This window comes from Chelonia mydas, chromosome 8 (genome assembly GCF_015237465.2).
Source record: "Chelonia mydas isolate rCheMyd1 chromosome 8, rCheMyd1.pri.v2, whole genome shotgun sequence".
In the NCBI taxonomy this organism is placed as follows: domain Eukaryota; kingdom Metazoa; phylum Chordata; order Testudines; family Cheloniidae; genus Chelonia; species Chelonia mydas.
The window spans coordinates 18,903,128-18,975,216 of NC_057854.1; the positions used below are offsets into that span (position 1 = coordinate 18,903,128).

Consider the following 72,089-nt stretch of genomic DNA (forward strand, 5'->3'; position numbering starts at 1 on the left):
GCCAAATGGATACATGGTTATATAGAGTCTGCTATTTTAAACTGAAAGTTCCAAAATTTCAATTCATTGTGCCACTTGAAAATTTGGAGCCTCCAACATGACAGCAGTAAATATGTGGGCCTTTTTTGGTGCAAGTACTGTTGGCATGAAATATGCTTATATATCGGTAGAGGGTTGACAGCCCAGGAATGAACGTCTAAGACTGCCACTGAATTTCAAAGGCATAGCTAGGAGTTGTGCATCCAACTTCCACGGACTTTCACCAGGAGGTGGGTGCCCAACTGCCCTACATGCCTTTGAACCCCTCTCCACCATGTGCTTTTATTGCTTAACATTGCACAAGTATGTTTTGTTTTTAAATATTAGCTGAAAGATGCCACATGTTTATTTAACTATGAATCCACATACTGTCAATATTAATTTTCAGATTTTTTCCTATGGCAGATTTACATTAGAGTTGTACCTGCCTAAGGCTGTTAAAGGAGCTGTGAAACAGTTATTTATGATGGCCCATGCACAGGAAGTTTTACTGATTGCTTTATTATGAATTTTCAGACATCAGCACTCAAAGCCTCTGAGGTGCAAAAGATGATGAGCTAGAGTCGACTGCACCATAAAATTCAATGTACAAAAATCTATATTTAGAAGACAATACAATAAGAAAAAAATCAATTCATTTCAGTCTGAGTTTATTTAATATTTTATCTAGTTCACTTTAAATAGAACATTAACTCCATCAATACTGGCAAGACATTGTGATAATACTTAAATTAAAAATGTAGTCAGTCACTGCATCACTGAAAATTATATTCCCCAAGTGGAAATATAACTATTCTATTTTTCTAGTTTTAAGTAAGAGTTTATTGCACTTTACTTGGAAATATTTTTTGAAAAACATTCTATTTCTAGCAGATCAGTATAAATTGTCTGATCTTTATACTATTTTGTTCTGCTTAATAATATCATGAAACTGTACAGATATTAGTTCTGTAGAAAAGCATTAATAGACTGAAGCTTCAAAAAAGAAAGTTAACAAAAAATATATACCCATGATATTTTTTCTCCTCAGATCTATACTTTGGTCACTGAAGAATCTCCTTTATTTAATTGAAATCTATCAATAACATTCTTTAATCTAGGCTATATCATTTTTATAGAACATTTGCACATTTCAGATTTTTCAAAACTGAATAAGTGAGTTCACATAAAATATATCTGATTGCAAGAGTTCAAAAATCAATGGGTGGAGAAATGGCATGTTTAAAAATGAGACAAGCTCCTTTAAATAGGAGATGGTAAAAATTAAATAAATTCCTTCCTGGCTCCTCTGCAGATGTGTATACACTTCTACATGTATTTCGAAAGCATTCAAGCATAACACAAATCTTTTGGAATTTATGTTTTTCATTTCTTCTCATGCAGAACTATTTATTGCAATAAAATATATCTAGAGTCAGAATTCACTGGGGAAACCAGCTCACTCCCAACTAGAAAGGTTAAGACAAAAATGTGAAAGTAGGTAATTACAGAAGAAATGCAGGTAAGGCTCAGAGGCATTTAAGGGGACTAAAGCTTCAGATCTGTTAATCCTTTCAGATCAAACATAAAAGTAACAAGCCATCAAACAAATCTCTGCTTTATGAGAAAATCCACTCTGATCACAGTCAAGCAAAATCTGCCACTAGACTGTTCTCTAAACTGCCAGACATTAGCTATGTTATATAGTCACTGCATAACAACATACTGTCAGTAAAACACTCACCAGTCATTGTGTATATTACTTTGAACATCTAAAAATGTGGGACAAAATTCTCTGCTGGTGCAAACTGGCACAGTGTCAGTGGAGATTCACAAATCTGTCCCAGTGGAGAATTTGGCTCTTTAAGTTTAAGCTTTCTAATGTTACATTAAATATACTGTATATTAAATATAGCTGGGCCTGGGTAATACAATGGGTGTGTATTGGATACATTGAGAATATGATGAAATGTAATAGAAAGCGTTCAGTAATTTTGTGCAGTAATTGATTAAAACAGCAGCATACAATATGTTTCCTTTGTGCTTTTCCAGGAACAGAGAGGTTGGCCAAACAACCATCATATGCAAAAAAGTTTGGCAGATTGTACTGCTGCAATACTGATCACTCAGAAAATAAGAGCACTCTTAAAGGACTGAACACAGCAGGACTGTATGTGCTGAATGTAGTTAAAAAGGAAACCCCAGGAACTTTCCATGAAGTTTGAAGATTATAAGACATAAGAAAACAAGGCAAAATAAAATTAACTGCTTCTGCTATTTATTAGCAATGGCAAATGAGGCTAATGGGGCATGGCCACAGTATAACTGTTCTTTGGAGTTATTACTCTTATAACGCTAACACTGGACAGGGAGGGCCTGAAGAAAAGGATTTGTGGTCACAACTTGAACCTTGGGGCCAAAGACATTTAGAAAGACATTTCCCTACGTTGAGGGAAAAATGAAAATTTGGATTCCTGCCCACTCTCAGTGGAACAGGTAGGGTTGCTAACCCTCCAGGATTGTCCTGGTGTCTCCAGGAATTAAAGATTAATCTTTAATTAAAGATTATGTCATGTGACGAAATCTCCAGGAATTCGTCCAAACAAAGTTGGCAACCCTAGGAACAGGTAGCAAATCTCAGAAAAGATCATCTGATTTTCTTTGTGTGCTTGATTTTTTTTCCTTTTGAGGAGTTTTGTCTTTAGCTGCTTGCAAGCTAATGTAAACATTTTTGGATATGTGCAATTAAACTTACAATTAAAAAAATGATGGCTACAAAATGGGCAATACAACAGTAATGAGTTTGTGATTTAAGGTAATTTTATCATAATTTTTTAAAATATATTTATATAAAATAACATGGATGGTCAAAATTGTTTAACAATAAAAGGAGAGGCCAAAATAGAGTTCTCTTCACCAACATTGGCACGCAATTAAAAAGGAGCTCAAGAGATTCTCCTCGAAGGGTATTCTACCTTCCTCGAATTATAATCCTTTATTAAAGTACACACGTTCTAAATCAGGGCTGAACTCTTGGATCTTGGCTCGCAATTCTGGCTCCAAACGTGTTACGGACATGGAACTGAGCAAAAGAAAGATAGTAAAATGAGTACACATAAAAATGCTTGGATCTAAACTAAAAAAGATGATGTATCTGCTCAAGGCGTTTTGGATTAGGAAAGGAGGAGGTTCTGGATCTATTTTTTTCCCCCAAGATGATGTTCTTACATCAGAAGCAAAATAACTTAACTTGCTTGGTAATGAGATGTTCTGCCTATTCAAGAAATAGCTGCTGTTTTAGTACCTTGGACTTCAACCCTGCTGGTTAGGTTCTCATGTAAATTTAGTGCTGGAAGATACAAACTATACCCTTTTACGAGACTTTCAAAAAATATTGTATTTGGCTGCTTCTGACGACTGTGTTATTCTGTTGAATCAAAGGAACTATTCTGTAGATGCAACATTTATTTCTCATTTGTAAAACGAATTCATCTGACAAGTCATGTAACATCTACAATTTCTTAAATACATTTAAAAAAATTAATTTCCCTATAAAATTAGAGAGTCAACTCAGGACACATGAAGATGAATTTCAAGAAGCACTGATCTGACTCAGGAAGAGTGCAGTGCTCACTACACTGACTTGCCAGTACAACTGTGCCAATCCAACTCAACATAGCCCTGCTGTGTTCCTTGCTATTGCAACAATTTGGCCTTTTCTTAGCCAGGAAGGCAAACAATGTCGTAACTGCATTGTTGGAATCAAGGGAGTTACACCGGTATAAAAATTATGTGAGATCAGAATGAGACCCAGGGTTTCCAGAAGAGAAAAGCTAGTGAACTCACCCACTAACTTTGATAACCAACTAACCTCCAGTTGCAACATTTAAATCACATTAAGTATTTTTTCCACTTGATGCAGTAATCATGACTTCCATTAATGACAAAAGGAAAGAATACATATCAGTGGAGTTTTTACACCAAGTTTACATAATTTATTGCATTTGAGCTGACCTTAATGTTTAGTCTGCCCAGGCTCCTTTAGGATCTCATGGACAATGAATGTCAGCTCCATGTTTATTTTCAAACAAAGCTAATGGTTTTGAGACACATTAACATGGATGAGGCTCTTACCTGGGGACAATCTTGTTACCCAAACTACAAATAAAGCACACACAGTTCAGGTGGCGTCCATTCAGAGTGAGTTTCCAAATGAAAATAAATGGGATCTCACCACTTTTTTGCATACATTAAAATGACGCCACCACCTTAAGGCACAAAAATGCATCCTTTTGACCACGTTATCTCCCCCTCTTTGAATCCCTCTACTGGCTCCTCACTATGCTGTGTATCAAAGCCAAACTCCTTCTCCTGACATTCAAGGCCCCACGTTATTCAACCCCAATCTATATGTTCAACTATTTCCTTTTTTCCATTCACCCTATTCTCTCTGTTCCATCACTTTAACATCTCCTTTGCATCCCCTCCACTCCTGCTTCTGTATCTTCTTCAGAACTGCCCCTGCCAAAGGAATGCCCTCTCAAACCCCAGGTCCTCCCCTCTCATTCAAACCCCTCCTAAAACTCATTTCTGACACTCAGCCTATCAGATGTTAAACCCCGCTCCCCAACTAAACGAAACTATTAATATGCACACCTGCCTTACTAAGTAACTGTGACACCTGTATTTTCTTTCTTCCCTCATGTGTATGACCCACACTTGTCATAGGTGAATTTAGACTGTATACTGTTTGAGGTGGGGGGGACGGACACTTATTTACTTTTTGCTGTGGAATGCCTTGCGTGCTTCTGGGCTCTCAACATTAAAAGAATAAAAAAACCCACATGTACCTTTTTTGAGGAAACAATGCACAGCATAGAGGTGTAGCAAACACCAAACTAGAAAAGACAAAAATAAGATTACAATATTTAGGGTAGAATCCTACTTTTTCAAAAGACATTGCTAGACACACAATTCAATCATTTTATTCTCTTCCTTCTCAAGGATGGTAGGGCCCAGTCCTGTGACATGATTAGTGAAGTCAATTCTCCACTGCCTTGCACCATGTGTGGTCATTTACACCTATGCAGAGGGCAAAGAGGGCGCAAAGCACTATCACCCATATAAAGCAGTGAAAATCTGATTTGGTGACATTTCATACCCACTTTGCATAGATGTAAATGATGCACAAGAGGTTTGGCAGTGAAGAATCAAGCCCCTCGTTGACTTCCACGAAAGCTTATGGTCAAATAAATTTGTTAGTCTCTAAGGTGCCACAAGTCCTCCTTTTCTTTTTATGTGAGTTGAGGGCATTCACAACATTACAGGAATAGGTTCTATATTATAACCTGTTTAGGTAGTGGTTAAAACAGCTTATTTTAATCAATCGTAGGCCTGAGCCACTACGCACACCCCCTTCCTTTGCTGGTTATATCTACATTTGTAATTTCTCCACGCTGATGGCTACCATAAAAGAAGCAATGGAAGCAAGAGATTTGTGATTCATTTTTAAAAAACGAATAAGTAATACGACATAGAATGAGCAGATGTAAGCGATATAATCTCGCTAACACCTCACCTCACAGAAGGAATTAATCGTTTCTGATGCTCATTGGCTTTACTGCCCCAAAACATACAGCCTTGATTTTTTAAAACATTTGCAAATTGTGCCTCTTTACATCTTCCAAGGAAGCTATAGTCACACCTGTTAAAAATAGTAGACAAGAAACTCACTCACCAGACTCCAACTAATCCAACTTGAATGGGGGCACTCATCCACGGGAACCGCTGTGTTAAAAATAATTATTACATAGTGAATGAAGTGTGCTTTTCCCTCCCAACATTTCTGGAGATTTCGTGTACTCATAAGAAACGGACTGACAGCTGTTAAGAGCTAAACATGGTGCAGATATATGGTGCAAGTTCTCCCCACTGCTTTGCCAGCACACTTCAATCCTGACCTCTAACACTGCTAAATTTGAGGGCCTGGTCCCAAGTCCTCTGAAGACAGTGGAAAGACCCCCATTGACATCAATGTGCATTGGATCAGATCTGAATAAGTCTCCACTAGGAACTAGATTAATAGATGGCTGACAACCCATTTTGCTCATGACTGGATTCTGATTTGAGTCTAGGGGCCAGTTCCATGGTGAGACCACTTTGTGTTGCACTGACTTCAGAATGTAGCAGCAGCATCAGTGTCTGGCCCTGAGAGGATCAGCCCAGTGAAAAAGAACCATATGCCAGAATAGAGGCTCATATGCTGCCCACTTCCTTGCCAGCATAAGGAATTTGGTCATGAAGACAGCCCTATGCTGTATTGAATCCTGACTATTTTTTCAATCTGTTTGCACCCTCAGGTTGCTCTAACTTATGCCTGAGGACTTGCCAGCAGCTGCTTAAGGATCACGGGAATGCCAAGGTAAGGTTTTGCACCAACCTTTCCTCACCCCTTGATTTGCTCTGTGTGCTTCTCAGCTATCGCTGAGGTTCTGGCTCTAAATTCCTATGGATAAAACTAGAACTGTGCAACTGTGTGAGGGCCCCACTCCTTTTACAATTAAAGAAAAACATAAAATAGAAGCTGTGATTTGTTTAGCAAAGCAAAAAATTTTTTTTTATACAAATGTGATATTTATGGCCAGTTCATCTCTATTGCACTTTCTTTTGCAAATCGCATCAAATGTACTTAGAAAGAAGACAAAACTTTTATTGTAGGTCTTTCGGCGATTTTTTAAAAAAATACTATGTTAGAATTTTAGTTGAAATTAAATACTAATGAAAGAAGACCAAACATTTTAATGAAACTCTGCTGTGATAGGCTTTTTCATTACCATCAAATGAAGGTCTCTAAAAAGCATGAAACACACAATTGCTATCGTAACAACATGCTGATTTGAAATAAAGCAGCTAATTAGTTCAGATTACACACTACAGTAGGTAAGTATAAAGATGATGTGTCCACAAGAAGCACTCCTCCAGCTGTAGGAAACTGGTGAATCAACAACAAAAGTGAATGTCAGTATTTTAAAGGGAAAAATGGAAGCAATATGGAATGAAGGCAAAAAGGAATTTAAGAAAGTAAGTATGACAAGGTTGGTGCTAAAAGATCACAGCAGAAACAAAGAAGTGGGAAAACAATACAGGAATTAGCTCTTTCTTCAGGGACAGAGAGAGAGGAAATAACATAGCAGATTGTGCCCTTCTTTGTTTGAGGCAGTCTGTAGTCCAGAAATGGTTGCAGGAAAGAACTGTCCAATTCATCTATTAGCTACAAAAGTAGTCAACAGATGGAAAAAAACAGCATCAAGGCAATAAAGGAGGATGAATTCAGTGGTGCTGCACTGTTTTGACATTCCACTAATGCATCTTCATCTGACCTTTGCCCCATATAGATTGGTTCAAAAGGCTTTAGTTTCATACAGTGGGAGAGTTAATGACAAGAGACGGTGAGAACAGCATCACAGGAGCAGAAGTGCTCAGAGACTGTATGCTTATCATAGTTTGTGTACCAGCAGCAGAGGACTGTGGGATTGCTATCCTCTTTTGGGAATGTTAGTCAGATTCCTTACTGTGAAAGGCTATGATCAAGGGGAGGTTTATGGTTGAGAGATTCCAAGTATTGAACACTGAGGGAGTTGAGATATTCTCATAATACAGAGGCATCAGGTCACTTGGGGTATAATAAGATAGAGCTGAGCTTTTATCACAGTAAAGCAGAGTGGTATTCAGCCTTCATCTGAGTGGGATACTACTCAGAAAAACACAGGTGTGTCTAACAGCCTAGGCAGCATCACTGGCATAAACTGGTTCGCTTGATGAAACGTTTTTTCTTTCATGACAGTAGGATGTAAAAAATGCCTGTTATGCAGATAAAGTTCTGACCTTTATTTTCCAAGAATACTGCTGGACTATGCTAATATTAAAAAGAGTAGGAGGAAGAAGCCAGCATTAAAGATCAGTTTTAAGAACAAATATCTGGAAGGGTGAAAAAAATCCAACCAAACAAGGAGGCATAAGTAAAATACACTTAACTAAAAACAAGTTAGAGGCATCAGATGCAGAATGTGAATCTGGCTGGAGAGAAAACAAAAACAAAGAAGCACAAGATAACAAAATAATTTGGTGAATACGAATTCTCTCTTTGAACTCATGAAGACAGTAGTTCTGAATGTATCAGGACTTAGCTTCCAGATGGTTTGTGCGGCAGGTGTCATTGTTGGATAGTGCACATAACGAGGTTGTAGAAATGACAATTAAATATGAAAACTTGGTATTTTAGTTACTGCTTCTATTCACTGTTAGAACTTTTGAATCTGCCATCTTGCCCAATGTGACTATGCACTATTTGCAATTAGATAAATAAATAACATTACTGGAAGCAGTTAAGGAATTAGAGGTATATGGAAGGAACTTGAATGCATCATAGGATAGTTCTTTGAAGAGCAGAACTATATGAGAGAAGACTGCAGAATAGGCTTTCTTCCTAATTAGGAAAAAAAGTTTGTAATGGTTGTTACAGTTGCAGACTAAGAAAATCTGATTAGATGGTTAGATGACATGAAAGGGGAAAAAATACACAGGAATCAACCTGAGTATCAGAAATGATTTATAGAACAACAAGAGAAAGTAGGATGTGAACTTATATGAATTTATGAACCACGTTAGAAGTGGTTTAAAAATCTCAAAGTTCAGGTGGCAACAGGAATTTTCAGAAGTTTGTATGGAAGAAGCATCCAAAACATTCTAATGGAAGGGTTAGATGAGATGGAGGTGCATTTATAAATTCTGCATTTTTATACTTATACAGTTTATGGCTCCTGCCACTGGCAGCAGCTATTGTGACTTGGTTTTCAGACATACATACCCAAGCATGAGTCAACAGAGATGATGAATATAAATAATAATCATATAGTCATATAGCTTTTGTTTTTAATTCAAATATCAATGGAGTTTACCATGATACCATTAAAATTGTTAGACATGAAGAAACAGAAAAAAGAGAAGATGTTCTATGGTAGGATATAAAGAAATGAAGACTTGCTGATTGACACGCATTTGTTTATTTTCTGGCTTTTTGGTCTCAAAGGGTATGTCTTCACTGCAATTAAAAACTGGCAGCTGGCCCATGCCATCTGACTTGGGCCAAGGGCCTGTTTAATTGCAGTGTAGATGTTCAGGCTTGGGCTGGATCCTGAGCTCTAGGACTCCCCAAGGTGGGAGGGTCCCGGAGCTTGGTCTGCAGCCCGAGCCCAAACGTTTACATCATGGTTAAACAGACCCTTACCCTGAGTTCTGCGAGCCCGAGTCAGTGGGTACAGGCCAGGTGCAGGTTTTTAATAGCTGTGTGGACATACCCAAAAAAGGTTTTTACAGGCACGTAAGAATTATTTTCTGGAATGCTGGTGCGCAAAGCGAAGACTGAGGGACATGTGTTAGTAAAGCAGATTGTAGGTGGTGGTGTCACAATACTGCAGATGGAATGGTGCTTCTGGAAACCTCAAGAGGACATGCACAAGCTGCTAGTTAAAAATGCAGCTCATTCCTTAATAGTTTTAGAACTAATCTACACCAAATGTTACCACTGACTAACTGCAGAGCAAGGTTTCACCTGAACTCACAGTCTGTGAGGCTGAGGGGAAGGAACAGGAGAGCATAAACGATCATGATGGTACCAAAGAACATTGAAGAAATCTCTCATGTGTGCTGATCTGCAAAATTCACAACACCCTTATGTTGATTATACTGCACAACAAATACTTGAAGTTTGACTCCAAAGACACACTGATTCCTCCCTCACTCTTTTTGTCATAAATGTCATGTTTCTGCCATGCCAGTTGATATGACACGTGACAATTTTTTCACGCTGTGCACATGTAAAACCATTTTTGCTCTACCTTTGCAACCCCTTTGATTTCAGAAAACAAATGTCCTTGCTCTTTATGGACAGTACATTTTCAGGTTCACTGCTGTAGTTATAATGCCTCAAGTAGTCTAAAGGTCAAAGAAGTCCATGAATAAGAGGTAGGTCAAATCAATATATATCTCATTAATACTAGGGAAAATATGATGTGTGTACATGGGAGCTTCACTCCTAGTTAGGAGAACCATGCAGTTTAAGTCTCCTACAGAGTACAGATTTTCATTCCAAAATTCAACAGCTATATTCCCTGTTTTAGCACTGTGAGGAACACAATTTTCTGAAGAAGTGAGCACTTCAGGAAAATGTAGTTTTCTAAATTTGGGGACAAAAGAAAATAAAAATTAAACAGTCTTACGAACATGCATATTCACACACGTGTGTGTGCGTGCGCGCGCATGTGCACACACACGTAGGGTGACCAGATGTCCTGATTTTATAGGGACAGTCCTGATATTTGGGGCTTTTTCTTACATAGGCATCTATTACCCCCCCACACCCAGTCCTGATTTTTCACACTTGCTATCTGGTTACCCTACACACACGTGTATATTTCAGCAGTGTAGTTATGAAATCTAAACCAAGAATATAAAGACTATGAAGAACAGAAATATAAGAAATAATTCCTCAGAGTCAACTAAATGTGTAATCTAAAAACTGATTACCCTAAAAATATACCTTTCCAAGGAGTGTCGGTAAGTTTATACACAATACTTCTTTTCTGTTTCTAACAATAAGCATGCTCCTGACTCAACTTGTGTCTTTCTCATACAAAGATATGAGATTGTCCATAGCCACTCATGCAAAAGGAAGCCAGGGACATTAATGGGCAAAGAAATTCTATCTTTGTAACTGAGATACAGCCCTGGCTCAGGTCTCATGTGAAATCTGTATGATGTTTTATTCACAATGTTATTACTGCTGATTACAACCTTATGCATATACACAATGTAAAAGTTAACCAAAATACCTTAATAGATCAGAATTAGATTTATACCAACATAATATGAAGAACTGGATAAGGACATCACACTACATTAGCTTAAATAAAATATGAGAAACATATCATACTTGCTGAAACACGCACACCCAATATTTGGTTTGCCCATAATGCTAATGGGTCATTTTCAAACCAGATTTTTTTCCACTTCAAGATACTTTTTGATTGCAGCTAAGCAGAACCTCTCTTTATTGACCGAAACTTAAAAAAAAAACCCTAAAATGATTTGCATTGTATTTGTAATAAATTCAATGTTTACAAGTATTGCACTGAAACAAGCAAATCTTGCTGAACAGAGAAGAATTGCATATTTTGGATTTTTTTAAAAAACATAGTTATTGTATTTTATAATATGGTAGGCTCATTCATTTTTTGGGGCGGGGGGGGAACTGAGGGAAGGCAGGTTACACAAACATCATTTGAAATCAGATTGCAATCTGTGCGCAATCCACTGTGTTAGCTGATTCAGATAAATGTTCCCTAGATTTTGACCAAAATATCATCTACACATACATGATGCTATGCAGAGTAATCTACTCATTCCTTTCATAGAATTTTTATTTAGACAGTGCTGAGGTGAAGGACAGGGACTGTTCAAATGAATAATTAAAATATTTCATAATTTATGAAATTACTTCGATAGCACCTCTGATCAGAGCGATATATGAAAGCACTCTGCCAACCTTAAGCAAGCATAACACCCTATTATTTCTGCTTTACAGATGGGGAAACTGAAGCACAGGCAGGTTAAAGAGCTAGATCCTATTTGGTGCTGAGCAACTCATTTGAAGTACTTAAGCACATGTCTAAGACACACGGACTTCAATGGGGCTTCTGCATGTGCTTAACGTAAAGCATGTTCTGAACTGTGTTCGTGAACTGGGGCTTAGCTCCCTCAACTCCCACTGTCTTCAACGGCAGTTGAGGGGACTGCATATCTTCAAGGAGCTGCCCAGCTCCTCACAGGATTGAGCCCTAAGGTGACATGACAAGAGTCATGACTGGCAGACCGACCTTTAACCATTAGACAGCATTTCCGAACTATTCAGTAAAAAATTTAATAATTTAATTGGCAAAACCACATTACTGAAAATATTCTAAATGTTTCTTTATGTATATTCAGAGATAAAACTTTCCCTGTACTAGGGAATATAATAGTTAGCTGTCAGATCATAGAATCATCTTCATGTAACATTTACTTAATACTTTGTACATGAAATACATGTGACTATATCCGATATGCATATATTCAGCAACTGAGGCTTACCTTTAAAAAGGCTTTTTTTTCCAAACTATTCATTATAAAGGGAGGAATAGCTGAAAGTGAGAAAATAAAAAAACAAAACAAATGCTTAAATCTTAGCAAACAACAACTAGTTTTCCATAAACCTTTTTGCAGTAGTTTAGAACAGTAGTTGGAAATCTTACGCCACCTTTAGAATCTGGAATACTTTTCTGTGACTTCTTGCAGTGTGAACAAACCTATTCAAATAGCTTAATTATGACAGTTTAAATATTTACACATATCTCTATCAATGTGTGCAAACATTTTGCTTGGACAATTCAGTCTATTGTAAACTTTCCTCATTCTGGAGCAGACTCATCTTCTCCCAGTGCTCCTTTCCCATTGTGTAGGCACCTGCACCGTCCCCACAACTTCAGGTCAAAAAGAGCACCTGACTTTCAGTAAGCTGAAAGCATTGGTTAGCAGAACCTATTAACAGCAGTAAGGAGGTGATACACCATAAACAACCATTGTCTCCTTGTACCTCTTGGGTTTTACCAGCCTGCACACAAAATTTTAACATGCACATCCATTGTGAGATTACATTGTCAAGGTATTAGCAGCCTAAATTAGTGTAAAATTAAGCACAGAAAAAATATGTCCCTTACAGTAGAATCATCTTAATTGAGACACCTCAATGGGTGATCTATCATCCTAATTAAGCACCTGCCTTGTTTAAAAGGAGGACACTTTAAAGCAGTCAGTTAAGATTTCAAATGAACTGAGTACCATAATGAAGATTTCACCGTTTTTCATTTTGATTTGACTTCTCTTTTCCTGCTCCCCTCTGCCTTCCACAATCTCTCCTTATCTTTATTTGACAACTTGTCTTCTAAAACATTGGAATGGAGAATTTCTCACCTATTTAAAATCTGGTCAAGCACTCAGCAACCTGGCACTGGTTAAATATGTCCAGACTTTTAGCTACTAATTCTGTTCCATTTGAGTAGAAGTTACCTCCACTCATTGACAGCAGCCTAAGACCCATATTCTCAGCAGTATTTAGGCAACAGTTCCTATCGATTTCAATGGCAGTTAAGGAGCCAAATACCTTTGAAGATCTGGGCCTAAGGCTCTGTCTACACCAGGGGTCTCAAACATGTGGGCCGCGGAGTTATTTGCTGTGGCCTGCCAAGCTCCTCGTGCCCCTCCCCCCCCAAGTTATTTCCTGCGGCCACCAAGCTCCCCTCACCTGCCGCCCCCCATCCTCCCAGCGCGCCGTGTCCCCGCTCCTCTGCCTACCTTCAGGCGCTTCCACTGCCAAACAGCTGTTTGGCAGCGCTTAGCACTTTCCAGGAGGGAGGGGGAGGAGCGGTGAGCCGTGTGCCCAGGGGAGAAGGTGGAAAAGAGGCGGGGCAGGGGCGGAGATTTGGGGTGGGGACTTTGGGGAAGGGGTGGGAAGAGGTTCGCCGTTCTCGGCCAGTGGGGGCTGCGGGAAGCGGCATGGGCCGAGGGACATGCTGGCCGCCCTTTTCGCAGCTCCCATTGACCTGGAGCGGCGAACCGCGGCCAGTGGGAGCCACCATCGGCCGAACCTGAGGACACAGCAGGTAAACAAACTGGCCTGGCCCACCAGGGGCTTTCCCTGAACAAGCGGCGCCCCTAGTTTGAGAACCACTGGTCTAAACAGAGGTGAAATTATTGTCTCTACAACCTTAGGAGGGTTTGATCTAGCAGAGAAACATTTACACAGAATTCAGAATCTCTCTAGCTGTTTATTCTAACAACTGTAGGACAATCATTATGTTTGACTACAGTTATACTAACCCATGCCAGGGGCAGCCATGAGAATCCTTGAGACAACCACCTGAGTAATGGCCTGCTGAGCAGCTTTGGCTGATTCACCTAACCTGTTCCCATTTTCGTCTGTAACAGGGATACCAAATTTGAGTTCCCTGTTGAATTAAAAAAAAAATGGTTTAATAACAATTAGTGGCACTCATTTTTATCTTTTTTTGTCATCTGATCCTAAATGCTTTTTTCTCCTTTATCTATGTCAAATCGAAAAAATACTTCCAAGCAAGTGACGTAAGCCATGTGTGCTCTGCTTTTGTTGTTAAAACTTTTGTTGTTCAGGGGTGTGAAAAAAAACACCCCCCGGAATGATAAAAGTTTTGATGAAGGAAAGCACCGCTAGGGACAGCGCTCTCTTCTCTGGCGACGAAGCTACTGCCCCTCATTTGGGGCGGTTTTATTCTGTCCCCGGGAGAGCTCTCTCCTGGCGACAAAGAGCGGCTACACTGTGCACCGTATAACAGTGTAGACGCAGCCTTAGTATTTTATGAACTTTAAATGAAGACGTTCGAGAGCTTTTAAAAATTAACTCCTTCAGTGCCAAACAAAAATATTTCTTTTGTAATCTTGTAGGCCAAATATAGGGATTTTTTTTTTGCTGGGGGAATAAACACACTAAAGAGTACTTCTCTACACAATGCACAGTCAACAAAAAAGAATGAGATATATTCAGGGAGGACAGGTCCTTCAATGGCTATTAGCCAAGATGGTCAGGGATAAAAGCCCATGCTCTGGGTGTCCCTAAACCTTTAACTGCCAGAAGCTGGGACTGGATGACAGGGGATGAATCACTTCATAAATTGCCTTGGGCTGTTCATTCCCTCTGGAACCATCTGGCACCGGCTACAGTTGGAAGACAGGATTCTGGGCTAGATGAACCATTGGTCTGACCCATTATGGCCATTCTTATGTTCTTATAAGTCTCTATATATCAGCTCTTGAAGGACAGGTACTTGGCTTTTGAGATCCAAGAGCAAAGATCTAATGGGATACTTATCTTAGGAGAACAAAGATGTTCTATTTTATACCTGTGATATTTAAGCAAATGCCTTTAAAACCTAAAAAAGACTTCCCTTGAAATGCCATACACGACACTGAAAACAGCTAAAATATGTAGAAACATTACAAAACTGATAAATTAACTAAACAAAACAAGTAGTTCATCGGCAAGTGTTGCCACAAAAATTACATTTCTTCTAGAATGAATGTATCACATTCTCTTTCTTACCTTTGCCTCATTAATGGAATATTTATGCAATTAGCAGCAGCTACAGCAGCAAAAGGAACAAAACGTCCTATAAGGGGCGAGACATGCTGTGAAAAGGGGAGGAAAAGGTTTTCAGGTTTCACAGTCTTTTTTAAGAGTCTTAAGCCATTTTTTTTTTACATATAAAGCAGATTGTTCTCTCTGACTTAAAATTCCAAAAGAACCCACTGTGAAGTCAAGGGGAAAAATATCTGACATAAAACTTCTAACTGACAAAACTGACAACCCTCTCTGTCAGGGTAAGCATTGGCAGGAAGGTTGAAGGGGAGATAGTCTTGACTATTAGCATCACCCTTGCCTAGAAGTGTGAGCTTCCTGACACACCTATCAGCATAATAGCAAGGAGTGGCACCAAAGAGACCTTACATTTAATTCCATCCACTGGAAAGGTTATATCCATCAGACATCAATATTAGTAGCTTTGTAACTAGGGGCACTGACTATACAGAAGTTATTGATCAAATCAATATGTTGTACAATCTGTTATGCTCTACTTAAAATAGATTTTCTTGAATATTTCGTCATTACTGCATTTTATCCAAAACTGAAATTTGACAAAAATATGTAAGACATGCTATTAGTTTCTGGGGGGAAGCGAGTAAAGGAAGAGGAAAAAATAAAGAGTCTTCTTTCATGGTAAATCTGAGGATTTAGTTAAAGAATTAGACAAATTTTTAACCTGAAATCAGTTTAACTGAAACATGCAGACATACTCCATAGCAGCTTCATGAACTCTGTAATGCCAGTCTGAGACAGAGTTGCAAAAAACTGCTAAAATCGGAAGAAAAGAAATATGTATCTTCACTCATCACTGGAGCGCTCAAGCATGTATTAAAATTAAGCATTTTGGGAACAAGAATATATAAGCCTTTCAGCTTGAAAGCTCAACAGAATCCCTTGTGCAGGATCAGGGTGATAAGAAAACTCCAATTCCCTACGTTTTAAAAGTGAAAGCAACATAAATATAAAAAGGGAGGTAGTGAAAACTGTTGCAAGTATTGCTATTGCAAAATATAGTATTCTTGCCAATTTTAGAAGTTTTAATCAAAGATTTTGATAAAAGTACTAAGTTCACTGGCAAAAGCTTCTGACAAATTTTCAGGAGTTTTGACAATAACAATAAGTAATAGTAGATAAATAGGTATATGAATAACTACAGCCTACATAATTACTATTTTATGCTTAAATATCAGACTACTTATTTCACACTTCAGCTATGTCTATACTGAAACTCAACTGCAATCAAAGGTATGATTGCAGCTGGAGGAAGCATGCCCACACTAGCTTTAATCTAGCTAACATGGCTAACACCACAAGTACATACCCAGGGTCTCAGAAGGGCTCGTACAGCCTATGCCAAGGTCTGTGTCATCATGTCTTCACCGCTATTTTTAGCCATGTTAGCTCGACTAAAGCTAGTGTGGGTATGCCTACTTGAGCTGCATCTTTGATTGCAGTTTGACTGCAGAAATAGCAATAGCCTTTGACACAAATGGCCAAATTTTCAGCCAGACTGAGGTTCAGCCTCCATGTTTGCTGGTGCAGTTTTGCATCTACAAAAAATGTTCCTGCATAGTTTGTCACATGAATGGATTATGAGCATATATATCTTAGTGGTTACTTGTCTAATTTCCGGATTTTCTTCCAAAAGATACTTAGACATGTAACACTGCCAGTGTAAAAATGGAGTACGTGCAATTTGCACTAGCAAGAGGGAGGGATGGGCCACTGAAAAATCAATCCGCAGTTCTAAATAAGCAGTAGGTAATTATTCCATAATGGGAATTGAGTTTAACAAGATGTAGAAGTACCAGAGGATGACTCAGCTACTAAAATTCTACTAAACATAAAAGTTTAACTAAGAAAAATTCAATACCTTGGTTAGTGCATTAAGTCCTAGAGCTGTCGCTACAGCACCTGTAGTGGCAGAAACATAAGCCGTTCCCAGCTGCCTAAAACAAAAATAAAAATGATTGCACTTGCACAACCTGCGTTTGTATTAGCTTGTAATATCGTCAAATTCTAAAACAATGTGAATCAATACTGTACTAAAATAACTTAGTTTAAAAACAAAGCTGCATTTTATTAATGTGGAATCAAATTTCTCTCTGCATCTCATCCTGTTCATTGCATTTTAGCTTTTGCTGCTATGTCCAACTCTCTGAACTGAGGCTGCGAAGGATCATATGTCCTATATTTAATCTGTTGATGTCCTTAATTAAAGACATTAACCAAAGCTTCTGACAAGGTAACAAGCTAATTTAGAATTTTCAAATGCCTGGTTAAAGAGTGCAAGGAAGATCTCTATTAGAGATTATGTTGGCATTTAAAAGATTGTTTAACTCATGGCAGTTATACTCATTTTTAAAAGGTTAAGCATAATTGTAATCTCAAATCATTCTCAAGCATCTCTTCGCAACTATTCTAACTTGCTAGCACGCACTCACGCTGATTTGTGCAGTGACTCATGTCCACATACTGTATCAGAAATTACTGAAGCTCAACCATCTTCAGATAGATGGCAGTGCTGGTTACAAAGTTATTCGAACTGTTTGGTTAAGCATCTGACCTGACAGTAATTGGAGCATCTCCACTCCTGTTGGTGTAATTTACAATAGCGTTGAAGGACTGGTTAATCCACTGCCAGAAGACCACTGCTGGAGTAGTTCTTAAAAGAAGAAAAAGTGTGTTTTTTTAAAATGGACATTAACAAAAAAACAATGTTATACCAAGCAGGGCAAGTATGAACCTAAAGAGCTGCTTGACTGTTCTTATTTATCTGAGCGAAGTTATTCTGAAGTACTTCAGCCAATCAGAAACTAGTTTCTTACAGAATACTTTTAAAAACAAACATAGAAACACAACTAAAAACCATAGCAGCAGGCAGTATAATAAAGCACAACCTTAATTATTCACTCAAGATGGGAGGTGAATTGCAACAAGTGAGACATTATGGCAAAAGCTTCACTTCTAAAATTTGAACAAAAATATACGAACATATTTCCATCTTATATATAGACTACATTTACAGACCTGGTTATTTCTTGTACGCACACACACACACACACTCCTGCCTTTTAAATCCACTTACTCCAAAATGTTCTTCAGTCTGCTACTGTGACATAATTTTTAACATGTCCTATGAAACTGAAACATTTGTTTGAGTTCAGGAGTCAATGGGTGATTTTTTCATTATTAGCTCAAAGCATAAGCAAACATTTTTGCCTCAACTAACAATAAATATTGATGTTGTACAGGAATGAATGTAAAATCTGTTTCAATATAGGCTCAATGACAGAACCATTTGAAAAAAAAAGTTCTCTGAGACCTCTTCTAAATTGTGTGAATGCTAGTAAGGTGGTGCCTCAAGACAGAAATCCTACCTTGAAAGTATTTAAACACTTTAGCTGTTGGGGTAGCAAGAAAGCTAAAGATCATGCTCAAGTTCCAAAGCTACTGTCTGAAAATCTGATATGACTGCTATAATATTATCAAGATGGGTGCTTTAAAAATGCCTGTGTGGAGGAGGGGGGTAACTGTTCCACTGTGAATTCTGAGATGGAAAACATCCCATTAATGTGAACAAAGAATATAGATTAGAACATTCTTCCTATTAAATTCAAATCAATTGCACTTGTGGGGCCTTTTTCAGATGACTAAATATTATGAGTACCAGGTTGCTCAGTGGAAAAGCTCTAGAAGACAAGCCATTAGCAGCGACAAAGGACACAGAGATCAGCAAATCTTTTCCGATTCTTAATATAGACTGCACCAATAATATTTGTTTTCATTGGTTTGGGGTTTTTTGACTGATAGATTCTTTTTATTATCCTTGCAGGGGCTCAATCTTGCTAGCTGACGAATACTCTTGTCCTCAATCCAATAGAACACTTATGCACATCTCATTTGCTTACGTGGGACAACTTACACCCTCAAAAATATTTTGGGGCCAGAACACAACACCTTGCAGGATTAAACCGTAGGTAATTTGCTGCTTTCAAATTTAGATCAGAAAGGTCGGGCTATCAAAGGGAATTGCTATTATTGAGGACTAGTTTTTGTCCACAGTGATTCCTTTCAGTGGAGCATGAAAGCGTAAATTTATTTATTTGCTCGGGCATGGAAATAAGGACAGAAAGGAAACCTTGCATTGGTGGTCAGTATGGCTATTAATAGGGTCCCAGAGCAAAGACTGATGGCAAGCTGTTGGGAAGTACTGACACAGCAAGTCATTTATACCGATTGAATGGACAGGGAGACAACGTAGAGATGCTAGAATAAAGAAACTATATTTACTGAAGATTTTTAATCCCAAATCTAAAGATCTTTCTTGGATCTTATTTTTTTTTTTTCAAAAAAATGTTAAATCAGAAATCTCAATTTCAAGCAATTCAAATATGCCTCATTATTCCTGCTGCTTTCTAACACCTGATTCAGATCTCAAAGCAACCTTGAACCAATAGCTAGATTTTCTCCATCTCTGTCACTTCTCTTTCCTTTCTCATGTGCATGTGTGTCCTTTTACCTACCTACCTTATCTCCTTTTCTTTTCTATCTCATCCTGTTTAGATCTCAGCATGTTGAATGCATATGCTCTGCTCTCTGTTATTCAGTGACAGGAAGCATTGCACCTGGATTTAATGACGACAAGGAGATACTGTGCCCAAAACAGCCACTTCAGCCAGCGTATCACCAGGAGAGGTAGACAGACTAACAATACCTAAATGGTATTTTTGAACAAACACATAGGCTCTCCTTCCATTCTCATGTATATTCCAGTGGTTCCTTTCTATTCTGAAGGAAAAGTCTGCAAAAGACAACGGTCTAGATCCTCAGGACTAACTAGTTGTGCTTAGAACAGGGGACCCAAGAAAAGAAGGGGAAAATATGGATGGGGCTGATTCAGCCCCGGTGTAAGTTGGAGCAACCTCAGAGCTGTTCCATCCTATACCAACTGCAACAGTGCCCTAAAAGCTGTTTCAAGACCAATGGCCCAAGACCCCTGGAGTGCAAGACACTCCAACCATGCCTCTTCTTTCCCTGACACACCTCCTCCTGCCTTCTGTGCTGGGAACAGGGAAGGAGTGGGTGCCGTAGAAGTGGCTATACCTGCTTTACATCATCCAAGGATTTCCCTTCTGCAAGAACAATCTCCAGCTGATTGTTTAAGAAAGATTTCTGATCTCTTTGCACTGTCTAGGATCTGGCCCAATGAGACCAGTGTCTTCTGGATTAGTAAATAACTATTGATACAACCTAGTTTTGAATCGGACAGTGTCTCGTAAGGATATGAAGAAAGATGGGAATTAGGAAAAGGCATAAAGCAGTGTTCATGGTTATTAGTTCTGTAGGTAAGAATATAATGGAACCTGCATATGAACAAAGTTACCTATTTTTTTTTCTAGACAACTACTTTGTGGAAGCGGGATGTATGACACTTTCTGGACTATCCTATTTATAGATTCTGTGCCATCTGCTTCTTCATATGCTGTAACAGGCTGCTAATATTGTGAGCATGTTAATGGTTAGTGACTTCTTCGCAAATTTCATGTCTTTGAATTTTAATATAAGGAACCAACACATAAGCCTGTCAAGAGACAGAAGTGTCAGTGATCAACAGCAGCACTGATGGATTTCTCTGACATTCCTAGCTGGGGCTTGGTGGCTAAGATCCTTTTACACAGAACTAGGATATCTTGCAAAACGGCTCTTGCCTTTTCTTGAGGACATAAGATAAAGTGAGGATAATTTTAGAATCCCTGAATCAAATACAATAATGTTATTGCTTCTAACTCCTCCACTGGTTCTTCTAAGAAAAATAATATTATTTCAGAAATAAATAAATAAACTAAAATAAAATTCTAGTGCAAAGACTGCTCATAGAAGTTACTAAGACTGGCCTTTGAAAGTAGACTCCACTGAATTTGTGAAGGTTTGGAGTAAGGGTAATTCAGGTGCTTTTGAGGAAAAGAGAGGTAATAAAAGGGACATGGGACTGGACGATTGATAGACTGAAGGATGTTTAACACTTACTTTGCAGAGAGCATCCTACATGCCAGATCTCTACAGTGAGAATTCTCAGACAATCTCCTCCTCTTAGTTCTCCAGATAAATCTCCTATATGGATGGGATTTTGGAACATTCAACTTCCTCAGTTAAATGAGGAAAAGCAGGATATTTGGTGAATTATTAGGAGGAGGATAAAAGGCTCACCTCACAGCTACTTCTACAGGAAATTAGCAATAAATGCAGGTAAAAGGGATGCAAGGACAGAAGAGAAAAGGAGGCAAAATTTTATATTAAAAAAGTATTTATAAAACATCTTTTAAAATGTTCGGATGAGCTAACTACATTAAATATTACCTACTTAATTTACTGACAATGTTTGTGTTATATTGGCATCACTTACCTATAAAAGGTCATCATACAACCTGTGATAGTCATGTTCATTGGCACCTGAGCTGACATTCGGCCAATCAAAACCATCTTTTCACCAGTGTCCGGGTGAAAAGCTGAATCATACACATATTTTGCTCTCCATAGTTCATCTTCTGTCAACCCAGGAGCCACAATGCCTTGTCTTGGAAACAAATAAAAAAATGTGGTTATAAAATATAGCAATTAGTAAAAACAAACAAATATGGTACCAAAGGACTTTTGGATCAACAGAATAAATTTAAAAAGATAGAAGTGAGTATTGTACTTTAGCTTCTATTGTACTGCATGTTAAGAATCCCACGGACAAGTGCATTTGGTAGACTTGCCTTTACATAGCTTGCTGAAGAAAGAATCAAAATTCCCTGCATTGGTTAGGTACCTTATCTGATACTGGCCATAACAAACTTCTACCTGTTCAAAACAATGTAGAGATTTCAGCTATATAACTTCCATTAAAGTCACTAATAATCACACAGACAAAAACCCATGCCCAAGTCTGAAAATTTACCTTCAGGTATCTGAGAAGCTATTTATCTCAAATAATAGAACAAGTAGTCAAAGTTAGCTCTCAGTATTGCTGCCATACCAACTATTTATTGGAATCAGACAGCTCATCCATAGACCAGAGTGCTTTCTTAGCATGGGCTCTCAGACCATGTCGTTTGTTGATTCATAACTCTAGATGCTAATTCATAACTCCAGAAACATAAATATCACATATACTTGGCATTACAAGAAGATACAATAGAATACCTAGAGGAAGCGATATTGCTTTGAAAATGTTTTAAATACTTCATTAGATGGATATAATCACCTATTGATATGAGTGACACTTAGCAAACCACAATCACTTAAGGTCTAAGAAAAAACTGTCATTATTACTGATGGCCAAATACATCCAACTATCATACCTGTAATCATGCACAATTTTTCTTGCATTTTCTAGTTGTTCATTAGGTAATAAAATATTCCTGGGATCTGTTACAGTAAAGAAATGATTGGCTCTTCCAACAAAAGTGCTTTGATCCCAACGGGGTTCCTTGATATTAATGTTTAATGGTATATCTGCTGACATTTTCATGAACTCTATGTGCAAAGAAAAAAGATTTCAGTTTGATAATTCTTGTAATACATAATGTATCAAGAACCTCTAAGGGTGTAATCTTGCCAGGTGCCAAACACTCTAAAATTCCATTAAAAATCCTAAATGAGCAAGTACATACTTTGAATGCAATGCATTTATCCCATATGCTTTCCACAAACAACAAAGCTGTCAGTCACACGAGGAACAAGTGCAAGTTGATCTGAACATACATATATATTTCTACATTCCTTCTCTTAAATAGCTGCACAGTAAAAGAATGGTTCTCAGAAGATAAGTAACTGAAGAGCAGAATTTTACTGATAATAGCCTCACAAAATAATGGATAATGCAAAATACTAGTTCCGTATTTGCTTTACTTGAATTAATTATGTATTCTCGCGACACTCCACCAGACTGGAATAAGGGGACTTAAAGCGAATTAAAAATTAAATGTTTTGAGAAGACATGCTTTAAGTGAGTTGAACTATTCTTCTACCACTGTATTTTGTGAGAAAGCCTGTAAAAAAATTCTGGCACAGCAAAACAAAATTAAAGTTAGAACACACAATACAATATCTTTTACTGTAGATTATCCTTTATTTTAAAAAGTGTTACCCAGCAATCCATAATACGAAGAAGGTGTGCCAGTTTTCCTAGGCATAAAGGCCGGGAAGAGCACCTCTGCCAGTTAACCTCACAGACCTAGCAGTGTTCTGCCACCTCAGTAGAACAGGGTAACTTATTCATAGTTTGCAGTAATAATAGTTGCTTCCACACCAAGACCAAATATCATCTGCTCAACCATTCATTCTGTCTAATCACTAAATAAGTATATGGAAAATGCTAATGAATAATGATTGGTTGGGGTTAATAAACAAATTTATACATCTGACTGAGAAGTGATGTTAAAGACAAACCACTGTTTCTTAAGGGCTTATATGGGACCATAAAAATAATGTTTTTTCAATGCATTTCTAAACATGAATTTTTAAACTGTACGATATTCTGTCTAGTATTGAAAACAACCACAGACTTACAGACTTCAGTGAAAAAGAAGAGAAAAGCAAACACATACAATCCACTATGTGATCAAACACAAGACCTTGAGAGAATGACAGTTTCACTGTAGAGACACTATATCAAAAGCAGACAAAAGATCATACCAGCAAGAGCACATGCTCAGCTCCCACTGATGTCACTGGGAATGGAGCATGTCCATGTCTATAGGGGTTAGGGCCCAGAAAATTAAAAGTTTTGTGACTGTAAAACAATTTTAGCATCCTCATGAAAGAAGGCAGTTCCTAGTATAATACAGGCTGTATCAACTATAGCATTGTTAAAAGTGGATTTCTACAACCTGTTCAATGTTCTGAAACAAATAAAAAACCCAAAACAAACCACCAAAGTTATTTAGACTTAAGAAAAGGAAAAATGTTTTGTGAGAATGATATTTGCACTGTTGTCAGGAGAAACCAATACACTGTGTACCAGTATGCTACCATTAAGATCTAGTTAATAGTCGAGGTGAAGTTCCAAAAGTTAAGACTTTTAATTGTTAAAATGCCAAACTTAAAGATATTTGCATCCCTGTTGGGTTCATTGTTATCTAACTTGAGCTTCAGGATTCTATCAGATGAAAATTAATTATATAGTGTGATTTTGATTCAATAATTATTCAACATTAACTTGTACAGATACAGTAAATATAAATCTATATTGCAAAATCCCATTAAAGAGAAGACACACCATTAAAGTTCATGATAGGGCCTTGTTATTTGTATGAATATTTTCATAGCCTGATCTACAAACACCTTTTTAAGGGTCACTCAAGAGCCATAAACATAACCAGATATGGATAAGTTTTAAAAGGATTTATATAGCTAGAGAATTGATAAAAAGGAATTTCCAAAGTTTTGTCCGTACAGTAATTTATATCAGTCTTCCCCCTCTGTCATCATAACGTGAGAAATGGAGAAGTTTGGTATTAGGACAAAATCTTTAAAAAAAATCAGATCTAGGTCAGTTAGAAATATTCTAATGTTAAAGCAGAATTTAAAACAAACTAGATAGGTCAATAAAAATAACTTTTAAAATAGCATATTTTAAACACTGATCTTCAAATTATCCCTGATATGGTGCAACACTGAAACTTAGCCCAAATATATTTTAAAAGACAAGCCTTTTCTATACAGATCTTGGCAGAGTAATAACCTAGTGTGTTTTATATTTTGTACTGTATGAGACATAAAGCATAGGAAAAAAGTGATCCCCCTGTGACAGAATGTACCCCTATATTCACATGCCTACACACTACTGTAATAATTGTTGTACAAGGCATGTCTTGTAAGGTATCATTTGAAAACTCATAATTTGCTGGTGAATATTGACCTGATCAAATATGTGTGGCAACATTGTATGTGAAGTTATAAGATTCCACTGTATGGCATTATTAACACGTATTCCAAACTGAGGTTGGCAAATAGGTCTGTCTCAAAAATGCTTAATTTGCATTTACACAGTAAACAGAGTCATCAAGCAGGAAGGGAAACAAAGAAAGCTCAAACAGGCGAGAAAAAAGCAGCAGGGAACATCCTTCCCCCTGGACTTTTTGTCTCGAGGGTACCCAGCTGGAAATGTTTTTTCAAGCGGGGGACTGGCATCATAAAAAGGAGGGACAAACACTCCATGGCACCCCTCTTGCTCTCCCTGTCCATTGCATTCAAAGCACCTGAAGCACCAAAGGAAGCATTAGTTGTATTCTGGGAGAAGAGGTCCTGACCTAAGAAGTCTGGTCAGTAAGATGGCTGAAAGCATGTGGTGAGAAAATTTTGCTTTGAATTTAACATAGTTTGTTAAGTTAGGCATCAGTTGTGTTTTACCTTTATTACTCTTGCAACCATTTCTGACTTTTATGTCTCATAACTTGTACTCACTTAAAATCCTTCTCTTTGTAGTTAATAAACTGGTTTAATTGTTATATCTAATCCAGACTGTTTAAACTGAAGTGTTTGGAAAACTCCATTTGGGATGGGTGAGTTGCGTGCATATTATTTCCATTAAAGAAATAACGGATTTCATTTAAACTTGTATTATCCAGGAGAGAGCTGAGCAGTACAGGACATACATTTCTGGGGGGAAATTTAAGACCGGGAGTGTGTTGGGGTCACTCTGCATTACAGCAAAGGCTAGTGAGAGCCAGAGTGTAACCCAAGTGTGGCTGGCAGGCTGCAGTTACACACAAACACTCAGGAAGTGACTTGCATGCTGGAAGGCTGTTTGTGAGCAGCCCAGGTTGGAACTGCTTCAGCAAGGCATCATAAGGCATTCAAGATTGCAGAGCAAGGGTGGCACAGCTGCTCATTAGTCTACACTGTAGTAGAGTATGTCACACCTTCCACACGGCATTCTTTCATATTCTGATCAAAGACAAGTCAAATACTGTTTGTGAGAAAATTAGTGAATACACTGGAGTTCAGCAATTAAACTTGGGTTGTCGTGTCACTGAACCTGGATAGTTCTATGAGAACAAATTCTGATGAGTATTTTCATCTTAACATAGCTTCTTTTTTTACTTAGTTGATGCTTGATCGCTAATGGATAAAGATCAGGCACAAATTATGAAAGCTGTTCGAATTGCATGTGACTATTTGATCAAAATTAGATGTGTAGAGAAAAAAGTATAAAAAGAAGCACTTTATTACACAACTTCTAAAAACATCTTCAACATATGAATTTTACACCAAAACAGAACTAGTCCATTCATGAAAGGTGGAGAGGTTAACACATCCCACAGACATGAACGGTTACTCAAAGTCCTTTTTTCCACCTCAAGAGCACTTTGGAAGTCTTTGGAAAAGCAATTAAGTTATCTACAGATAGAAATTTCTTGGTCTTCTTCCTATCCTAAGGAGCTAAAAACAGCAAAAGGTTGTGAGAGATATAAAATGCCATCCATATTCATACTGGAGATTAGGAAGCCGATTTAGACTACTGATGCTATTGGCTAAAAAACCTCAGAGTCCTTGGAATCAAGAAATTAACCATTTGCGAAAGTCAGGCCCGGATCCACAAAGGGACTTTTAGGCATCTAGAAAATCACTGGAATCTACAAACCCTGGGTTAGGCCCCTAGACTCCCTATACAATAGATGAGGAAACATAGGTGGGATCCACAAAAGCCCCAGCACTCTAGGTCGGAAGTGACCTAAGCTAGCCAAAGGGAGATACCTTTCCTTATAATCTTTACCCAATGGTCAGAGTACTCACCCTGATTCAATTTCCCCCCTCTGCCTGAGAAGATATTTGAAAAGGTGTCTCCCACCTCTCCTCCAGGTGCCTCACTAAGGCAGCTAGGTGCATGCCCAGAGGCAGAAACTTGTGTGCCTACGTAACTTTTACAGTGAAAATGTAGGCAACGACTGAGCCTAGGCACCCAAAGAGTTAGGCAGCAGCCAAGTGGGGGTTTTGTGCATCACAGTAATACCTAAATCTGGGGTGTAGGCCCCTAAATCTTTTTGTAACATATGTCATGGGGACTACAAATTTATTTTGTAAACAAAGTTAATACTGAGAATTGATGGCTGTAACAAAGATATTCCCTCTCCATGCACTTATGTCAGAAAAGATTTTTTAAACTATAAGATATTCAGGGAAAGGGCTTTGTCTTCCTTTATGTCTACACAGCATCTAGAACCTTTTGGATGCTTTTATAATTATTTATTGTTTAAATTACAATGAAGGCCTAGTGGTCACACACCATGCATAGCTTACTACATTTCACATATTATGAAAGACACCATAGTTTTCTTAACTGTTAATCCCCACAAGACCTGTCACTGAGATTCTGCCCCCCTCCTACCAAAATCAATGACTGTTGGCACACACGTGAAGGCAAAATGGCTCCAACTAATCTTACCAAGTATACAGAGCAGCTGTGTTATACATGAAATTTAATAGTGGAAAAAGAAGAATTGGCAAATACAATTCATTTGGCTTTCCAGAACAGAATAGACAAAGTCCCTCAGAAGAGGTTTTGAAGGAAACTAAGTAGTCAACGGAAGCAAAGTTCTGTCATGGATTAGAAAGAAACTGGTTGAAAGACAGGTAACAGATTAGGAGTCACCTTCCAGCACAGTAAATGGTTAACAGTGGAATGACCCAATGATCCATACAAGGACCAACACTGTTAAATAAAACTTGTTAATGACCTTGATGAAGTCATATTTTGTTCCCACTTACCTTGATACTATTCCTTTATGCATGTCCCTGATAATTATACACTATTTCTTTCAGTTAAACAACCATTCTTTAGAAGAAAAAAAGGTTTGAGTTTATAGTGTTTTCAATCTAAATAAAAACAAATCATCTCCTGTCATGATATAATATTTTTACATTTAGTCTATACTGTCAAACATAGAAGATTGAAATAACAAAGCCATTACGTTAAAAAGATTTCTGTTTTCAGCCAGTTCCAAGATTATCCTTTAACAAACATTCTACTGTGCTAGACAACAAATCCTATTACTTACTTAAACATCGGTCAATACCTGATTGCTATCCTGCTAAAAACTCATAAACAAAGTTTACAGTATGCATACATATTTCTCCTTGTCAGGAACCACATGGATTTTTGTTTCTAGTCCCCTAATTTATTCTGGAAACAGAAAAACAGTAAATTGTATAAATAAATTGACACTTTTTTGTCCTGGCGGTGCAGAGGTTAGCAGTATAAAGAGATATTCACTCAAAGGCTGCAAACATCTGACTAAACAAAAACAAAAAGCACAAATCATGAGTGCATATTGCAGCCAGTGAACACTACTGTCTGATGTTTTAAGCCTGTTTTCCTGGTTTATACTCTTAATGTGTTAAGATCATTTAAGCATCTAAATGTTTCTCTCGACAAGTGTTATTAGCCTGGCTATTTTACTACAGGAGGTCTGTGATGCACTGCTTGTGCAATGCTGTTTTAGGAACGTTGTTACTGTCTCAATAAACAGAAGCCTATGCTGTCACAGGTCATTTCAAAGACTCACAAAGCAGTTCATGTTCTCACATCTTTTATTTTGACAATTGCATTGGATTAAGAGGTTGGATTATTTGGCAATAAAGTCAAATGAGCTATTCTGAATGCTGGCCTTGTCAAAGCAAAGTGTGCCAAGGTCTTTCCAACAGATAGGACTTGAAAAAAACCACATGACCTAAATGTGAAATAGAACACAAACTTGTGAAACCAGAAAAAATAAAGATGAAATAAAGACAAACAGTTTCGAGTAATGATTAGGGCACATGAAGAGTTCCCACTGACCTAACTGGGAGTTGCTCACTTGCAGCAGAATTCACTATTGGTCCCCAGATAAAAAAGGTTTATCTACTGCAGTTGATGCCCAACACCTATTAGCCCAAGAACTACATCTTCTTGCCAAGGTTAAAAGTACTAGTGCCACCACTCCTTTTCAGGCCAGAGCCTTGCAATTTAAATGGCACCTTTATGTGCTGATTGTTGTTGCAATTCAATATTGTACTCATAATAATCAACTTTCTATTTAATACAGTTTTATTACCTAGCTGAATAACAGAAAACAAAATTTGTTGTATATAATTATTCAATGAATTTCACAAGTAGTCATCAAATGATATATTCACTAAATATCCTTTGACCAATTAAGGAGTCAGCCTAATACTGCATAGGAGTATATGTAAACCGAATTATTCAATAATTACCAGTGAACTTTTAAAAATATGTCACTTATTATTGTACCAGCTCTACTTACTACCTCTTTCTTCCTTTCTGTCATAACTTCGTTCCATCACGAACTTCACTTTTTCCTTCTCGGAGAGAGATCCAGGAAAGTGGGGATTTTTCCAAGTACCGTAAATATATTCAAAACTACTGTATATTTACTAAAATAAGTAACCATAAACCAGGGGACTCAAAGAGCACTAACACTGTTGGCCAAACGTACTGTAAATATAGTTTCAGTACATGTTAAATATACAGATAACTTACATTATCTCTCATATTTCAAAGTTCCACAATCAGCTTACACAAGAGAAGCTCAAAGTCCCCCAGGATACTAGAAGGATAATAAAACCAATTCAATATGGGGGTGGGAGGTTGGGGACTCTACTTCTATTATTATATTGAAAGGGAATCTTAGTTAGGAGACAGCACTGTCTATTTGCATTTTTTTTTATAGAGAGTTGGCAACCTTCCTTCATCAAAAAGCGAAACACCTTTCTAATTCATGAACTTCAAAAGAAACAAGCTGGCACAATGACAGGCTATTTATAAAGGTACTTTGAAATGCTGAAGGTACTCTTCATGATAACTAAGTAACTGCTAATAGGCCAGTAAAATCTCATAGTACTTTATTTTTATACAGTGACTTTCAGCAAGGTTCTCAAAAGACCTTTAACAACACTTATCAGGTTTCTCAACACCTCTGTGAGGTATCTTTTCCCCCATTTTAAAGATAAGGACACTGAGGCAAAGCAGTAATAACTTGCTCATGGCTACAAGGCAAGTCCGAGCCAAGAACAGAACCCAGAATGTCTGAATACTAATCTTTAACCATCTCTGCTACAGCAGTTACTTACATACTCTATGACAGTGATTCCCAAACTTATTCCACCGCTTGTGCAGGGAAAGCCCCTGGTGGGCTGGGCCGGTTTCTTTACCTGCCGCGTCCGCAGGTTCGGCCGATCGCGGCTCCAAGTGGCCACGGTTCGCTACTCCAGGCCAATGGGAGCTTCTGGAAGTGGCGCAGGCCGAGGGACGTACTGGCCGCCGCTTCCAGCAGCTCCCATTGGCCTGGAACAGCGAACCGTGGCCACTGGGAGCTGCGATCGGCCGAACCTGTGGACGCGGCAGTTAAAGAAACCGGCCCGGCCTACCAGGGGCTTTCCCTGCACAAGCGGTGGAACAAGTTTGGGAACCACTGTTCTATGATAGTGTAGTAAATAAATTCTCATAAATTATCCAGTTGGGGGAGGGAGGGAAGGAAGAAAAAGAATTCCCACTTGTCATCTAATGTGCTTTATAGATTGTTAATTAGCATGTGGAAATAAACTGAGTCAGCCCACAGAGTGCATCAAAGCATCTTATGCTCTCTTGGTCCTGCCTTACTCAAAAAGGGCGCACACATTAAGTGTTAGCTGAAACTTCCAAGCAATTTTCAAGAGGACCAAAAGTAATTAAGCAAGACTCAGTGCCACTGATATCATTAGGTATCAATTTGATCTCTGGGAGATGTATCAATTAAGCATAAACTGGTACTTTATTTTAGGAATTTTAGTAGGTAGACTATTGATACTGATGCAGGTGATTCTACAAGATCCACGTAGGTAATGTTTGATCACATGTGAGAAACCTGTCTGGCCAAATCATTATACAGTAGGGGCAGATACATTTTACTAAGAATAAAATGCTGCTTAGAAAAAGAGAGGGGGGAAAAGAATAAATCCTGCTACTTCCAAATGTTGAGACCCAGCATGTTGTGTATCTGAATTGTACTCTTTCCAAGCTTCCTGGGGCATGTGCTGTACCTTCCTCTAAATTCTATATAGCATCAACAATATTACCAGCATTCAAATAATAAATAAAAATGTAAACCTACATTAATATGAAACACAATTAATTATCTGTTCATTGACTAACAGTTTAGTACAATTTTCAGATTTTGTTAGCTTGTGATGTACAGTAAATTGAAAGAAGCCAATATGACCCGTTCCATATATTTACGGTAATGAACTTTTGCTTTGATTCACTGTTGCAAATAGCTCATTTTTAATCTCTAACACTTAATGTGATGAATTCTTCCACAGTGCTATATAATCTTTCCTATATTTAAGAAAGAGGTCTACAAAGAGAAGCTGTATTCATTTCAAAGTGTCATTTTGTTTTACAAAGGTTTTGACATTTACATAAGGTTCACACAGTGCCAGGGACTGTACACAAAATCTTCTGCTGCATGAATGCTGGTTTAATCATCAAAGTAATGCTAACATTGTAAAGTTATGCATTCATTTAAATATTAGTGTTTCTTCTGATCATAAAACCAGCACTAAAGTGACGGGAAAATATCTAGAATTTCCTTGAGAGGTGTGGAGCATGTAAAATTTTAAGTCAGCTTCCATCCTGCCAAATTCCATAGGCCAAATTCAGAGGTGAACTGTAAGTTACTGACTGATAAGTGAGAATAAGTAAGCCTGAATTGCTGTAATTTACACAAGGAGGGGAAGATCCATAGTTGTAAAAGAAATTAACAAGGGGTGTAATGTGTCTGTAAAAGTAGGACCCTCTCTGTGTAAATTACACTCAGACACTTTTGCACCCACAAACAGACGTGTGATTTTGACCATTTTACATAACTAGAGTTGGTAGAAACTGACTGTTTCAATCATTTCAAGTTTTCCACTACGTCTTTTATTAAAAATCTGATTTTTTTAATGAAAAGTATTTTTTCACAAAAATGCAAGTTTTCAATCACTTATGGAGCTGCTGATATATTTCAACAATTGAAACATTTTGATGAAATTTTAACATTTTTACAATTTAAAAAAATTCCCAGGGCATTTTTAACCGGGTTTTCAACCAATTCTACACAAAATCTATGAACTCAGATTTCTAATAGCCTCATGGTCTCCTATTTCCCTTTTTGTGTTTCTCTCCTACACTTTCCTGCATAACCTCTCTACACACAATTTTCATCACGACTTCAATGGCGGGATCATACTCTTGGTAGTTACAGGCTCATACTCTTGGTGGTTACTTTAAAACAACATCTTCATTAATTAACGTATTAGCTCCTTAAATTTAATCACCATCCATAAGAAATAACAATGGCCCACAACTAATGGGTTTGCAGCTGTGTGTTTTGTCGTTTTAACTATTAAAATGTGAAGTGCATCAGTTCAGCAAGTTTTCAGCAGCAAAAGACTGTGATATTTAAATTATCAGTCTTTACAGAATGGAAAATGATATGGATAATCTGAAATATGGGAGTAGGTAGAAAGCAGAAAAAGATAATGGCAGCTTCAACTGCAAGACAGGATGGAGAGGATGCACTGTTAAATCTAGCAGGTGTTGAAAGGACTGGCATTCCTTCATATGGGAATTAGCCATCTCTATCAAAAACAAGTGTTTACATTTTCCTTGAGGATGAATGTTCAAATGACTACAAATTAAATGAGATGAAGAGGGCCAACAACATTGTTTCATTGGATGGAATGATTTAAATCAAGGCTATTGAAATTGCGATTTTAATCACCAAGTGGAAAGCCTCGATAAATCATCAACTGGAAATGGAAAAGTGGATTAAACTTATTTTCTAAAGAAAGATGCACTCTCATTGGTTGATAAGACCATTAAAATATATTGATTTACAGCTAAACACAACCTTTACACTAGATTTGGCCCATCTTTTTGCTACCTAGGAGGGTACACTATAACTATATACATTTATTTAAGCAATTATATAGTTTAATATTTTCAGATTCTTATTAATAAATACATTTTTAGTATGTTAGAAAATGGCAAATGATATATTGCCTATTTACTAGTTAATTAACATTTTGATCATGATTTGCGTCAAGCTGCATTAGGATGGTAACTGGAATTTAATTAAACACACAAAACAGCATATAAGATTATTTTGATTAAACAAACTAACCTTAAATATTTTGGATACATAACCGTCAGTTTTTTTCCATGTGCTGGAGAGTAAGTTTCCATGCTGGGTGGGGTTATAAATATTCATAATTTGAGAACTGAGTCAAAGCAGAGCTCCATTAGGGCGAAGCCAAAAAACAGGAGTATGAGACCACCCAGGTTGGCTCAGTGGATGATCCTAATGAGATACCTGATGGTGTTTCCTGGAATCAGAGGCTGGGCCCCTGTGATGACATCAGAGTCTTGTACCCACCAGCACAAGATCAAACTCTACTGTCTATTGTGCCATATTCATAAAGCTTGACCTCAAAAGTTAAATGTTTCCCCCCCTGATTCTTTCTTTACATAGAAAAGAAGCCTTGAACTCAAAGTTTTTGATAGATGCTCATGGATTCAGCATATTTATTTTTTATTTAAAATGTTTAAGAAATAATAATAATATTAGGCCTTAGCATATTTTAAAGAGGTTTATTTTTAAAAAGAAAAAATAATTTAACAAATTAAAATAATCTGATTTAATAAAAAAATCTGATCTTTATGATTTTTTCAAAAAAAAATATCGATTTTTATTCACCCTGTCACATTAACTTAATGCACCAAGGAAAGAATGATAAATGTCATGGCAGAGAATGTTCATTACTTATCTTTTAAAAATTATTGTAACACCATATTTTTCATTACTACAGGTAAAACATTTCAAAATGTTAAATGATTCATGAACAATGAAAACCAATGACAATTATGTTCACCATTTTTAGCCCCAATCCTGCTTGGAGCTCTGTGTGGGCACAACTGTCAGTCCACATGGAGTTCAGTGAAAGATGGGGAACTTAATTAGCAGCTGCCTAAGAAAACAAAGTTTTCTTCCTCCTCTGGATTTTTTTCTGTATATGGTATATTTGGCAGATGCACAAATCTTGAGAAAATAAAAGCAAGTATGAAAAATCTAAAATACATCGTATCATCCAGTAATGTGATGGATACAATCCAAGGAGCAAAGAAGACAGTTTGTATCAAGTGAAAATGCATTGATTCAAGATAATTCTGTATACTTCAGACAATAAATTTATCTGAGTGTAATGAAACCCTAAGTCCTCTTAACACATAAAGAGTAATAGTGTAAGGAGCCCACACTTTGCTGTCACCTAAAAGTTGAAAAAGAGGCTGCTAAGCTTTCTGATTTCACAGTGGAAAGCACTGTTAAAATGGTATACACCAAAGAAAGAGCAAGGATATTTCCTTGTCTTGCCAAATTTACAAACTTTTCACAGAAATATTTTTGATATAGTAGTATTGTCCTTGGTGCTACTGGGATTGTAAAATCCCAATTTTTGTTTTGTTTTGCTGGTTGGTAGACCATCTGTTAACAACAGAGAGGTAGATGCCAACAGTCTGAATGGAAAAAACAGTTCATGTATTTCTTTCCTGTTCTGCATAACTTATCATCCACTGTTAGTAAATAGTGAAGACGTACATAAAATCCCATACAAACTAAACTATACAAGCAAAGTGTTTTAACAAATACTTTGGAAACTATCCCTATACTTAAAGATACTCCTATATATAAAAAATACTTCAACTGTGAAACAAGAAATGGGAACTGTCCACAAAGGTATTTTTATCATGGCTATTTTTAAATGTATTGAAGACGCCCTACTTAACTGGAAGGCATAGTTCTCTTTTCTGGTGAAATAATGAGCCTGCAGCCAAAGATCCTTTGAATTGGTACAATACCTTGTATTCATGCGGTCTTGTAACAGTATTTTAATCAGCTCTATCTTAGTCAGATACATTAATTTTCAGAAGCTAGTTTTAAATTACCCTAGAGGAATGCCAGACTTAACCAGTCTGAAGGCACAAAAATCCAACACCAGAAGTGATCAAATAAATTTTATAACAAATTATGTAAGACCTGATTCTGATTTCACTTACACCAGTTTTCCATTTGTTTAACTCCACTCCAATGGAGTTACTCCTGATTTATACTGTGATCAGAACTATGTCTTTAGTGATACAAAATCTGTACCTGAATATTACGACTAATAAAATTGTAAGAAAAGAAAAATAATGAACATTTTGGTTACATAAAATTAAGATAACTCAGGAAATCAGATAAATGCAATGAAAAGTTTTTAAAGGGAGCATGCATGGGAAGTAAATGAATGAATCTTGTAAAAAGATTTCAGCAGCTACAGCCATCTGATGAAGCCAGAGCTCAACAGCTATCAAATCATTTACTGCTCTTTTTTTGGCATCTTATTTTATCACCTCCAGAGATTACATTATTTAATAAACACCATCAGAAGTGGAATAATCTATTTAATAAGAGTACTGAATCAATAGCGCCACAACATTTTCATCCCTGAGGCTTCAAGATCTGAGAAAATTAAACACAAGCAGCACAATTATCTCATCAGGTATTCAACTTCCAGTTATTGTCAGCATTCCTTTTCAAATAGCTCACTAGCAGAGATGCTGAAAAACAAAATTAATTATGTAGGCATGTCAACTATTAACATAATTCACACTGAACAGTCAAGCTGAAGTGATTGTCACAATGCAAGGACATGCACTATGGGAAAGTATTAAAAAACCCAAAGATATTTTTATATAACACAGTTAAACAGTTGCTTCTGCTGTGGATATATAAACATTTTTTTTTATTTGTTACTTTTTGACAATAAATTTTTTTCACTGATTCCAGAAACACAACACATCCACCACTTGAATTCAAAGTATATTTATTTTTTAATAAAACTCAGACATATAGATCCAGATGGTTCTAATCCAGAATTCAAGATTATGAGGAAAAATATCATAAACAACATTTATTAAGCACTTTTCACTTATAGATCTCAGAATGCTTCATGAAAGAAGGAATCATTATCTTGAATTTACAGATGGGGAAATTGAGTCACAGAGAGGTTATATGGCTTGACGGCATGTCAAAGGACAGAGAGAAAGGCAATGACAAAATTGGAAATATAAACTAGGTCTCCTACAAGAGTGTCATCCAGTGGTCAGGTCCAATGTCCTATCCACTGGACCACATTGCCTCCAGATTAAGTTAGTTGGGTAAAAAAACCTCTCCTATGTCAGTTTAGTCTAACTTCAATACAGTCTTAAAGATGTTGTTAAGAAAGAAGTCAGATGCATAAAGTTATGTATAACTTTCTCTCCTGCATCTCTTCCTCCTCCTTTGTCTACATTATGTTCCATTTAGGCCCAGGTCTTGCAAACACTGACAAACAGACATAATTTTAAGTGTGTGAGTAGTTTCATTGGTTGGGACGAGGGATGCCACAGTCCTGCAAAACAAAAAAACAAACAAACAAAAACCCCAACAACAACCCATGCCTGTGCTTAACTTGATGCACTCTGAGTAGTCCATATGCAATTCTTAGCAGAATCATGGCCTCAGATTAGACTCCTCAGATGTGGGCCCTTATCTTCATATATAGGTAGGTGTGCATGGCACTTTAGAAGACATTATAAAAGATGTTTGTGCATAACAGATAAGAACTCTTTGAGGGACACTCTCAACTCATTTTTTAATTGGCTAATTTTTTAAAATCAGTTTTTGACAGAAACTTCATTTAATAGTTTTTGTCTTTTCTGATCCCCTACTGGTATTTAGGAGGGTAATTCGAAGGGGCATCTAAAAGCAATATTACCAAACACACTCAAGTTTGCCCCTTCTTACTTACTCTCTGATAAGATGGAAACATCTGCAATTTTTTTTCAAGTGTCCTGTACCAAACTTAATGGGGAATAAATTTTAAAAATATCGTAAGAAGTGACAGTGTCCTCCCCTGAAAATGAAATCACAAACCAGAGCAAAGTCTAAACAACAGTTTTTAGTACAAAGGCTACTGTTAGTTTTACCACGGGATCAGCAGCAGTGGGAAGACTTTAAACTTTGTTTAAAGGATAACAACAGTAGCTGCAACAGGTCTGAAAACTGCACGTTCAGAAGTCGTCAGGAATTAAACTCTCAACTGTAATGTTTCAAAGTTCACTTTTTCCTTTATTAAATATAAAATGTTCTATAGCTACTTTGTAACCTGAAGCAAGAGTCACAAACGAAGCAGCAACTATATGTGATTCAATTAGTCACAGATTAGATGAGGTTTCGAAGGGTGATACACTTGGTAACTTTTTTTACAATGAAAAGTACTGAATTTAGCTGCAGTCAGAATTTAAGGTTTTAGAACTTTTTAAATTGTACTGGTTACTAAAATCACAGTGACAAATTCATTAGCTCCTGGGTGAGCAGAAATCTTCTCTGTACAAGTGTTACCAGTTTCTGCGGAATCCAAGCGTTCATTGAATAAAATAAAAATAAATAAAGTTTCCAGACCGTATAATTGTGAACATAAACTTCTAAATGTGAACCAAGTATAAACTGATGCAGTGATGCCTTCCAAACTCTACAGATGGACGTCTCTAGCACCAGAGTACAAAGGGGACAGTTAATGTTATTATGATGGGTGGGCGGGACGGTTCCAACACTGCTAATGATTGAGGAGGCAGCGTTTATGTACAATGGGGACTGCCACCTCCAAAACCTTAGGCAAAGGCACTAGTGGGGGGGCAATAATCCCAGATGAGGGCTCTGCTGAACTGGTGGCAAAGCCTCCTCTCCCCCAACTCTTCTGCTTTGTAGGGCCTCCTTATACAAGCATTCTCTGCTGTGCTGGCAGACAGGGGACCCACTGTTTCTCTCCTTCACTCTATCCAACATCCCCCTGATCCTTAGCCTGATGCTCCCTGGTTTTGGGCAGGATGAAGTCCAACAGAATGGCCCCAGATGCCTGTCACCATAGCAGCAGGCTTTGTTGACAAGCCAAGGGTCCTCCTGCCACTCCAGCAGAGGACACTGTGTGTCTGACCAGCATAAATTGAATGGGGAGGAGGCAGGTTGTGTGGGAGGTCCAGCTTTAACTGGAGAAGCAGAGTGCTTCCAGAGAAAGACTAGCAGGGATGTATTTGACCTGCATGAGACAGGGAAGGAACCTGCATGGAGCATAATAAAAAGCAAACATTTCCCCCCTTGAACCTGCAACCCGGGTCCAGCGGCAGCTCTAGGGGAGGCAAAGCCTCCCCTGGCCTATTATACCTGCCACCTATGATGCTAGGTACATTTTTCAAGCCCTGTGCAACCTCACCCATCAGAATGCGAGATGGCATGAAAACAAACTGCTGTGATGCAAAAGCTCATTTAAGCGAATAGCAGTAGCTATTAATTTGAGCCAACACCCTTATAATTTATTATGATGCGCCAAACATCACAGCATGATTTATAAGGATGCTAATGCTATAAAAATTTGCTAACCATTCTCAGTAGCTTAATTTTGAAATTAACACACTGCCCTTTCAAGAACATAAGAACAGCCCTACTGGGTCAGACCAAAGGCCATCTAGCGCAGTATCCTGTCTTCCGACAGTGGCCAATGCCAAGTGCCCCAGAGGGAATGAACAGAACAGGTCATCATCAAGTGATCCGACCCTGGTCACCTTTTTTGCGTATGTCTAAACTAGAATTAAAGACCTGCGGCATGGCCATGGCTGGCCCAGGTCAGCTGACTCTGGCTTGGGCTGCAGAGTTAAAGATTGCTGTGTAGATGTCTGGGCTTGGGCTGGAGTCTGGGCTCTGAGACCCCTGCTCCCTACCTCATTGGATCCCAGAGCCCAACACAGCAATTTTACATCCTTGCAGCCTGACCCCGAGTCAGCTGACCCAGGCCAGCCACAGGTGTTTAACTACTGTGTAGATGTACTCTTTTTGGGTAGTCTCAGTCTTGTCCCCAATGGATATGGATTATCCTTCCCCCAGACCTGAAAATGCCCATCACAATGACGTGTCTTTTGACGGTTTCTGTGGAGTAGCCAAGCCTGAAGACCCTGGGGACCGAACTACTCCCTGCCACCTGGAAAAGGTGACCCCTCTATCTGAAGGCTGAGGCAGTCTGACAAGGCAATGATGGGGCGGCACACACTGCAACTACTCCTACTGTAACTGTTCTGATGATAAAAAGACTTCAGGCTCCAGAGACATCAGGCCAACACCTCTCATTTTAAGTATAATTAGTGCTAGATTGTTTTAAGGGAGGATAATTTTGGGGAGAGGAGCATCTTTACATGATGCCAAATTTTCAGCATATTTCAGATTTATCTCTGTCATTTAGCAGTGCTGTTCCCTCTCTGCGTTATGCTGGCAGCCCCAGTTTAAAAAGATGATAACTGGGAGTCAGCAGCAGCGCAAGACAGTGAGAAAGAAAATTACAAATGAGTTGCCAGATTTTTTTCTCCCCTAAAATAGCATTTGCTGGTAAATATCCATAGAAACCAGAAAGCTTTGATTGCAATGTCTACTTTCCCAAGGGCATTAATAAAAACACATCACATGCTAGCACCAGCCCCTCCCATCACAACACCACTACCAGATAGATTTATAAGGCAAAAAGTCAGTCCTGTTTGTAGCCTAGCAACAAAAGCTGTAGTCTGTGTTAAATGGATAGGGCCTGCTGCTGAGACGGACTCCTCAATACAGCAGCCATCTTTGGTGTGTAACTTGGAGGGAGATTTCATCATTCTGCACTGAAGCCACTTCCAGATGCTGGAGGTTTGCAGCAGCAGCAGCCAGCTCGGCAGCGTGCTTTCAATTTACAACCCCTCCTCTGATCCCTGCCGCCCCTGAACCACGCACATGGGCATTCACCACACATTTCTCCCCTGTTTTTTCAAAGAGCTTCTTTGCCAAGGAACAGTTATTTCAAACTCTTCATTTCATCCCCAAAGGCAACTGCTTCAAACTTGCCTCCTCCGGAGGGTTAATGCGTTTTCTTCCCCTTATCTATGTCAACAGGAAACTGAAGCAGGGGTTATTTCTCTTTATCTAGACACTCAGGTGGCCCTCATCATGGTACTTTCCCCCATTATAATGCATCTTTTCCGGAAAGGATTGAAACCAAGCATCTTTATTGTGCCTAGGTATAAATCTGTGTGCCCCCCCCCCCGCCTCCTTAATGCCCTCATCTTGATTATACATCCCTCCCCAAGCCGGGTGCATTAGTCGAGTCACCTGTGTGTATGGGGGGGTGTAGACGAGGAGCAGTAGATCCAGCACAGAGGAACCCACCGGTCCCCATGGGCGCGTGGGCATGCTACTAGCCAACCCTGGAGGATACGGGCCAAACACGGACCCCCCCCCGCTCACTCTGCAATGTCATGCCTGTTTATTAATTGGAGGGGGGGGTCCAATCTGGAGGGAGGTTGCTGCATTAGGGGTGACTCCCCAGGCCTCCCTCTTGCTTAGAGGGGAGGGACTCTGCATAAAGACTTAACCCCCTCCCCCCGGGAAGCTGCCACCCAGTCACCGGTCTTTTGGGGATGCGATTGCCCGGGAAGGGGCTCGCTGCAGTGGGGGCTGCCCGGCAGAGGAGCCCCCAGTCCGCCGCGCGTGGAGGGGGCTGCGGCAGGAAGCTTAACCCGCCCGCCCCCGGGAGGCTGCCCCAGCGCCCCGGGGATGGGGAGGGCCGGTGGCGTTAAGCCTTGCGGGGTTCCCGCTGTCGCGTACTCACCGCGCCCGCTGCCCGCCCGCCGCTCCGCACAGCCCGCCGCCGGAAGAGAGTCAGCCAGTGCCGGGCAGGCGGGAGCGGGAGGCGGGCGCCCGGCCCGGCGAGGGGAGGAGACGAGACGAGCGGGGGAGGGGGCAGACCCCGGTGGAGACGAGGGGGGGAGAGATCGTGCAATGGGGCAGGAACGGGGAGGGGGAGCGGATGGCGGGGAAAAGCTGGGCGGGGCAGGCAGCCGGGTGGGTGGGGGAAATCATTGGTATTAGCCGTAGCTTGTTATCTCCGTTCTGTAATGAGGCCCCTTGGCAGCCCCGGGGGGGCACTGCCCTTCCCCCGTTCCCTGCGCCGCCCCAAACCCAGTGAGAGGTTGGCTAAGCACAGTCCCTGCTCCGCTCCCCGCCCGCGGGGCTGGAACAATGGGTAGAGCCGGGGTGCTGGGAGCCACTGACCCGAACCGTCAACCCTGTGGACGATGTAAAACACGTCAAGCCGGGGGGTGCGGCGGCACCCTCAGCATCCCTCGGTCCAGCACCTATCCTGCGCGCCCATCCCCGTGAGGGCTGAGGTGCCTGTAGGGTGCCCGGGTCCGAGAAGTGCCCCATTACAATCATCTTTCCACAATTAAAGTTTTGCAATTTTGAAGGTGTAATTTCAAAATCTGACACTTGCCTCCAAAGCAACGCTGGCCTGGGAGACCTGGAACAGCCAGAAACCTCGCTAGTTTGTTATTAGTATTTTTTTAATACATGCAATTATCTTTAATTAAAATGAACAAGGTAAATTCAAAATTATATTTGCAGGCCTTCAGGTACTTGAAGCTGTGCTAAACAAAACATTAATTTTCGTTAAACATTCAAACAAAACATTAATTTTCAACTGATTTAGATGACAGGTTTCAGAGTAACAGCCATGTTAGTCTGTATTCGCAAAAAGAAAAGGAGGACTTGTGGCACCTTAGAGACTAACCAATTTATTTGAGCATAAGCTTTCGTGAGCTACAGCTCGCTTCATCGAATGCATACTGTGTATCCGATGACGTGAGCTGTAGCTCACGAAAGCTTATGCTCAAATAAATTGGTTAGTCTCTAAGGTACCACAAGTACTCCTTTTCTTTTTGATTTAGATGAGTTACTCACACTTCTGTGAAGTCGTGTGTGTTAGCTTTTCTTGAAAGATGTGCTTCTAAGATAAATCAGATCTAGATATATAGGTCCAGGATCTAATCAACACTTCAGGTGTTCAAAGCTCATACAGTGAATCCCCAAATATGTATTTGCACTTCTGTGCTGCAGCAAATCAGGCTTTCTATTGCAAGGCATGGGTGTCTGCCTAGCCCTTGCACACTCATCAGCATGGTAGCTGTGTGCGCTGGTGTGGCATTTTAAGGCTGCTCAGGAGGAGACATGTTTTGCCCGCACTGATTTCCTATTTTAAGTTTGCTCATAAGGCCTGCATTGCATTCACAAGTTTATTATTGAATTCCTCCTTGATGTTAAGTAGTGTGAGATTCCCGGTATGAAAAGGGCAGAGGGGACATCAGGACAGTTCACCTTGTGCCAGCCCTGTCAGGCAGAACACTTACAGGCTAGCAGATTTCAGTTTAACATAACGTGAAGCTGCTGGGATATCACATGTCATGTGTAATGCTCATGTAGGGGTACTTCCGATTGTGAGACACCTCACCACCTGCTCTTAGTGTGGAGAGTCTTGCCTAATGCCTGCTGTCGTTCTGTTCCCTGAAACCAACAGCCTCTGGTCACAGCCAAGCACCCTCTTGCAGGCTAGTGACAGACACATATCAACATCCTAGCCCTGCTGTAGTATGCAGCCGGTGTCACAAGACACTCACAGCAATAACAAGGTAAGCTGTCTTCAAAGAGAGAGCGTGCACACTGCTTAGCTGGCACAACTCAGGATCAGATCCTTTATAACAGCACAGCACTGGAATCTACTTAAAGTGAAAACAAATGTAACCCTTCTGCACGTCAGAGTTGGCAGCAACAAGGGCCGGGTTCAGTATCTAGGGGTTCCATTCCAATAACACAATGCAAAACAGGCTCGAGCCCCCACCCAGTGATCTGGGACAAATATATACCACCTTTGCTCGGTGCCTCTAAGAGGCAATACTTCCCCTCTCGCAAGCACAGAGTCTGAGTGTAGCAAGAGCCTTTTAATAACAGAGAGAAACAGTGTGGCATTATGCTGGGGAAACACCACCAACAGGATTCATAACACAACCCATGAGCAAAACCCATCCCAAGCAAATTGGGCCGTGTTCTTTCCCTTTGGTTCTTGAGTCCAGCAAACCAAAAGTCACCCAAAGTCCCAAAAGTCCAACAACACAAAAGTCTCTTTCCCTGGTCAGTGCAGAGTTTGAAAGTTTATCTGCAGAGCTTTACCTCCCAGCCTAGGTGGAAATGGGAGGGTTAAGGGGCACCTTACGTGGTCTGAAGCTGATTGCCCCACCTGTCCGTGGGGCTCTGCTCCGCTCTACCAGCTGACCCACGAATTGTTCTGCTCTGCCAGCACCCCCCCCCAGGAGCTGCTCCAGCCATCCTGCAAATTGCTCTGCAATATATCTTCAGATCCCCCCACTACTTAACACAACACTCAGTGATTTCAGCTTTGTCATGATTTCAGCTTGTAGTAGGGTAGCCTCAGTGCTTGTGCAGCATTGGCCCAAAGTGAATTGAGCTCAGCAGCCTGTAACTAAACTCCTAATGGAATCAATACTGGCTCTGAAATTCCACGGGGGGGCGGGAGGAGGGGAAGAGTGGGGAGAAGAGGGAAGAAAGGAAAAGGAAGAAGAGCAATTGGCATGTAGGACCCTCATCAGGGACTCATACCACCAGATATTAATACTCTCTCTCCATTCACAGAGTTTTGGAACCCATGTCCCTTGCCTAGCGAGTGCTACTTAGTTGATGGCGAGTCCCTCCACCATAACAAAAGACCAAGTACTGTTCCACTGTCTTTGATTCACATAATCAGGATAATAACAATTTATTCTTCCTGCCCCAATAACAGAGAAACTGGGGATCCCACAGCAGCCAAAGTGACCATTTCGGCAGCTACGGGCTCATGCTAGGCGGGGTGAGAGTGCCTATGCAAATGAGATCAGCCCCTGATGTTCTTTTCCCCAACTTGCCACAACTCACCACCAGATGTCAGGGTGGAGCTCATCCTGACTCTGCTTACACAAATATGAGTTTATGTGCTGTGATAATGCACCTGTTTCATCACATGAGGGCTCAGCATTTCTCTCTCTGGCATTGGAGTTGTGGTATTACTTCACATTGGTTTGTTTACAATATGGACAGGGTTAGCCCAAGGGACTTCTTTAAACAAACAAAAAAATACATTTCCCAAATCCCACTGCGTTTTCCCAAATCCCACTGGGTAATAAGCTGGCTATTAATTGCCAGCCACTATCTCTAACCCACTCTGGGCCCAGCTACATGGGGAACCTCTCCAAACAGAAACAAACACAAGATTTCCCCATATGGAGAAAAAACATCTGTTTACCTAGGAGAAGCCCTTTTCCCCTCACTGCAAACAACCCTTCTGTAGCTTGCTTCTCATCCTTCCTCTCACCCCCCACTAAAAGAGGTTTTTAAAGGTCATTGTATGCCCTTAATTAGATGCAGATGTCCATAATTTGCACCCGCCCACTTCCTGGAACCCAACAGGACCATTCTTCCAGATCGAGGCGCTAGCCAGGGTTCTCTGCTTGGTGTCCCCGTCAGGTTCCCTACTTTTGACCCTCTGACCTTCACACCTGTCCTTGTTTTTCTTCTGTTGTCCCCCTTATTTGAGTCGCCAGCTCAGTGGCTCCTCCCCTAGGCTGAGGGAGGGGCATTTAGCTGTGGGCGGCCCTGTGCCCACCCGTCTCCCGGAACCCAACAGGAGCACTCTTCCAGAATTGTCAGGTGTGACCCAATCACATTACAAAGATTAAAATGTAAGAGATTGTAAGCAAGGATAATAAGAACAACAGGTTACATGTAAAACACAAGGGATAATATGCTTCTTAGAGTCTAAACTTAACTGTAACATGCTAAAACCCTTCTCCAAAGCAATTTCTCACCTAAAGCAATCTCCCAGCATCGCAAGCCCACATGGCCAGGATGCAATTTACATGAATGCAAAAAACACCCTCTTTTTGCTTTCCTTAGTGAAGGATATGAAAGGGGACCTTTTTTCTTCCTCTAATAGTCCAGTAAACCTTTTTGATGCCCCTCTTAATGTTCATCCCCAGATAAGACTCTTCTCCCCTGTTGCTTGTTCTCTGGTGTGCTTCCCCTACTGGTTTCACATGCCCTCCCCACTATTTTTTTGTTGACTTCACATACAGACAGGATTTCCATTGTGTTGGCTTTACAATGCTTTATTTACATTGGATACAGGGATAGGTAAATAGACATGCTTTTGTGTGGCAGAAGATTTGTTTGTCTACTCTGCCTTGTTGCAGACTTTAAAGCATTATTTCAGTATATATATATAGATATAGATATATATTTATACATATACTGAAATCATATATAATATAAATCAAATAATTCTTTATATAGTGTCAGTACAAACAGTTCATAATCATATTAATGACCAGTGTGACATCGGCTTTCATTTGCAACCTTTCAAGATACTTTTTGGATAAGTACTATGAAAACAGTGTGTTGGGCGTAGTGACTTTGTAAGGCCTGATGGGAGTTGCTGACACAGAATAGTGAACTTTTCCTAGCTGGCACCAGTGGTCTTCTGGATCACATCATGAAGCTAAGTGCATAATGAAAAAGCTGACATAACACTTAACAGTATTACTGGTCACTTCTGTAACGGGATAGTTATATACTTCATCTGGATGACGAGCAAATTGGATCATCAATCAATTTCATGAAAACTTCAAAGGAAAAATGTGTGGTTCAAAGGCCAATCCTGACAATAAAAATGGACTTTTTAATTTACTTTATCATTTTCACTTCTGCTTTTATAAATATTGCAGAAAAAAGGAGCAACAGGGAAATGCTCACAGGAAAGCAGAAGGAAAGAACCCATGATAGGAAAGAAATTTACTCTCAGTGCCTGGTCCTAAAATGTAATTGAAAACAACTCAACATCACTGGAGATATTTTTGCACAGTGGCTTCTTCTAAAAACAAAAATGCCAATGTTTGACATGATCATGTACGAATTATTTGGCTCTTTGATTTCAAACATTTTCTTGATCTTTAGTGCTTAACATCTGACCTATAGCATATCATAGCTTTTGTTTTTAAATTAAGGATGGATTGTTCAGGAGATTATTGAAAGTTAGGGGAGATACTCAGCTGTGCTGCTCCCGCTCTTTCCTGCCCCCTGTTTCAAAGTGATCACAATGGAAAACAGACAAACTGTCTTGCATCCTGGTATAGTTTTAAAGAAATAGCACAAGTATCTTCACATACACCCTCTCTCCCCTCCTTTTATTTTAATCGCAGTTAACTCACATGATTAACTCAAAAAAATTAACTGCGATTAAAAAAATTAATTGTGATTAATCGCACAGCTAACCAATAGAATACCAACTGAAATTTATTAAATATTTTTGTTGTTTTTCTACATTTTCAAATATATTTATTTCTATTACAACCCAGAATACAAACTGTACAGTGCTCACTTTATATTATTATTTTTGATTAAAAATATTTGCACTGTAAAAATGATAAACAAAAGAAATAGTATTTTTCAATTAACCTCATACAAGTACTGTAGTGCAATCTCCATATCGCAGAAGTGTAACTTACAAATGTAGATTTATTTTGTTACATAACTGCACTCAAAAACAAAACAATGTAAAACTTTAGAGCCTACAAGTCTACTCAGTCCTACTTCTTGTTCAGCCAATTGCTAAGACAAAAAAGTTTATTTACATTTACAGAAGATACTGCTGACTGCTTCTTATTTACAATGTCACCTGAAACTGGAGAATGCTTTCAGATGTCTTAAAAGAACACTCCGATGTGGAAACTACAGAACCCGAACCGCCAAAAAAGAAAATCAACCTTCTGCTGGTGGCATCTGACTCAGATGATGAAATGAACATGTGTCGGTCCGCTCTGCTTTGGATCGTTATTGAGCAGAACCTGTCATCATCATGGACACATGTATTCTGGAATGGTGGTTGAAGCATGAAGGGACATATGAATCTTTAGTGCATCTAGCATGTAAATATCTTGCGATGCTGGCTACAAAAGTGCCATGTGAACACCTGTTCTCACTCTCAGGTGACATCGTAAACAAGATGTGGGCAGCATTATCTCCTGCAAATTGTAACCAAACTTGTTTGTCTGAGCGATTGGCTGAAGTAGGACTGAGTGGACTTGTAGGTTCTAAAGTTTTACATTGTTTTATTCCTGAGTGCAGTTATTTTTTGTACATAATTCTACATTTGTAAGTTCAACTTTCATGATAAAGAGATTACGTTACAGTGCTTGTATTAGATGAATTGAAATATACTATTTCTTTTGTTTTTACAGGCAAATATTTGTAATAAAAATAAATATAAAGTGAGCACTGTATGCTTTGTATTCTGCTTTGCAAGTGAAATCAATATATTTGAAAATGTAGAAAACATCCAAAAATATTTAAATAAATGGTATTCTATTATTGTTTAACAGTGTGATTTATTGTTTTAATCTCTTGACAGCCCTAATATAAACATATATAGATAATTCCTTGTATTTACTATTTGTCTAGCTCTGGTCATCTGGTTTTCAGAAGGATTTTGTCCACCTAATATGTATGCATTATTAAATTACAAAGATGTAAATTTATGCTCTGTAGGTTTGTACTCTTCTCAGTATGGTTATTCTCTCCCTTCACTAAGGCTGTATTCTGTTTACCATTTCAATACTCTTCTAATATGTCCTTAAGGATTGCTTCCAGGTCACCCAGTCTGCCGGTTGCTTAACCCTGTCTGGCCTAGCGTCACACTGAACTTTCCCAGTTTTGACCAAAAATTTTTGTTTTTCAGTTTTTCAGTGAAAACTCAAAATTTTCTGCATAACATTTTTACAAAAGTATTTTTTTATTTTCACTGAAATCCCTCCCTCTATTTGTATACCAGTTCTAATTCTGGGCCTTTTCCCAGCCTAAGCCATACCCTCTAGAACACTAGTTCCCAAATTTGTTCCGCCGCTTGTGCAGGGAAAGCCCATGGCGGGCCGGGCTGGTTTGTTTACCTGCTGCGTCTGCAGGTTTGGCTGATTGCAGCTCCCAGTAGCTGCAGTTCGCTGCTCCAGGCCAATGGGAGCTGCTGGAAGCGGCGGCCAGTACGTCCCTCTGCCCGCGCTGCTTCCCACAGCCCCCATTGGCCTGGATCAGCGAACCGCGGCCGGTGGGAGCCGAGATTGGCCGAACCTGCGGACGCGGCAGGTAAACAAACCGGCCCGGCCCACCACGGGCTTTCCCTGCACAAGCGGTGGAACAAGTTTGGGAACCACTGTTCTAATTCAATGTTTTGTAGAGTCCTTAATTAAGCATAAGCCCATTGAGACCAACAGGAGTTTGCCTGCATAAGGATTAAATAAACACTGAGTAAGGATCATAACAGATGGCCCCAGATATTCAAGGATTTAGACTGTGGTAGCCCATTTTTATAGCCACTCAAGTGGAAAGGAAAAGCTTTCTGTATTCTTTCTTGTCATGTTGTGTACCTATATAGGGCCAGTGACAGTGTGGTCTTAGACCTTTATTTTGGAAGTAGCCTCAAGATAGCATTTTTCTTTTACAGGAGCAATTTTACACTTGCATTTATCCATGGGAGCAACTCCTATTTAGAGGCCTAATCCTGCATTATTGAAGTCAGTGGGAGTTTTGCCACTGATTTCAATGACAAGTTTCAGAGTAACAGCCGTGTTAGTCTGTATTCGCAAAAAGAAAAGGAGGACTTGTGGCACCTTAGAGACTAACCAATTTATTTGAGCATGAGCTTTCGTGAGCTACAGCTCACTTCATCGGATGCATACTGTGGAAACTGCAGAAGACATTATATACACAGAGACCATGAAACAATACCTCCTCCCACCCCACTCTCCTGCTTGTAATAGCTTATCTAAAGTGATCATCAAGTTGGGCCATTTCCAGCAGAATCCAGCCCTAGGTGCATATGTATCTGATTTCACCTGCCGTTCAAGTATTTAAACCTGTAAAGGTTAGTATTTGCACCCACAAATAGCAAATACAAATAAATAATAACACAAGAACTCCGCAGTTGGAGGCTGCAACTGTATTTATTGAATTAGGATAACCCTCACTCCAAGTAGTGTAAAACTTGCAGTCCCCTTAGCAAACAAAGACTTGCTACCAATGAGGTCCCTGAGGAAATCAGATGTGAATTGAGCCCATTGACTTCTATGGAGTTACACCAGCGATGAATGTAGCCTTCTTTGTATTGTTACAGAATGAGTTTCTTGACTGTCGGAAGCAAAATCTTCCCTTCACTCCCTAGAATACCAAAGATCTCTGCTTTTACACAGCTCTCCACACCTCAAAAAACAAAAAAAATACCCTCCATACTATATTCTTTATTGTATTAATAATCACAGATACCTTAAGAAATTAGTGTATTTATATCATGGATTGGGATCAAGAGATCCATTTAATCTTGCTAGTTTATTATTCGCAAAAAGAAAAGGAGGACTTGTGGCACCTTAGAGACTAACAAATTTATTTGAGCATAAGCTACAGCTCATTTCATTGGATGAAGTGAGCTGTAGCTCACAAAACCTTATGCTCAAATAAATTGGTTAGTCTCTAAGGTGCCACAAGTCCTCCTTTTCTTTTTGCAAATACAGACTAACACGGCTGCTACTCTGAAACCTAGTTTATTATTGACGCTTGAGAAAATCTAATTGCATAACTGCTGCATATTACATTATGGCTCGCCATTAACATACATGTCCTGTAAGGGGCACTGCAAGACTAGGTTATCAGCAGCACAGTGTCATATACAACATATTGAAACAGGCTAAAGGCAAAGCCTGGGATATTATGTCAGGTTTTTCTGATCTTTGTGTAAGGTGGGTATGCAGCAGGTGGGAAATGAAGTGTGCTTACCTCTCTGAAGCGATGTGGATGGCATTAGAAAGTGCTGAGCTGCTGACTCTTCTCGAAGATGAGTGTAATGGTCTATTGCTTTATACTGATTTGTCCCTTTTCAGAGATTTTCCAGAAGGAATCACAGAGGGTCCTAGGAGCAATCCATTAACATTCAGGTAAAGGGAGTTTTGGGAATGATTCTCTGGTGAGTGATACAATTCTTCCTCTCTCTGGATGCTGCTCAGTTACACCTGCCAGACAAGATCTTTATTTCTATAGCAAAGTCCTTAAAAGCACAGTTCCCAATACCACATCTTCCCTTTCAACACAAAACTTAATAAAAATAACACTTAAAAACAACACTGTTATAGCACACAATGACAAACACTTATAAACAAACTCATAACTGCCACTTACTAACAATAGTCAATTAGTCTCTGAGGTGCCCTGTGCTGTCATGCGGACCCACAGGGCTCTCCCAGAACATCGGCACTATGGCTGTGAGGAGGAGGCAAGTCCACTTGTTCCGGTTGTTTCATGTCCTGGTGCTCCACTGTCTCAAATCTGCACTGGTTGTTGCCTGTCTGAAACCCTCTGAGGCAAAATGGCAGATTCAGTACCCCTTTATCTCCATCCCTTCTGGGATTTGGAGAAGGTGTTGTCGTCTGTTCCTCAGTAGTACATGTCCCTCTGGGGTGACGATCTCATAGGACGACAGATCAAGCTTTTGTGACACAGTGTTGTTTGTAACCATTGTGTCCCATCACAGAGATTTTCATGAAATGGTGGCAGCTCCCAGGCCCCCAAATCAGACTGAGTTTCTTGTTCTGCCTTATCTGTCTTGTTACAAATCTGCAAGTCCTCAGCGACTCTGACATCCATTTCTAATAGTGCAGGCATTCTGTTTTCTTGTGAACAAAATGTCAGCAGGTGACAAGCTGTGCTTCATTGATGCCATTCTGTAATTATCAGTGCTAAATACAGATCAGAGTCTGACTTGCCAGCCATTTTCAGTAGGCACTTAATTGTTTTGACACTGTTTTCCACCAAACCCATTGGATTGCAGATAATGGGAACTAGTGGTTACATGCCTAAATCTGTACTTCACTGCAAATTGCGTAAACGTATGCCCATTAAACTGTGGCCAAACATTACTATGTTAGGTATACCATCACTAGAAAAAATAGATTTGGTATGCACACTTATTTAGCGGTAGTAACTTCTAGTAAGGCTATCTTGGGGAAGTGAGAACAACAATCTAGGACAAGTACATATTCCATGCAGCAAAAACAAATCTATGCCTACTTTGCTCCAGAGGGCTAATTTTTCCTGTGCCACCAAAATGGGCACTTTTGCTTGACTTGGCCTGTATTTTTGGCATATGCCACAAGACTTAACAGCTTCCTCAGTGTCACTGTTCATTTGACATTAAAATGTATCTGGCCCATCTTTTAACTTTTTCAATCCCTAAACAACTTTCATGTATCCCTTTTATTCCTAGTATCATGTGGTGTTCAGCGATCACTCAGTGGCTTAAGGTGCTTGCAAGAGATCTGCTTTATTCTGAGTCTGGTTCCAACTGGTTGTGCATAATAACAAGAGCTTCCCAGCGCCCCATCCAGACTCTTCATCTACGAAGCTCAGCCCACCTCCAGTACCACAGACTAGATGGATCGCTGGTCTCATCTGGTATGGCAATATATATGTTCCATTATCCTTTGAGGACCAGACATTGTTGATTGCAAATGGCTTTCTGCCGAGTCTTTTCACTGGCTTACAGCAATCTCAAATACAGAAAGTATTTTTATTTAGAAATCACCTCACAATTGTTTTCTATGCAAAGCACTGTAATGGTTTTCTTACTTCTAGTTATACTGAAATTCCCTTTTTGAGAACGGGTATGCCCTACATTGGGGCTTTTTCTTGCAGACCTTACTCATGCAATTATTTCCATTGAAGTCAATGGGATTATTCACCCAAGAGAAGTCGACACCAGCGGTTCTCAACGCGGGTCTGTGGCCCTCTGGGCGTCCATGAGCCCTTTAAGGAAGACCACGGGGCCCTGTGGTTGAAACCCGGTGCCCCAAGCCCTGGCGTCTTCCCCTCGCCCCAGGCTGAAGCCAGGAGCGGGGCTGAAGCCGGGAGGCCCCCAACCCCCCATCTGAAGCTGGGACAGCACGGGGCTGACAGCGGGAGCCCCAGTGCCCCACCGCAAGCTGGGAGCCACACAGGACTGGAGTCCCGGCGCTCTGTGGGCAGAAGCCCTGAGCCCATGGGCAGAGTTGGCGGGGGCACCAGGGTCCCTACCCCCAAACTGCAGTGCCTTACTCAGAGTGGGGCAGTCCAGGGGCAGCTCCTCCTCTCCTTTAGCCCCCCTCAGACCCAGCCCTCTGGCCAGGTTGTACATGGGAAGCCAGAGCCAGGCAGTGTGGGGAAGCTGCTCCTCTGGCTGGTGGTGCCATGGATTGGGCAGGCGTGGCATTCCCCCTTCTGCTGCTGGTGCCTGCTCCACAGCTCACAGCTCACGCAGCCGGTAAGAGCCACCTGGGTGGGGCTGGCAGAGCCCTCGGGGAGCAGCCACCGCAGGGGGAGCCCTCCTGGCACACAGCCCCTAACTATCCTTCTCTCTGCACTCTGAGCTACCCCCCTGCCCACGCACAGCCCCTTGCTACCCCCTGCCTGCACCCTGAGCTACACCCGTCACTGCACATGGCCCCCAGCTACATCCTGCCTACACTCTAAGTGGTTTTCAAACTTTTTGAGCTGAGTCCCCCTTTGAGTTATATTTTTTGATTGCGACCCTCCACAAGCCAGACAGGTTGGATGGCCTGCTGAGGTGAGTCGGGGATGGAGGCGGCGCTCCCTCCCTGGACCCCGCTGTGCAGAGCTGGCCCTAGCCCTGTCAACCCTTGCCCCCCCTGCCAATAGAAGTCAAACTAGCCTATGCCCAAGGGGTCCCCCCAGCCCGGAGCCCCAAGACCCCTTCACCCCTGCTGGGCCCTGGAGTTTTTATAGCATGTTGAGGCGGGCCTCAGTAAGAAAAAGGTTGAGAACCTCTGGTCTACACGATCAGGCCCATGTCTGATTATTTAAAAGCTAATAGATGGGAAATACATGTTAGAAGTTTGATGCTTTGAGGAAATGGAAAAATTATGCAAATTAGCTGTAATACCATAGAACTAATTACACTGCTTAGAGAAAGACAATATTTAATTATTACTTTCTAAATGGCTGACCATCTTGTATGTGTTCACTGAAATTGTTTAGGACACATTAAAGCTGCCCATTGGCTTCTGAGTTATAATCACTCCAGGATATGATTAAAAAGCACTAAAACACGCACATGGGGATTGCCAACAAATCCTCCCTGTACCATATGCTTTTCAATAAGCTTTGAGAAAGTATTGCTCAAACTAAGGCTGGATTCCCCAGAGAGGTACTGAACTCTTGTAGGAGGAGGCACACAAGCCCAAGGAAAATTGCAAAAAGTTTTATTTTAGTTTTTCGCTTTCTCGTTGGAATATTTTTACTAAGGAAAGGACCCAGCAGGCACAGAACAAGCGGGAATGAATAAATCATCAAGAGAGGACCTCACTGCTCAAGCTTCATGTTTTACATATATAACCTGCCTCCCACCTCCTTTGGAGATTACATCATGGGAGGGCAGATTTAAGTTCTGATGAGGGTTCTTTTATAGTTAGGGTATCCTGAGTATTTGGGGATAGTTTCCCCAAGCTCCATTTGTATACGACTGAGGATATCAGAATATGTAGCTAAAGAAGGAGATGCAGTGATAAAGTTAAGAGACTCTTACTTATAGATAGTAAAAAGTAACCAAAATCAATAGCTACTTGAGCTAATTCATATAGATATTTGAAATTTTAATTTAATTTTTAATTTTTCACAACAAATACTGTATTGAGCTTCACAATCTTCTGAATTTATGGACATCCTTGAAAAAGACATGTTAAAATGCAATATGGGAACCTCATTACATCTGTATTTCCTGTAAGGGTTACTCTGGTCCCTGCTTGGAGCTTTTTCTATAGTTGACAGATAGCCATTTTGTTCTTCTTCCTGTAGCAATGCACAGAAAGTAAAAGTTCAAGGTGGCTGAAGCTGAGCCAGGAACCATCTGTGAGTGGGCAGACAAAAAACTATAAGAGACTGTCTGTAGAGTGTGATTCATTCTGGGGGTTAGAAGGTGCTTGGGGGTGGTGAGGGAGAGGGAAATTGCCCAGAGTATTCTTACTCATTTGAGTTTGGGAAAGGGAGTAGAATTAAATAAGAGGACATCAAGATAGTTTGGGATAGAGCTGGTTGAATTTTTCTTAACCAAAACTTTTTTGCTGTCAGAAAATACGGTTTCATCAAGATTGGAATTTTCTTCAGGAAAATGTTGATATTTGGTGCTCTTCCACCTCCCTCTCTGCCCAAATCAGGAAAATCCAAATGAAAAATTTTATTTCAAATTGACATTTTGAAATGAAACTTTTATTTTTCATTTGGAAGTGTATGTTTAAAATGAGAAATTTCATTTCAACCAGAATATTTTCTTTCAATTGGAAATGTCAAAAATTTCCATTATGATCTGATTTGAAACTTTTCAGATTTTTTTGGTTTTATGAAAATGTTTGATATTTTGACATTTTGCCTAGATTTCGAATGGAAAGTAATTTTGAAATGTCAAAATTTCCCCTCTAAAGAATAATTCCATTTTTCAAACAGCTCTAATGTGTATTGTGGGCACAAATAGATGCACTTTACTATTTGATGGATGCATGTTTGTGGGCCAGTTGAAAATTTGACCCCTAATCAGTAATCCATGGTCCCCTTTTTCCTGTGAGTGCAAGGTGAAGACATAAATGATCACTTGTAGATTGTTGCAGGTGAATTCAAACCAAAAATTAGTTTTATTAGTCTACCGAGGAAGATACACAGAGTAAGAAATATTATGCTAATATGCATTTATTTTGATTTTAAAGTTCAGGAGCAGCACAGTTTGCAGATAAAAAGGAACAACAAAGATCTGCCCATCTCCTTTTCAAAATGGCTGACCTGACCATTCTCCAAGATACCAAAGACCCCTGAATAAGAATAAATAAATAAAATGAGGTTGAGCATGTGTAGAATTGTAAGAAGAACTCCTCAGTGGCATAAATAGTGGCTGTAGCATGGGTCATAGACTCCTTTTATTCCTTGGAGGTCTCCCTTCCAAGTATTCACTGGGCCCTATTTTACTTAAATTACAAGCTCTGATAAGGTTACAGCCCTCAGGAGTCAGCGGCTGCTGCTATCAGAGATAACCAGGAAGCCTAGAGCATTAGATTGCCAGCCATCCAATTAGTTCACCAGGCCCATTCCAGTTTAATTCTAAAAATCATTAAGGTGAAGTCTGTTTACACAATTTGTTTTGAGGCATCCAGACACTGCCCTCTGATTTTCAAAATTTACTACGACTCCTATAATTTATTCATCCCAGGATGCACATATACATCTTTAGTATCAAAATGAAGTTTGAGCAGTGGTCTTCCTGAGTAAGATGTCCCGCACTTTAGAACATATATATGCTTCAAGGATCACCATTCAGTAGATCTGAATGACTTCCTGGACAAAAAGCATTACTCGCCTTCCATAATGAGAATTATATAAGGAGCCTTTTTAATCTTCAGACAGCATTAAAATATTAATTCATCTCAATAATACCTAGTTCTTATATAGTGCTTGTCATCAGTAGATCTTAAAGTCCTTTACAAAGGGTATCAGCATCACTTCCCCCTTTTTACAGAAGGAAAAACTGAGGCACAAATAGGTGACATGACTTGTCCAGCATCACGGTGGCAGAATCAGGAATAGAACTTGGCTCTTCTAAATCCTAGTCGAGTTCTTTGTCTGCTAGACCAGCGGGGTCTGGGGCCCCCTGGGGGGCCACAAGTAGATTTCAGGGGTGTCCACCAAGCAGGGCCAACATTAGATTTGCTGGGCCCAGGGCAGAAAGCCAAAGTCCCATTGTATGGGGCTGAAGCCCAGGGCCCTGAGCCTCACTACCCAGGGCTGAAGCCGAAGCCTGAGCAACGTAGCTTTGTGGGGGTCCCAGGCAGGTGCCCTGCTTGCTACCCCATAATGCTGGCCTTGGGTTTTATATGCAGAAAACCAGTTGTTGGGGCACAGGTGGGTCATGGAGTGTTTATAGCATATTGGGGTGGGCCTCAGCAAAAAAAGGGTTGAGAACCCCTGTGCTAGACTGCCCTACCTCCCTATTTAACATTCACTCTTTTGTACGGTTCCCAGTGTCTGAGTGATTAAACGTCTTTGTGTGGCAGTTCAAGGTATTTCTATCACCATTTTACAGACAGGGAAAGTGAGAAAGAGAGGTCTGACATGTCCAAGGCCAAACTGGGAGTCAGTGTCAGCAGTTGCTGGCTCCTAGTACTATGCTGAGGCCACTAGGTTATAGCTCTTACGGAACATGGGACTGTCAAGAAACATTGTAAGATGTGGAGGCACTAGTGAATATTAGAAGGTTCATCATCATGAACGATCAGAGATGACACACCTAAATCAGCTAAGGAATTCAAACGTTAACAACAACTTTCTTACCTCCAAACCAAATGTTTCTCAACATGTCACATTGACTTCCCCTCGTTGAAGATGACAGGTCTGAACTTTCCAAAGCAAATAATTATAGAGTCATGTAAGCAAATAAAAAAATAGTAGCACGTTAAATAAATAAGATAAAAAAGTAAAATTTTCATGGGTGAGAAACTCTAAAGCAAGATGTCGGAGCTTGTCAAAATTTTCACCATCAAATTCACCTTTGGCTGAAAATAAGCATGTGAAATTTCAGCCCCAAAGATCTATTTTTGGTAAGTTTAAAGGCATGACAAATAGGAATCAGCCTGGAATGTCCACTGAACCTTTAAATATGGCCTATACTGAGATCCCATAATGTACTATAGCTCAGAAAAGGCCCAGCCCCTTTATAGGGTCCCTTTCCCATCTGTTATTCCTCACCAATCCACTCTGAGACATTCAACATGTTTATCTTTTAGCTAAAAGTAGTTGAAGGCTTAGATTATTCTAAAACTACCAGAGGGATTTTAATGTGATTTTACTGCTCATGGAATGGGTGAAATTGATAGCCCTGTGGAGTAACATCCTCTATTTATCTTCTATACACATCTAGGATAAGCAGCAGAAAGCGTCATCCCGTTCCTTCACCACCATGTCTCAAAACTGGAGGGATCACTTCTAGGGATGAGAGAGGCACTCCAGTTGATCCTTTGCCTCTCTGCTGAGATGTCCAGTCTGTGTGCCAATCAGTGCCAATTGTGGTGGTGGATTTTGTGATGTGGATGTCTGTCTACTAGCAATTCAGGGTAACTGATTTTAAAAATGCCAATATATGGCCTACTCCTGAGAGGTATCCAGCCATCACTGACTTCTCTGGGAGCTTTGGTTCTCAGCATCTTGCAGGATAAGAAACTAAGTGCATCACCCCTGTACATCTCAAGATGAATATATGATAGACACAAAAGTGTAACTGCAAACACATTTTAGCTTTATTCTGCATTAAATATCAACATTACACATTTAATTTCTTGCTGAGAAACTGATCATGCTGATAATCTACTGAAAATCTTCCTGAAGCTTCAGGTTGAAATTTAGCAGCTCTCTGTGTATTTTACCCCTTGGAGATGATTCTCTGCCACCTCCTTGCAGTTAGTAAAAGTAGTGGAAACACTGACAACGGAGTACCTGGGCTTAGGGGCTTTCCCACTTGGCACAGAGCCTCTGCAATAGATCTACACTGGCTCCCTTGTGTAAAAGAATGCCAGGAGCCAGGAAGGGAAGGAAGACGGCATGGTCAGGGTATGTTTTGCTCTTGCTATTCCAGGCTGGTGGAGACAGCTAACTGGGAACTGTCCCAGCCAGAACAAAATGAGCCTTATGTTGCTGTAACTTACACCAGAGCTGAGCAGACCCTCAGTCTCAAAATTCAGGAAGTACAAAGGTGGCTTAAAGCTTTGCCCCCCACTTTGGTCCAATATTCAATGCAGGAATGGAGAAACAGAAAACCATGTAGATCATTATGTCTATGTCAAATCACCATATAGCACTGTAGGAACACTATCAGGTCAAATTTGATCCCAAATTCTGGTTCTACAAAAACACATTTTTACACTGTTTACCTATAACAAATAGAATTGGTATTGTGGCTTTTCAAAAAAAAAAAAAGGGGGTGGGGTGGGGTGGAGGGGAGACTTTAAAAAAAAAACCCAAACAAACGAAATAAACAAGCATTCCCTTTTGTGTTTGCAGCCAAAGCATTGGAACATTTTGCTGGTGCCAGACACCAAGAAAATGAAAGTGACTAAAATCTGAAATTGAATTGACCAACCTATTTTCATGGCTCAAATTAGGAGAAATTGAAAAAATGTAAACAACCATTGTAAATAACGAAAAATCAAGTAGGTGGTGTCAGGTTTAACAACCTGAATTAATTAGCAACATTGTTAAAGAAAACTGCTCTAAATTTGTCTGATTTTTAGCCTGAAAATGCCCTTTTTTAAAAAAAACAAAGCCAGTTGTACTCCTCATAGCTGCAGAGGACCTAGCCAGTGTATCCTTAGAGTGGTATAAATACAAAAAAGACATTTAGGTCTTATAAGGTTGCCATAGCTGAATATAAACATGCCCTAAAAAATGACCTTGTGCTGTTATAACTAAGCACACAAAACAGTTTTGAGACATTAGAGGACACTGGCCCTGAGACAGATTTTTACAAATCTATGATGAATTGCAGAGAACATTTCCAGACGAGGAAAGCACGACCCTTCAGAGACCACTCTTCTAGTTCCACTCACAGCAAGCAAGTCACATAGCAATACAGGGCAGACAAGGAATTAAGGGAATCAAAGCAGACTGTGACTAGATGAATGTGATGAATTTGGGATTAGAATGAGGCAATGATCTCATCTGACATGGCAATTGTCAAAATCAGCACTGGCACCACTGCAGTGAAGGCTGTGGTTGGAATGGCTATCCTAATGAGGGAAGCTAGAGGAAAAAAGGAGCTGGGATTTTTTTTTAATAGGTCAGAACACTGGGTTAATTCTTTAATTTTCACCTGAACTTCCAATTGAGGCAGAAGGGACCTTTGTTTAATGTCTCATCTGAAAGACAGTGCTCTAGCTCTGTTTGTTTGTCGACATGTTTTACACCTTGTTGTGAACACCATCAGGCTCAGATTGATCTGTTGTGCAAAGAGGCCCATAGCCATATTGCTGCTTCCAGGAATACTCTGTTTCCAGGGCCTGATGGTCAGAACCTAGGCCTATACAGCTGTGTCATCTCTATGGAGCGCAGTGGTCTTGGCAGATCATGAAGGATAAGTTGGTCTCTTAGGTAGCAAGCTCCTAGACCATGAAATGCCTTGTAAATTAGAATCAGTTCTTAGAACTTTGCTTTCATGAGAATGGAAGCTGTGGAGCATAGGCGTGATGTGACCTTGTTTGCTAATGAGGTATGATGTTGCATGTTGTATCAGCTTCAAGTTTTTTTTCCAGTGGGGTTGTACCCAACTCTTAGTTAGACCAAGGACTCCATTTAGACCTGCCTGGTACTACACTAGATATGAATCTAAATCCTATTATGAGTTCTAAACCACTTGGGCCATATTCTTATCTGCAGCTCAGCAGTGCTTCATGCTGAGTTGGTCCTGTGATAAAAACTCTGAACAATGCGGGGGGAATAGCCCCCAAACTGGGGGAACACAAAGAGCACTTTGCTTCCTTCCTTCTCAGGTATGCTCGTCATTGAGGATCTTGCCCTGTGTATTTTGGACCATGCCCAATATAATAATAGGTAAACTACAAGGCTGAGTACTAGGTCTACCTATGGTTGGGCACAACTACAATAAAAAGGCTGAAGCAGGTACAGTATGCAGCATTTCAACTCATTGGCAATAAGTCAAGTCCATGAAAATGTGCATTTATTTTTATTAAAAATAGGCAGGATACAACATAAAAAGTGTGATGCCTGTTCTAATGTATGCCAGCTGTCAATGACTCCAGGGATCCTTACAGGAACTGGAAATCAGTGGGGTGCAAAGGGGTTCCAGACATGCTCCATCCTCACCACACATCCTATACCAGCTACTGCCAGATGTTTGTCATTGGAGCTGCTATGTCAGCTCTTTGCTATCTGATGATTCCTCTACATAGGAGAGGATCCTTTGGGGATTGGATCGATTGGGTTTAGGATCCACTTTGTGGACCAACACAAATGGCTGGGATGCAGCTTAGGACTGGGGCCATAACCTCAAATCAAGAATGCCACTTACTGAGGTATTTTCTGGCAAACCATGCTATTACAGATTCCATTTGCTGCAGTCATAAGTCAGTATAACACACATCAGTGTATGAACAGTTTTGCTGCTAACATCACTGTTTATTTGTATTCCATCCTTAGCCATCCACTCGGGATTGATTATGTCTCAGATTAAATTCATTTTAATGAATTATCTTGTACCTTTGGCTTTGGCTATTCATTTTATATTTGCTAATTAATATGCCAAAGCCAGCTTTACAAGGAAAGTGCCTGACATTTTATTGATTACTTCATTTTGATTCATGTGGTCATGTTTCTACTTCTCTGTATGTTGCTTAGCTGGGGTGAAAACAAAAGAAAAGTCTTTAAGCAAACTGCAATAATAATAATAATAATAATTAATAATAATAATGTTGCCCCTCGCCCAAGGTGTAGTATGCTCAGACCTCCTCACTGATGGTTGCTCCTTGAGGTGGCTTTTCCCTTCGCCTGGCATGGGTTGAATCCTGGGTTCTTTTTTGTGACACCTGATGCCTCTATCCCTGGTGACTCCTCGCTGTGCCTGGGATACAAAGGATCTGTCCCTTGGGAAAACTGAATAATCCTACCACTGCTGGCAAGGGGTATAAAACTCAGTACAAGAAACAATCAAATACATCAACACAAACCCCAACAAAGAAATGACACAGCCCAAAATAATAATATAACAAAGGGGGGCTTTATTGGGGCTCGTCCAACTGGCAGCCTGTGGACCAGATCTGTGCTCCCCTGCTAGGTGGACCCTTTCCCTTCCTGGTTGCAGAGCATCCTCTGAGCTGGCAGGTGCCAATCTGGGTGGGGTGGATGGAGGTGCTCAGAGACAGGTCAGCATGGGGATGCTGCAGCCAGGATGGGCCTGGGCCAGAGCCACCTGCAGCCCAGGGTGGAGCTGCCTGTACAACAGAGGCCCCAGTGAGGAGAAGGACAGAACAGCTGACACCTGGTGGACCAAATGGAAGGCCCTCTGGCCCACAGGTTGCTAACTGAAGAACACTGCCCTAGAGGCTCAGTTCAGATTTCGAGGAGCTAGCAGACACCAAATGGGGGTTACAATAATAACCACCCTTGGTCCTACGTTAATGCATAAGAGGAGGACTGGGACCCATTCAGTATTTTTGGTCTGCCATCATCAGAGGGCTAGTCATACCATCAGTGCTCAGCATACCCATCGGTTATAGCCCACACTTGTCTGCATTCATTTGAATATAAAGTACAATGATGCATCAAGTGTATATTTTGTTTCTTTAAATAATCAGATGGTTTGTTTCATTTATTTTTTATTATTTCACTTTATTTTTTTAAAAGAAAGGATCTTGGCTGCAGGGTCTGGATTTCCAGAGGTGGGGCCCTATTTTGCTGCAGCCGGAACAGACACGAGCCTTGTGGTTCTGGGAAGAGGGGGTGCTGAGGGACCATTGCCCTGTAGCATTATTTGCCTCCCTACAACCTCTGGATCATTAATGGGTAAGGTAATGCTGTTCTTATCAGCATTAACTTACATTGCCCTTCTGCAGTTTGGTATCCCATCTTTGCACGCCCCTGGAGGGAAGAGGCAGTAGGCAGCCCTGGTCATTTAGCTGCTGAATTATGTCATCTGGAAGGAGAGCTGTAGAAGGCAGGAGCTGGGGGAATCACAGGGCCTTAACATCTCTGGAGAGCCAGTGATTTTTGAGGGCTGAACCACATCTTCATTCCCTGGGGGAGGAGGCAAACTGAGCCTCTTGTCCAGTGTGGACAAATAACATGAAAACTCCATGAAGTGATCCTTGAGGAGTTTCAGAATTCCCTATGTGGATCATTCCCAGTGTGGTGTAGCCCCACTCTGATTCGACTGAATGTATGAAGCAGGTTTAAGCTTAGTTTTAGTGTGCTTATGGAGAAGTACTTTTCATTCTGTGGAGCTGGGGAATGGGTGAAATCTAATGAAAAAAGTAAACGGTGACTGTATAGGACCAGCAGGTTAAATAGCATCATTCTCTTCATATCTATTTAGGCTGAGTTTACAGCTTACAGGGCTCCCCTGGGCTGGAGGGATAGGGAATTGTTTTGGTGACATCTGCTGCTCAGAGCCCAAAGTATAAGTTCTATTGTTTCTCCCTCTCTCTCGAGTGCATTTGTTCAGCTTGCTGATCTCAGAAGAGAATCAATTTGTTATAAAGCACTGTGAGCTACATTTCAAAGGGATCCTTGGTGGTTTATATTCAATGAATCCTTTCAGAGATCAGTAGGCTGAATAAACATCTCCTGAGAATGAGAAGAAAAGAACTTTAACTTCGGATTCTGAGCATCAGCTATCGCTCACTCCCTGTCACTTGTATGTGCGATTGTAGATCCTTTTGGCTGTGTAGGCAAAATCATGCAAACAAAGACGACAAGATTTGAAAAATCTGGTATCTAAAGCTCCAAATGAAGTAAGCTCCTTTAATAAAGTGATGCAGAGTTTCCTAGTGTAAGTTCAACTAGGTTGGAGTATTGTTTATCGATTAGAGCCAGACTGCGGGATTAAATTCTCAGCTCTGTCACTGACATACTGAGTTGCCCTGGGCAAGTCATTTAGGCTCAAACTTTCATAAATGGCTTCTATTTTTGAGTGCCCAGTTTTAGACATGAAAGCTGTGGGCATTTACTTTAAAGTGGCCAGATTCCACACCCACCACTCTCGTTTTTCAGTGGGAGCTGAGGTTACTGGGCACCTATGAAGATCCAGCCTTACCTATTTAAAGCTGGGCCACCTAAAAACAGAGGCACCCAAAATTTACCACTTTTGAAAATTTGAGCTTAACCTCTCTGTGCATCTAGTTAAACATCTGTAGACCAGCCATAACACCAGCTTCACTGGGATATTGTGTCTTAGTTGTTTGTGAATTATTTTGCCATCCCTGGATGCAAGAGGCTTTATAGTACAAAGTAATTAATAGAACTGTCTATCACCTTTGTATAATATCTATGATTTGTCATCATGCACGTCCTCCCACTCCACATCTTTTTCCTTTGGAGGTGCCTGACCCCGATAATATCAACTTAACTGATGTGGCTCCTGGATCTTTAAGGAGGTTTTTTGTTCAATGTCCGACAACCACTGATTTCCAAGTAGGCAACGCTAAGACTTATGTTGTTTTAGCTTATTAATATAACAGTTATTTGGAAACTTGGAAACTTGTTTAGACTTTATCTCTGCTAACGTTCCCATGCTGATTTCATGTCTGATAAATTCCATGCACATGGCCTCATTCCCAGAGTGAAAAGAGCACAATGTTTAGCCACATACTGTAAACAATTTTTGTAAATGAGCTGCCTTTCCCCCAGCTTTAGTACGTGTGCCATTTTGAAGATAGGAGCATATTTATCTCTGGATGAAAAATTCACACCTCATTCAATTCTGACTCAGTTTTCCAAAGACCTTGTGGATTAAAACCATTTGTGCCAAGGTGCTACACAATATAGTCAGGGACATGTATATTTAACCCTTCATGTGCTTTATTACTTCAACAGGAGTTTGTGGGAGCTGTGTTTGTCTGAGGTGATTGGTAATGGTGCTAGAAAGGATTTCAACTCTTGGGCACTGGTTTGATGCTGGCATAGGTCAATAGTGATTTAAAGACATTAACTAGCCAAACAGCTGTTTGGTAGCCTAAGTGACATGAATGGGGTGATTGCTGGTCTTGTTCCTGAAACTCATGAAACACCATTATAACTGCTCCCTTGCTGGCTGTTTCAGTCAGGTCCTGACCTGGAAGAGAGCTAATCCCTCCATGACAGGTTAAAGGCACATGAGTGGGGAGATGAGTCCAGCCTCTGTTGTGGGTAAATGATTTCCAAGGTTGTGTCAGTCTGGCATCTTACACCAGCACTAAATTCACTTTAATAATACTGGGGTTTTAATGGCTTTCATTTTATTACTCACCTGGTTAAAACACTATTAAATCATACAGGTTTTAAAAGCCTGCAAATTATCTGCAGTGATGTATGAGTACCACAGGGCTCACAGTATAAAATGCTAGATTTGAAAACCTGCCTCGATATTTACAGGGCTTTGTTACTCCATCCAAGCCTTTCTTGAACCAAACACAGTCTTCATCCACAGACTTGCCACTGGAGAACATTTAAGTTTATGCTACAGATTGGGGAGACAATTTCCAGAACTGAAATCCACACCAATTCTGGCTTCTGAAACCAACCACTGAATCACTAACCAAGCAGAGAATGTCACATCTTCAGTGGTTGTAGGAGGTTCACAGGCTTATTATTCTAGCTTTAACTAATTTTTTCAAAAATACCACCCATACAAACAGCTTTAGGCTTCATAACAATTGATTAAATTTATAGTTCCAAATGAATACCATGCAGCAACAAAAAATAATCATACAAAAATACTGAATTAACTCAGCCAACCAATAAATTAAAGAAACAAAACAGAACCTTTCCCCTCTGTAGGAACATATCCTCATCCTCTCCCGCAAACCCTGGAAGATCATCTAAACTATTTTGGATCAAAGGAGATACCAGTTTATAGCCAACCTTGGGTTATACTGGCTTCTCCTGGAATAATCTAGGACTGAATGATGACAGTGATGAAAAGTCCACCTGGAGGAGTTACTCAGATTTACACCAGTGGAAGTGAATTCAGAACCTTGCTCTAAGTTCCTATATGCAGCCACGATTCCCTATATCGGGCAGGCTGTCCCATGGCCTCTGTTGCAAGATGGGAGTAGGAATTTGGAGAGTTTTGAAGGCTAAATAAATGCTCTACTTTTGTGTTTTGAAAAAAGATTAAATATATTTTAAGAGAGAAAAAAAGAGAAAATGTACAAAGAATTTTGTTAGAGTGACTGCCAACCTCGATTACCAAACACTACAGTATTTATTTTCTTGTCTATTTTTTACTCCTTCCTTCAAGGATGATGGTTAAAGGACAGGATAATAAGATGTGGGAATGAGAACTTGCTAAGAAGCAATTTCAAAAAGACGAAGAAGAAAGAAAGAAAGAAAAAAGGAAAGAAAGAGAAAGGCAAATACAAGCATTTCAGTTAGTTAGTCAAGGTTAGTTTCATGTTATCTGCTATAACTGACATTATGAAAAATTATAGCTGGCATAAAACCAACTTTACTAATGATAAACCTTAGGACATTTGTCTTTGATAGTGCTTGACAGCTCAGTGATTTGTTCTTTTTTGAGACTAACTCCCTCCTCGAATTGTCTATGATGTCTTATATCTTCATTTACTGACTTCAGAGGAGTAAGGTTTTTGTACAATGGAGATTTACATGCAAAGCAGCATTTTTACCTTCTTTCATTGCATAGACCAGAGCTGAGCTCAAATGCATCATGGGAAAAAGGGCATTTCTAGCCCTAACTCTCTTTTGCTCCTAGCCAGAACTCTGCCTCATAATACTGAGTTGAGTTGGTGGCTCCAAGGGTTCACCTGGAAACTTTTGCAAAGACAAAATTGTGGTTGGAAAACAGCAGATTTTCACACTACAGAAAATGGAGTCCTTTGGATTTTTAAAACAGACATAAAGCCAAATGACCAAAACTCAAGTTTTTGGAAAAACTCTGCAGCTTGAGGAAAGATGTTCCTTATGCGTAAAACACTGGACTGCAAGTCAGGAGATCCGGGGTTAATTTGTACTCTGCCAGAATTTTCCTGCGTGACCTTGGCAAGTCGCTTCATCTTTCTGTCGATGGGATCTGTAAAATGGGGAGAATTAATGCTGATGTTCTCCCACCCTTTTTCTGACTTATCTAGCCAGATTTTAAACTTTTCAGAGCAAGGACTGCCTTCCTGTAGGTATGAACCGTGCCTAGCACAGCCATAAGTGGAGGACTGCCTGGTGTGCCACCTTGGCCAGGTAGAGGCACTGGTGTGAGACACAGCACCTTGCTGTAGTTTCTCATTTTCAGCAATAGCAGGCAAAAAGGCTGAATCTCTTAAGAAGAGTCAGACGCAGCATTTTGTGGTAGCTTGGGAAGCAGTTTTTTTGCTGCTCCCCTTCTCTCCAGATGCCAGCTTGGCTAGCAAGCAGTCCCTGTGAGCAGCATTCAGTGCATCAGTAACCCACAGGGCAGGGCACAATTTGCAAGTCAATAGCAGAGCTGTCAAGAGGGGAGTGGAAAGATTTAATTCTATGATTTGATTAAGATTGATTTAAAATAGTAAAGAGTGTGTGTGTGTGTGTGTGTGTGTGTAAACCTAAAACTCCATGTTGATTCCATGATTCACTTTCCTCCTAAGTATGTGTTTGCGCCTGTTGTTTCTGGGGTGAAATGGTGAAACTTCCTCCCTTGTATTTTGACGGTGTTTTTTGAGGGGAAGGGGGAATTTTGGCCAGAAAGTTCAAAAGACTGGTCTGAGCCTCCAATTTACTGTGGGAGATGTGTGCCATTTTCTGTCTGTTCTGTAACCCAGTCTTCAGCTGCATAGAGCTAGCAAAAGGAACTCACTTTCCTTTGGGGAAGGTGCCCTGCATGGTGGTCTTGATCTTTCCTACCTTGCTCGGCTGTCTAAGGCTCCTCTTACATAAATCCCTCCTATGCTATAAGGATCTGGGAGCCAAGGGAGAAATCACCATCCTCCCTTGTTCTCCTTTTCTATTCCACCCATCACTTCGCCCACACACAAGGTGCTGTCAAATAATGTGTGGAAAAGAAACCTGGGTTCATCCAGCAGGGGGAGCCAGGCTCCCACTGACTTGCTGCACCCCTGGAATGTGGTGAACAATGAACGTCAAAGAGTGTGTGGATGTGGAGTGAAAACCGCGAGGTGGGAAAGAAACGAGAAATAAACCAGCAGGGAAAGATGAGGCGAGTATCCTTTCGGCTGGGATCCCTGCCTCATCTGCAAGCCATAACAGCCAGCCTGTGGGATAAATGACTTCTCCCCTATGTTGGTGAGTACATGCCACAGGGGAAAGAGTTTGACTAGGTCTTAGCGTCAAGTCCAGTTGTGTGTGTTGTGTCTTTTGTTAGTCTGTGTAAATGTGTGTGTGATTTGTTTTTTGTTTAGTGTGTCTTTGCATTTTTGTGGCTGTTTAATTTGTTTGGGAGTTTTCTAGTTTTTCTGTAACTCTTCAGTGCTTGGTGTGTGTGTGTGTTTTGTGTCTGATTATGGGTTGCTGAGCATTAGTGTTTGTGTATAATCTTTACTTCCACAGTGAATGTATGTGTGCGCACATGGGTGTTGTCATTTACATTTTTTAGAATATTTCAAAGGGGACAAGTTAATTGCATCTGCTTACTTTTCATATCAATTAATTAACCTTATCTAGTTTTAAATGGTGAAATACTCTGTGTCACCCCGTGTGCCACTGAGATGAATGTCATTTAGGACAGCTGAAATTAATACCCTTTGCTCAATCAAACGCCAGGGTGTTGGCATTTATTACCCTTTTTGTGTCTCCCTCTGTGTGTGTGGCTTGAGTGTGCAGTATACAGCCTACTAAGCTACCTAATGATCGGGGACAATGAGACAGGAGGAAGTCCTGTGGGATGCTCTGGAAATGCTTCTTTATGGAATCACTCCTTGGATGCCAGAGGGAGTGACTGGGGGGCTGCTGCGGCGTTTGGCCATTGCATAGTCCCATGTCTGCTTTTCCCTTTCTTAATGCTTTAGGAAGGAGACCCAAGTAAAACAGACACTTCCTGGAGAGGCGATGTTGCCACCCGATACCCCAGGCAGAAGGAAGTCTTTGCTATCAGGGTCCCCCACTCAGCAAGACGGAGGGAAAGTCCCTGGGACTGGAGATGTAAATCCCAGGGCAGGGTGCAGGAGATCCTGAAGAGCCTGCTGCACCTGGGCTTTGTGTAAAGGGAAAGGCATGTTGTGGTTGGACCTGATCCCTGGAATGCAACTGTGAGGAGCAGCAGTTGGAAAGAGGATTATTCCTTGATGATTATGAAGAACTAGCTTGTCAGCAAAGTGTCAGAGTAAACTCTTTCCCACAGGAATAGTAACACACTCCCACAGCTTATGGTAGCCACCGGCCTGAAAGCTACATCAGTGGCTGAAGGGAGCTCCACTCAGGTCTTTCCCATTTCTTCCTCCTCTTCCCCTTATTTCTTCTTCCAGTGAAGACTGAAAGACAGAAACATCACTCAGATCTTGCTAGAGTGTTGGAAATACCGTGCCTTTGTTTGGGATGATTTGTACTGATGTGCCACTTCAATGGGATGTACAAAGTGTGACTTGGGTGATGACCGTTTAGCCAGGACTGAGCTGGTTAACAAAGTTTGCAGGCTGAGCACAAAGACTGGGTGGAATGGAAGCAGCCTGCCATGCACTTATAGGACTCTAGTTTTAAACAAGAGATCTTTATGAAGGAGCTTGAAAACCAGACCTATTGTTCATCTGAAAATTAATTCCTGCTGATTAAACCATTGGCTTTTATTTTTTCCCCACCTGATGCAATGCAGTGCCTCTCTGTTGGTTTTGTATATGTGATTTGCTATGCAATTCAAATACTAAATAAGAAGGAGAGACAAACTTTCATCCCAGGACAAACAGAAAATCAAAGGTGAAAGGTAGGATTCAGATTTTCTCATTTAATTAAAAATAAATAACGTAAGCCATTCTTTACTGAAAGCCTTTAAACACACACACACACACACACACACACACACACACACACACACACACACACACACACACACACACACAATGTAAATTTATTTTCTTTGCTTCTAGGACTGTGAGACCTAAACAATGTGGAACAAAATGAGGAGTTGCTCCCTGAAGCTTCCCATAAACAGAGAACCAATGTATTTTGTAGCTGGAATGCACTGAGGGTGAAAAGGGGAGAAAAAAACGTCTCATCAGTTAGAGGTTTGTGAAATTAAATTAGAAACAAAAGCACCTAATGTAATACGCTTCAGTAGATCTGAAGGGCTAGTCAAATGGACACTGGAAACACTGGATCAATAGCCTATTTAAGTGGGAATATATGCGAGCTTGAAAAGTGATTGCACTCTTGTCTGTTGGGTATTTTTGTAGGGGACTCAAACAGTTCATATGCAGATAGCCTGTTTTAATTGGGATATTTTGTGCTTGAGCAGTACAATGTAATTTGGAAGGGATTACTAAAAAAAAAAATCGGTGCAGAGTTGACTGTGTTTGTAAATTTCAGCTACTTGCCACACTGCTTTTGATGCCTCTTGTTGTGATTCCTAAGGAGTATGGGGTCCACGCAAGGGTGAAGAGACTATAACACAAACCTTCGGTCTGCCTGGCAATGAGTAATTAATGGACGCCTGATGTATCTGTAGTCTCTGCAAGCAAAGGAGTTGATGTCATCATGATTTTCATGATATGATTTTCCCTCAGGAGAAGCTATGACTTGGAACGACACCACAATGGACGGGGAAGGGTTGCTCGTTGAAAGGGACTCCTCCTTTCGGATCCTTACAGGTTGCTTCCTTTCTTTGCTGATACTTTCCACGCTTCTGGGGAACACACTGGTGTGTGCAGCTGTCATTAGATTTCGCCATCTGAGGTCCAAGGTGACCAACTTCTTTGTAATCTCCTTGGCAGTGTCAGATCTTTTAGTGGCAGTCTTGGTCATGCCTTGGAAAGCTGTTGCTGAGATAGCTGGTTTCTGGCCTTTTGGCTCATTCTGTAACATCTGGGTGGCATTTGATATTATGTGCTCCACGGCCTCAATCTTAAACCTTTGTGTCATTAGTGTAGACAGATACTGGGCCATCTCTAGTCCATTCAGGTACGAGAGGAAAATGACCCCCAAGGCAGCTTTCATCATGATCAGCGTGGCATGGACCTTGTCTGTATTGATTTCCTTCATTCCTGTGCAGCTGAACTGGCACAAGGCTACAACCACAAGCTCTTTAGAGCTAAATGCCAGTTTCCAAGGCATAACTATGGACAACTGTGATTCCAGTCTAAACAGGATGTATGCCATCTCCTCCTCTCTAATTAGCTTTTACATCCCAGTGGCCATCATGATTGTCACCTATACAAGGATATACAGGATTGCTCAAAAACAGATAAGACGCATCTCAGCTTTGGAAAGAGCAGCCGTGCATGCTAAGAACTGCCAAAACACCACAGGGAATGGAAACAGTATGGATTGCCAACAACCAGAAAGCTCCTTCAAAATGTCCTTCAAGAGAGAAACAAAAGTCTTAAAGACTTTGTCAGTGATCATGGGGGTGTTTGTATGCTGCTGGTTACCCTTTTTCATATTGAACTGCATGGTGCCCTTTTGTGAGCCCAGCCCACCATCCAAGGGAGCAGAACCCTTTTGCATTAGTTCCACCACCTTTGATGTTTTTGTTTGGTTTGGATGGGCTAATTCCTCACTGAACCCCATCATTTATGCCTTCAATGCTGATTTCCGCAAGGCATTTTCAACTCTGCTAGGATGCTACAGACTCTGCCCTACTTCCAACAATGCTATAGAGACTGTTAGTATCAACAACAATGGGGCAGTTGTTTTTTCAAGCCATCATGAGCCCAGAGGGTCTAGCCCAAAAGAGTGTAACCTGGTGTATCTGATCCCACATGCTATTATCTGCCCAGAAGAAGAACTTCTGAAAAAGGAAGAAGAGGGTGAACTATCTAAGACCTTGGAGAAAATGTCTCCAGCACTGTCCGGTATCTTGGATTTTGAAGCTGATGTGTCTTTGGAAAAGATCAACCCCATCACTCAGAATGGGCAACATAAAACATGAACACTGAAGTTAGCCCAGCAAAATCTAACAGTCAAAAAAGATATACAAGATTTTTTGGTAAGAAACCAAGCTCTAGTGAGAATTATACTGTCATGCAAAGTTCAGATTTGATTACTGGGTGTTCAAATCAAACATAAAATTTTAAACAAAAAGGATATTGAAAACCTAAAGGTATTTCTGTGTTGTTCATACTGAATAAAACAGAGACACAAATTTAGGTACAATGCAGTGTCAAAGAAAATATTTCTTCTGCTCTATAAGTATTTATAGAAACTGGTTTCTATCTTAAATTGGGACAAGAAAAAACCCATTAACAACTTAACAATTAACCTTTGAAGAAAATGAGAGGATTTAATTTGCCATGTCTAGTACTACTGGGTGCTACCAGGTTCTAAGTAAAGTTTGAGGGATTAAAAAGGTAGGTAGATGCCTTCTTAAATTATTTCTGAAAAACAACTGAGCCTTACAAATGAGAATGGGTATTTTTAAAGATTTGGGAGATAATATGTTGATACTGGTTTTATTTATTTATTGTTTTAAATGGATATTTTTCATATGTTATAACAGATCTAGCTTTATTTAACTTATTTAAAATGTCTAAATAATGGGATATTTCAAGGGTCTCACAACTGAATTTTGACCAGTCAACAAGTCAGCATTTTAATAATGATCATTAAACACAAAACAAAAAACCCCTCTCTGATAGTCTGGGTAGCCAACGAAGTAAATAAAGAAGAAGCAATCATAAAAAGCACAGCAAAAGATGGGGGAGTTAATGAAGCTGAAGCTGTGTAGAATTTATTTATTTTTTGTGGGATGGCTTAAAAAAAATAGGACCAGAGTTGACTGATTGACAAGTTGAGAAAGCTCTTCCCCTATAGAAATAAAAGGAATTGCTGCTATTTAT

The 72,089-nt window shown here is 40.1% G+C and overlaps 2 protein-coding genes across 7 annotated transcripts in view; one reads left to right on the top strand and one right to left on the bottom strand.

Moving 5' to 3' along the window:
• Window positions 1–524: 524 nt before the first annotated feature.
• On the bottom strand, window positions 525–41,283 carry SFXN1 (sideroflexin 1). 5 transcript variants are annotated; one of them, XM_037907047.2, is made up of 12 exons: window positions 41,060–41,251; window positions 22,633–22,807; window positions 21,693–21,863; window positions 17,853–17,951; window positions 17,160–17,235; window positions 15,245–15,330; window positions 13,990–14,117; window positions 12,205–12,254; window positions 5,756–5,805; window positions 4,869–4,916; window positions 4,153–4,176; window positions 525–3,100 (listed from the first exon to the last, which is right to left on the bottom strand). In XM_037907047.2, the coding sequence occupies exons 2-12, from the start codon at window positions 22,800–22,802 to the stop codon at window positions 3,004–3,006; spliced, it is 999 nt and encodes a 332-aa protein (XP_037762975.1). In that variant the 5' UTR covers window positions 22,803–22,807; window positions 41,060–41,251; the 3' UTR covers window positions 525–3,003. The 5 variants fall into 5 exon arrangements, 4 of the variants coding, with proteins under 4 accessions (XP_037762975.1, XP_037762976.1, XP_037762977.1 ...); XR_006292746.1 differs by lacking the exon at window positions 4,153–4,176 and adding an exon at window positions 9,639–9,728 and having other exon boundaries at window positions 3,077–3,100; window positions 41,060–41,193; XM_037907048.2 differs by lacking the exon at window positions 4,153–4,176 and having other exon boundaries at window positions 41,060–41,283.
• A 25,907-nt stretch (window positions 41,284–67,190) lies between these two features.
• Window positions 67,191–72,089, top strand: part of DRD1 (dopamine receptor D1) — a 5,817-nt gene continuing 918 nt past the window's right edge. Inside the window, exons 1-4 of one of the 2 annotated variants that reach the window (XM_037907867.2) lie at window positions 67,191–67,389; window positions 68,112–69,019; window positions 69,183–69,320; window positions 69,667–72,089. The exon at window positions 69,667–72,089 is cut by the window's right edge and continues 918 nt beyond it. In XM_037907867.2, the coding sequence (XP_037763795.1) occupies window positions 69,827–71,182 (1,356 nt within the window). In that variant the 5' untranslated portion in view covers window positions 67,191–67,389; window positions 68,112–69,019; window positions 69,183–69,320; window positions 69,667–69,826 and the 3' untranslated portion in view covers window positions 71,183–72,089. The remainder of the gene's footprint in view (window positions 67,390–68,111; window positions 69,020–69,182; window positions 69,321–69,666) is intronic. The other variant, XM_037907868.2, reaches the window with a different exon arrangement.

Coding starts and splice junctions, on each gene's coding strand:
- SFXN1 (XM_037907047.2), bottom strand. CDS start 22,802: ATGAAAATGTCAGCAGATATACCATTAAACATTAATATCAAGGAACCC. Junction 5,806..12,204: donor AAAAAAAAGCCTTTTTAAAG/GTAAGCCTCAGT, acceptor TTTTTAACACAG/CGGTTCCCGTGGATGAGTGC. Junction 4,917..5,755: donor GTTGGATTAGTTGGAGTCTG/GTGAGTGAGTTT, acceptor TGTCTTTTCTAG/TTTGGTGTTTGCTACACCTC.